General features: G+C 44.7%; 1 protein-coding gene across 1 annotated transcript; it reads left to right on the top strand.

Annotated features, from left to right (window-relative positions):
- Positions 1 to 3,138: 3,138 nt before the first annotated feature.
- Positions 3,139 to 36,223, top strand: ERCC3 (ERCC excision repair 3, TFIIH core complex helicase subunit). The gene is made up of 15 exons (XM_046658265.1): positions 3,139 to 3,251; positions 3,602 to 3,807; positions 4,478 to 4,714; positions 6,433 to 6,482; positions 6,913 to 7,048; positions 7,229 to 7,393; positions 7,863 to 8,067; positions 9,826 to 10,140; positions 14,788 to 14,972; positions 18,571 to 18,773; positions 23,755 to 23,851; positions 24,983 to 25,100; positions 30,234 to 30,352; positions 32,276 to 32,428; positions 34,002 to 36,223. The coding sequence occupies exons 1-15, from the start codon at positions 3,224 to 3,226 to the stop codon at positions 34,131 to 34,133; spliced, it is 2,349 nt and encodes a 782-aa protein (XP_046514221.1). The 5' UTR covers positions 3,139 to 3,223; the 3' UTR covers positions 34,134 to 36,223.
- Positions 36,224 to 60,041: the final 23,818 nt, after the last annotated feature.

The following is a 60,041-nucleotide window of genomic DNA, read 5'->3' on the forward strand; positions in this document are numbered from 1 at the left end:
GATTTTTTTTGTAATGACTTGTATGAGGTCTTTATATAATTTGGATATGAACCCCTTATCAGACATATGGTTTGCAAATATTTTTTCCCATTCTATAGGTTGCCTTTTCATTTTGTTGATTATTTCCTTTGCTGTGCAGAAATTTTTTAGTTTGCTGTAGTCCCACTTATTTTTGCCTTTGTCGCTTGTGCTTTTGGTGTCATATCTTAAAAATCATTGCCAAGACCAATGTCAAGGAGCTATTTCTCTGTTTTTTTTTCCCCCAGGAGTTATATGATTTCAGGTCTTATATTTAAGTCTTTAATCGATTTCAAGTTAATTTTTGTGAGTGGTGTTAGGGGTCCAATTTCATTTTTCTGCATGTGGTTATCCAGTTTTTCCAACACTATTTATTAAAGGGCCCTCCTTTCCCCATTGAAGTTTCTTGTCAAATATTCACAAAATATTTTCTTAATTATGAAAATGTTAGATTAGCCATTCTTCCTCATCATCTCCTTCAGTAAAATTAACCAGATTTGGCAGAAAGAGCTTTAAAAAAAGGCCATATGTGTAATCCAGTATTTCTACTTCTCAGAATTTGCCTTAAGAAAACAATCCAGGGGCTGGCCCCATGGCCGAGTAGTTAAGTTTGAGCACACGGGTTTGAATCCTGAGCACGGACATGGCACCGCTTGTCAGGCCATGCTGAGACAGTGTCCTACATGCCACAACTAGAAGGACCCACAGCTAAAAATATGCAACTATATACCGGGGGGCTTTGGGGAGAAAAAGGAAAAATAAAATCTTTAAAAAAAAAAAAAAGAAAACCATCCAAGATGCAGTTAAATATTTATATCCAATGAGATTCATCACAAAGCTATTTATAATAGGATAAACTGGAAATATCCTAATGCCCCCAAATTAGGGTTTGGTTAAATAAATTATAATATTGTCATACAATGGAAAATTAAATATTCAATAAACACTCATTGTAATGAGGGGTGAATAAAGCTTATGTCATGAGGATATAAAATCATACCTCCAAGTAACATCTTCATGGTGTAAAAACAGCGACTCACAGAAAAAGAAGCCTGGAAGAAAATAAACCAAAATGTGGGTAGCTAGGGATGGTGTTATGTATGATTTAAATAGCCTTCACTATGCTCTTTGTTTTCCAAGATTTTTACACGGCCATGTATTGCCTTAATCAGAGGGAAAATATAAAAATGCAAAAGCCAGTTTTAAAGGTATGGTTCCTCCACTTCTTGAGTAAGTGAAATTCATTTACAGCAGGGGCCAACAAACCTTCAACTTACTGAAGGCCATTTAGCTGAGAACTGATCTCTGCATTGCCTGTGGCTGAGTCTCAGTCCTCAATTTGCTCAGCTGATCAGCAGCATCTAACACAGCTGATCACTTCCTCCACCCTGAAATGAAATGAAATAAAAGCAGGCCTTCCAGGACTCCTGATTTTCCTCTCTCGCTGACTGCTCCTCAGCTGGTGTTGCCAGTTCTTCATCTTCCAGCCTCTTCACTGTGAAATGTTGCAGACTTTTTCTTTACCTACATTCATTCCCTAGGTTCCATGGGAACCCTAGGTTCCACTCAGTTCCGTAGCTTCAGTACCACCAATATGCTGACAATTCCCAAATTTATATTTATAGGTCCCTGAACTTTAGACTGTCATCCAACTGCCTTCCTGACACTTCATTTAATTGTCTAATAGGCCACTTCTATACAGAATTGCCTCCTCCCCCAAACTCATGTTAAGGCTCTAAGCCTCAATGTGACTACTTGGAGACAGAGCCTGTGAGGAGGTGGTAAAGGTTAAACGAGGTCCTAAGGGTGGGGCCCTAATCTGACAAAGCTGGTGCCCTCATGTGAAGAGGAATAGACTCCAGAGAGCTTGCCCTTCCTTTAACTCCCCTGTGAGGACACAGCAAGAAGGCAAGAAGGTGGCCAACTGAGGCCAGGAAGAGAGGAGGACCTTGCTCTTGGGCTTCCAGCTTCCTGGCAGTGAGAGCTGTGAGAAAATAAATTTCTGTTGTTATAGTCACACAGCCTGTTTTGGCACTCCAGCTGACTAACACAGCCACTCGCATTCAGTAAGTCCCAAACACCGTTTGATCTGAACCTTCGCTAAGGTACAGCATTTCTGCAGTTACTCAGGCCAAAAATCTTGGAGTTATCCATTAGTCCTCTCTCTCACTTCCATATCTAGCCAGTCAGCAAATGCTGCTCTGTCTTCAAAATAAATTCAGAATGGAATCACCGTTCATCACCTTTGCCCTACTACCCTGGTGGAGCTAGCAATTTCTCAACTGGAGAGCAGGACTAGCTGCCCTTGACCTTGTAAAGTCTATCTTCAACACAGCAGCCACTGTAGAGCGATCCTTTAATACTAAATCAGATTGCCGTTTCTCTGCAGTAGATTCCCATTTCATAATAAAATCCAAAGTTTTTGCAATGGCCTGCAAGACTCCACATCAGTGGTTCTCAAACTTAAGCATCAGAATCTTCTGGGGCAGATACTCTGCATTTGCGCCTTTCTAATCAGTTTTAACCAGTTTCCATATGACGTCGACGTAGCCAGGGGACCCCACTTTAAGAACCACAACACTGCACGTACTGTCCTATGTCCTCTCCCCCACGACTCCCAGCCACACTGCTCCCTCTCAGCTTCCTCTTCGACGACCTCAAACCTGTGTCGGCCTCACATCTGTGCCCGCACTGCTCCTCCCTGGTTCTCACATAGGACACGGTCTCACTTTCTTCACATCTTTTGCTCAAATAACACCACTTCACAGGTATTCTGGGACCACTCCATTTAGAATGGCACTGCCTGTCACTGCGGACTGTTTGATTTCTCCTTAAGAGCACTTAACACCGCATTTGCTTACTGTTCACATCTCTGCTAGAATTTAAGAGCCAGGAGGCCAAGGACTTGACTTTGTTCACTGTCCTATCCCAGCGGCTAAAACACTGCCGGGACGATGATAACAGGTGCTCAGCCGGTCTCTCATTGACTGATTATAGCAAAGAAGCGGGAGAAGAGTGCCGCAGCAGGCTCACACCAAGCGGCCAGCTCAGTCGCCACGCTCGGTCGCCCGCCCCGCCCCCCGGCACGCAGAGGCGGGACTTCCTGTGTAGGTGCCGAAAGAGCTTCCGGTGTGAAGCGGAAGCCTCCCTGAGAGCCGCGGCGGCGACGGGCGGGCTGCGCCGGGGGTCTGACGCTGGAGCCGCCATGGGCAAGAGAGACCGGGCGGAGCGCGGTGAGCCGCGGCGGGGGCGCGTCCGGGCCTGCCTCGCTCGCCGTCCCCGCCGTCCTGTGGCAGCTGTTCCGCGCTGCTCGGCGGCGTGCGACCCCGCGGGCTCTCGCGGCCTGCACGCCCGTGTCCCGCGGGGCCGCGGGGCGGGGGCGATCCCTGACCCTTGGGCAGCCCCGCGCCCTCCCGGGTGGAAGGTGTGAGGGAGAGTCGCCCGCGGCTACGGCTGGCTCCTGGCGAGGAGTGCGCGGCGCTGGTGACAGCCGGCTGCGGCCAGGTTCCACCGGAATGCCGCCGGGCGGTGCGGAGGGGACCCTGGGCTCCTGCCGGGCTCACCTCTGTGTCCGCACCTGCAGATAAGAAGAAGTCCAAGAAGCGGCACTACGAGGACGAGGAGGAGGAGGAGGACGACGCCGCCGGGAACGACTCTCAGGAGGCGGTGCCCTCGGCGGCCGGGAAGCAGGTGGATGAATCCGGCACCAAAGTGGATGAATATGGGGCCAAGGACTACAGGCTGCAGATGCCGCTCAAGGACGACCACAGCTCCCGGCCCCTCTGGGTGGTGAGCAGGCCCTCAGCCAGGCCGGGCGCGAGGGTTTGGGCCCACGTAGAGATGCGGGGTGGCGCCGGTCAGAGCTGCCTGGGAGGGCGCCGCCGTGCCGGGGCGGGAGCCTCCGTGCCGGGGCGGGAATGAGCAGGGGTGTGGCGCACGTGCGCGGCTAGACCCGGGCTGCCTTCGTCTCCAACCCCTCCCTTTACTCCCCTTCCCTCGCCAGTTCTGCCGCAGTTTGGGGAATTTTATCTACCCAATAAATGGCATTTGTTACGTAACATCTTAATGCCCCATTTTTAGAGATTAACGGAGACATCTATATATTTGGTAGGCAGCTTTTTGCTCATTTGGAGTAATTAATGTTCCGCATTCATTTGAAATCTAGCCCAAAGGGAACTTGAGGAGAGCCAGTAAGGCGGCCTTTCCCTGTGAAGAGTAGTGGGAAGCAGCCCCTGACCTTGGAAACCTTTGCTTCTGTTCTCTCTGCTCCTCGTATCTGATTGAGTAACAGGCCCCACAGTTGACTGAAAGTGCTTACAAAAGTATCGCTGGTGATGGATCTCTTAGAGATCACTTTTGGGGCAGTGTATCCCTTCTTGATGATGATATGCGAAAGACTCCAGTAGTCTCTGCATCTCATTAGATTCCTTGTCTGTTGTGTCTGTTTGGTGTTTCTCAGGCTCCTGATGGCCACATCTTCTTAGAAGCCTTCTCTCCAGTTTACAAATATGCTCAAGACTTCCTGGTGGCTATTGCAGAGCCAGTGTGCCGGCCAACCCACGTGCATGAGTACAAACTAACTGCCTACTCCCTGTATGCAGCTGTCAGCGTGGGGCTGCAAACCAGTGACATCACTGAGTACCTCAGGAAGCTCAGCAAGACCGGAGTCCCTGATGGGATTATTCAGTTTATTAAGGCAAGTGGAGGCTGAGGCTGGCTCTTGGCGCTCCTTGTCAGTGGGGTAGTAGCTGAGACAGGTGTTACCCATTGTTAATCTGTGGCAGTCGTGAAAATACCATTCAGAGCTAGTGTGGGGAGCACAATAACAGATTACCCCAACTGCTACTCCTCTGGATCCGGCCTTGTGTTCTTGCTGAGGCCGTACTTCTGCTAGGCTGCTCTTAGCCAGTGGCTACTAACACGCGGGGGTACCAATTTAGGCCCATTCTGGCCAGGGTTATTTGGGAATACAGCACAAAGTGAATGGTGTTATGGACTGATTTGGGTCCCCTCCAAAATTCATGTTGAAGCCCTAACCCCTAATGTGATTGTATTTGGAGTAGGGAAGTAATTCAGGTTAAATGAGGTCATAAGAGTGGGGCCCTGATCCAATAGGATTAGTGTCCTTATAAGAAGAGACACCAGAAGGTACATGCGTTCTCTTGCTTTCTGCACACGCGCACAAGGTAGAGGTCATGTAAGCACACACCAAGAAGGTAGCCCTCTGCAAGCCAGGAGGAGAGCCTTCACAGGAAACTGAATCCCTGGCATCTTGATTGTGGACTGCTAGAAATAAGTTTCTGTTATTAAACCACCCAGTCTATGCTGTTCTGTGTGGTAGCCCCAGCAGACTAATACGGGTGGTAAACTCCATCTAAGGCTGAATATCTGCACCAAATAGTCACCAGTTTCTGTTAGGAAAAGTCTAAAAGAACTTCAGGTATTGAAGTTCATGGGTTCCACGTGAAGAGCAGTTGAACATGCTTGGGTTTGTTCTGAGGGACAGGTGGATGCCATTCAGAAGAGATGGACAGTGGCTTTCGGTGCTCTCTGCTGATCTAAAGGGAGCTGGATTCAGACTCCCAAGGCTGCAGTGGCAGAAGACGAGTGCCATAGGCATCCAGCACAGTAATGTAGCCAATCTCAGAGAAGCTGGCAGGAGCCCTGGAGACAGTTCTGTCTTCTTGTGGTGGGGAAGGGTGCCTCAGAGAAGGGCCTGCACCTTGCTGAAATGAGCCCGCATCAGCACCCTGTTGTGCTCAGTCGTGGCTGGCGGCTGCTGTAGGAATGTAGGTGTTGGTGCGGTGCCATGGTGGATCCCGAAGGGCAGCAGTGGAGGCAGGCAGCAGCCCGAGGTCTGAGTGGTGAGTGTTCATGCCACACAGCCTCTGCTGCATCCCTTCCTAAAGATTGTTGGGGCCCCGGGCAGATTTAAGTTGTATTCTCTACCATCAAGAAGCTTACATTCTGGTTGGGGAAATAGGAGCATTGGTGAGGAGGCCAGGAGGCTTTGCATTTAATTTATGCAGCAAACAGTTCCAGAACACGTGCTCTGTGCCAGCTCTGTGCTGGGAGCTGTGGTCATGCTGCTGTGGCAGGCTGAACCTCTGGGTTAGGATGGGGCCTGTGGGAATGGAAAAGAAAGGGAAGGGGAAAATAAAAGAAAGACTGTAAGCAGTGGGATGTACATCAGAATTAGCCAGGCAAGAGGAAGGTTTTGCTCTTGTAAAGAAGAGGGTAATAGAAAAGCTCAATTCAGGAAGCTTTAATCCCTTTAGGTTCGCACATTGGGTTTTCCTAAAGTACAATGAACGCTTCACTTGGTGGGTAGGTAGTAAGATGGGCCCAGGAGTGAACATGTGCTGAGTGAGCTACATATTGCTAATTTTGCCTCTTTGCTGTTGTCACTTGCAGTTGTGTACCGTCAGCTATGGAAAAGTCAAGCTGGTCCTCAAGCACAACAGGTAAGGGATTCTGTGGCAGGCCCGTCCAAGGCACTTTTACCCCCTGCACACCAAGTGGTGAGTAGCTAACATTTGTGGCCTGTCTGTTCTGCGCCAACACCTACTCCCCTGAATAAGAGGATAAAAGGAATAAGTGAAGTGATGTGGCCAAACTGGAAATTTGTTAACTGGACACTGTGTTTCCCTTAGCAGTGGAGCTGGGCCTCAGACCCCTGCATGTTTGACTTCCAAGTGGGGTTCCGCTCATAACTTTCATATGTTATATCATGGTCAGCAGCTTGTAGCTTAGACTTGGCAAACAGTTGTGGGAGAGCAAGAGAATGGAAAGAGTCATGAGGCCACTATTTTTGCATCATCTAATTGAAGAGCAATGGAACCTTCTGGAAATGGTGTACTGGTTAGCAGGCACCTCCTTCCTCCTCTCTTGTAGGTACTTTGTTGAAAGCTCCCACCCCGATGTCATCCAGCATCTTCTGCAGGATCCAGTGATCCGGGAATGCCGGCTGAGGAACTCCGAGGGGGAGGCTACTGAGCTCATCACAGAGACGTTCACAAGCAAATCTGCCGTATGTGGGCTCCTGGGTCACCCTTGGTGGGGTGGGAGCATTTGGCATTTCAGCGCTCTCACGTGCTTTAGTCCAGCATTTGCAACCTAGTTGCCCTGAGGTTTTGCAGCTTCGGCTCTCGCTTGGTAACAGTAGGGTTAAATGTCGCATACAAGCCCAGATCTTGCCCTTCTCTTACAGATTGCTAAGACTGCTGCAGGCAGTGGTGGGCCCTCCACTTCCCGGGTGACAGATCCACAGGGTAAATCTGACATCCCCACAGACCTGTTTGACTTTTATGAGCAAATGGACAAAGATGAGGAAGAAGAAGAAGAGACACAGACAGTATCTTTTGAAGTCAAGCAGGTTAGTGAACGTACCTCCTTCTGGTTCCTTCTCTGAGCTGGCAAAGAAGCTGGTCCAGTCTTCCATGGACTCTGTAGTCTGTGTGCGAGAAGGGAATCCCCATCTCTCCCCAAATTGCTGTCTCCTTTACGGCTTCTCTGAGCCATAGCATCTTTCTGCCTGGTGGAGTTAGATTTGAGTATCCTGTTTCCTCAGCCTGCTGGGTGAGTCTTCCCAAGTTCCTGGGGAGGTGTGAGAAATGCTACCTGAGGGGCATTTTTGGTGGCTGATGGGATTTAATTTTGTGTGTGTCCTTAGTTTGAGTTGCTTTTCCAGCTTTAACCCAGTTGTTATCGGGCAAGATCTGAAATTGCAAAAGTCTAGATAAACTTGTTTTTTTGACCATTTAGGTCCCTTAGAATATGTGCTATTTATGAGCATGCTTCGGCCTTAATAAGATTGTAAAATCACCTTCATGCTCACTCCCCAGGAAATGATTGAGGAACTCCAGAAACGTTGCATCCACCTGGAGTACCCTCTGTTGGCAGAATACGACTTCCGGAATGATTCTGTTAACCCTGATATCAACATTGACCTGAAACCCACAGCTGTCCTTAGACCTTATCAGGAGAAGAGCTTGCGGAAGATGTTTGGGAATGGGCGTGCACGCTCAGGGGTCATTGTTCTTCCTTGTGGTATGTGACACCTGAATGAAGAAGATGGCCAGGCTCTTTTGTCTGGATCTACTAGCTGCCTTCCGCTCTCCCTCTGCGCCTTTCTCTACCTCACACCTGGCCAGGGATCAGCCAGGGTCAGATGACTCCCTGATTCATGACTTGACAGATATGTGAGTGCTTGCTGTGTGCACAGCTCTGGCCTCAGCACTGGGATATAATGGTGGATAGAATGACATTCCTGCCTTCATGGTGCTCATTCTGGTGGGATGTAGAGAGATAGTAAATAGATCAGCTAAGCAATGTATAAAACCATGGGCAGTGAAGAAAAATAAAGCAGGGGGCGGTGGCCGAGTGGTTAAGTTCACTCACTCTACTTCGGTGGCCCAGGATTTCGCCGATTTGGATCCTGGGCTTGGACCTAGTACCACTCATCAAGCCATGCTCGGGTGGTGTCCCACATGGCAGAACCAAAGGGACCCACAACTAGAATACACAGCCATGTACTGGGGGTGCTTTGGGGAGAAGAAGGGAAAAAAAAAAAGAAAATTGGCAACAGATGTTAGCTCAGGTGCCAATCGTAAAAAAAAAAGTTTAAGAAAAGAAAAAGAAAGCGAGGTAAAGGATTAGACAATGATGTGGGGGGAGGGTGCTATTTTACATACTGGGGTGCAGTCTGTTTCATGAGTTATGTGTATTTGGAGGCCACCTAGCACAGAAACTTTGCTTGTTCCTGACAGCCTACAGTGTGCACATCCAAGAAGGGACACTAGCAGCCCCCTTGGCACCTGTCTGATAGCATTTGTCCTAAGTCGTGTCAGGTCCTGGCCTAGGTCCTTGGCCAGTGGTCACAACACACTCACCTGAGGGCCCTACCCCAAACTTAAGGGGCAGAATCTCTGGGGGAGAGGCCTCTGCCTTCAGGGTTTGTTTTTTTTTAAAGCTCCATGGGTGGTTTTGGTGCACATTCCCGGTAAAGGAAGACTTGCTGTTTAAAGAGGAGTAGCTTGATCTTTTTTTTTTTTTTTTTGAGGAAGATTAGCCCTGAGCTAACATCCATGCCTGTCTTCCTCTACTTTATATGTGAGATGCCTGCCACAGCATGGCGTGCTAAGCGGTGCCATGTCCGCACCCGTGATCCGACTGGCAAACCCCGGGCCGCCGAAGTGGAACGTGCGAACTTAACTACTGCGCCACCAGGCCGGCCTCAGGAGCAGCTTGATTTTTATCTTGATCTGCAAATGGTGGATGGTAGTAAACTTGGGAGCTCCTGGAATTTCGCCTTTTCTGTACGCTGGTAGTGTACGTTCCGGAGTTCTCAGCGCAGTTTGTTGTGTAATCAGCCGTCTGTTGCTGAGTCCTTCCTTCATGCCGTCTGTGTGCTTGGCACACCGTACCCGGCAGTGCCCAGCAGTGCTGCTTTCCCATGGCCTTGGGCAAGTTACACCTTGGCTTTAGTTTTCTCCTGTTTAAAACAGCGATAATGCGAATGTCTCTCATCTCTGGTTTGTTTTGAGTTTTCAGCATTTAAACAAGATGCATGTAACATGTTACAGTAGGGCTTGGCACTTGTCTCTTAATTCTCACATTTGTGTGTGAATTGGGCATCTCCATTTTGTAAAGAAGAAAACAGGCTCTGGAGCATTAAGTGCCTCACACTGTCAGCTGAGGATTATTACAGATAATTTGCCTAGATTTGCGTGCTGATGAGTCATTCTGTCTGTCCCTGTCCTTCATTTCAACCTGGCCTAGGGTAGGACGCTCTTTGATTTCTTGTAGGTGCCGGGAAGTCTCTTGTTGGTGTGACAGCTGCATGCACTGTCAGAAAACGCTGCCTGGTGCTGGGGAACTCGGCTGTGTCTGTGGAGCAGTGGAAAGCCCAGTTCAAGATGTGGTCTACCATCGATGACAGCCAGATCTGCCGCTTCACCTCTGACGCCAAGGACAAGCCTATAGGCTGCTCCATTGCCATTAGCACCTACTCCATGCTGGGCCACACCACCAAAAGGTCCTGGGAGGCTGAGCGAGTCATGGAGTGGCTCAAAACTCAGGAGTGGGGCCTCATGATCTTGGACGAAGTACACACCATACCAGGTATGCAGGCTGAGAGCTGAGCTGCCCACTCACTGTGGACAGAAAATGATTTCCAGTTGTTGGGTTGAGGGAGAGACTGCTGTGTAGCACACCCATCTTGGTAGAAAGACTTCCTGGGTCAAGCTTTTAAGTAAGTGCTAAGCATATGGAGGGGTGGAGTTGGTGAGGGCAGGTGGTGGATGGGTGCAGGCATTCACAGCTTCCTTAATCACTGGCCTGGAGTAGGCATTTAGAAAATGGTATTTTTTTCCTCCCTGCATCTTGTTGCAGCTCAACTTACCCTACACTCGTTTTTTTATAGTTCTGTGAAAACTAGAGCTAGGAACACTCAAAAGTCCTTGCAGTGGTAGTGTTTGTTTTAGGCTAAAGTATCGATCCCTAATATGTTATCAAAGCCGTACTTCTCCGTATGTTGCAGGCAATCCTTTGTTTAAACGGCTATATAGGTATAATTTATATACTATAAAATCCACCCATTTTAAGTATACAATTCAAGATTTTTAGTAAATTTATGGAGTTTTACAACCATCAGCATGATCCAGTTTTAAAACATCTCCCTTATACTCATTTACAGTCAGTATTTTCATCGCTAGCCACAGACAACCACTGAATTGCTTTCTGTCTCTATAGACTTGCCTTTTGTGGAAATATATTAACAGAATCATATAATACGTATTTTCTTGTACCTGGCGTCTTTCACTTTGCATATTTGTTCATCCATGTTGTAACATGTATTGATAGTGTGTTCCTTTTATTGCTAAGTAGTATTCCAGGCAAACCTTTCTTGATAAAACAAATTAAGGGAGCTCCCTGATAAATTAAGAAGTGTAAATTAGAGATTACTCTGAATGAAATGAAATCAGAGGCATTTTCACATAGCGTAGTCAAAATGGCCCTAGCATCTGTTTTTTTCCGTGTAATGAGAGCTCCTCCACACCTCTGGATGCCTGAAGATACCTAGAAATGTTCACAGCAAGCCAGGTAGGGATCAGGGGTCTTGGGTGCCAGTCCTGAGGCGGGAGGGTATTTGGCAGAGTCCCGACAACAGCAAGGTGGCCTCATGGCCAGAGGGGGCTGTGGAGGAGAGCAGTCAGTGCTGAGGTCGGAGAGGGGCAGGCAGGTAGAGTGGTGGGGCACCTCCTGTAGGACTCTGAGGGCACTCAGTGGGAAGCCATTGGAGGGATGAGCAGATGTGACATGATCTGATTTAACACTATAAAAAGATCACCCTGGCTGCTGTGCTGGGAATAGACTGAAGGAAGCAAGGGTAGAAGCAGCCAGATGATTTTGTTGGCGGATCCCAATAAGAGGCTTGAACTGGTAGGAATGAAGGTAACCTAGTTCTGGTGTGTTGTGAGGTTAGGCTGGCAGGCTGGATGTGGGGATCAGAGAGAGAGAAATCAAGGCCAACTATCAGGTTTTTGGCTTGAACGATTGGAAGGATGGGGTGGACGTTAATTGAGATGGGAAACTATAGAAGGAGCAGGTTTGTAGAGTGATGATCAGGAATTAGGCTTTTGACATGTTAATTTGATTGCTTGTTAGACATTCAGGCAATGGCAAAAATGTTAGAAAATGGGCAAAAGATGTGAATGGACATTTCACCAAAGAGAATATACAGATGCCAAGAAGCATTTGAAATGGTGTTTAGCATCATTAGCCCTCAGGAAATGCAAATTAAAACCACGATGAGATTCCACTACACACCTGTTAAAGTGGCTAAAATAAAAAATATTGACAATACCAAGTACTGACCAGAGTGCAGAGCAGCTGGAACTGTCATGTGTTGCCAGAGGAATTGCGAGATGTAAGTGTCTCTGAAAAAGTGGGGCAGTTTATTCGAAAATTACCATATGATCCAGCAGTCCCACCCTTGGGCATCTATCCTAGAGAAAGGCAGACTTAGGTTCACATGGAAACCTGTACATGAATATTTGTAGTAGCTCTAGTCATAATCTCCAAGACCTGGACACATCTGCACTGCCTGTCAGTGGGTGCTAGATGGACTGGTCCACCATCCATTGGAGCACTACTCAGTGAGCGGGAACACACTGTTGCTGCAGCAACTGGGATGAGTCTCAGAGGCAATGTGCTGAGTGAAAGCAGCCCTCTCAAAAGATTACATAGTGAATGTTGCCTTTGCCAGGCCTTCTTGGAAAGACAAAACCACAGTGATGGAGAACAGATCAGTAGGTGCCAGGGGTGAGGGTGACTATAAAGGGAGAGCACAGAGGAGTTTTTTGGGGTGATGGATTGGTCTATGTCCTGATTATGGTGGTGGTTACACAAATTTATAAATGTGTTAAAATTTATAGAACCAATCCCCCCTTTCCCCCGAAGAGAGTCAGTTTCACTGGGTCTGCTTGGATTGGAAATTGCTGATACAGAGAATCATTTCCTACAAATGAGTTTGGAATTGCTTTACAGCAGTTTAGTCGGAGGCTGTGTTTGAAGCTTGGGAAGGCTTGAGGCTTTCTGCCTGAGTCTGTGTCTGGTGTATGTTTCTGTTCCCAGGTCCCAGAGCATGGCAGCCAGGCTTAGGATTGGTTATCTGGTGATGGGGATGTAGAAGTGTACCCCACACAGTTCACACCCACCGTGTGTGTCCATTTGTCTGTCTCCTCTGTTCACAGGATCACTTTGTCTGTGGCTGGGTACAAGAGTGAAATCAAATAGCTCTAAGGGATTTTGAGTTCAGTCCTTGTAAGCCTCATGGCCTGGCCATGCTCACCGGGCCAGAGAACAAATGTTAAATAAGGGAATTCTAGCAAATCAGAGTAAGTTTTTTGACTGTTAAACATTTACCATGTTGCATTAGAGATAGAATGGTAAATCTTTGAGCTTTATCCCGTATGCTGAAGATTGCTGTGTTCTTTTATACATCTTCCAAAAGGAGCCTTACTAGGTCATTATATTATAAGATATTCTTATTACAGTACTTGTGTATATTAAGTGCTTACTGCATACAAGGCACGGCGCCAGTTTTATTATTTTAAAAAGTATTTCTTGAGAACCCATTAAGTACTAGGCACTGTGCTTGGCACTGGAGACAAAGTGAGAGGGACAGAGAGTCAAAGAATCACAGAGATAAATGTCAAGTGACAACTGTGACATCACATCCAGTGATGCAAGCCAGACGCAAGAAGTCTGTACCTTGATTCCATTTATATGAAGTTCAAAAAGGAGACAGACCTTCTCTCTGATGACCGAAGTCAGAGTCGTGGCTCCCTTGAGGGTCAGTGCTGGTATTGACTGGAGGGGTCAGAGGAGAGACTTCTGGGAGCTGAGAAAACTTGTATCCTGACCTGAGTGGTTTCACAGGTATGTACCTGTGTAAAAGTTTATGGAGCCGTGCGCTTCATTGCATGTGAGTTCTTCCCCTGTGACAGCCATTATGGATGGCAGTGAGAGAATGTCATAGCGGGATGTGACTGGTTTGCAGGGCAGAAGCCACAAGGAAGACTTGTTTCTGGCTGCAGTGTCCAGGTGGGGTCCTGACTCATGCTTCCCTTGTGTTGATAGAATCCCTGGGCCGTCCGCAGTGCTGGCTCCCTGGGGCCCACATTGGGTTGATAGCTCCATTGCTTTGGCTGCCATGTCCTTCCGACATGGGGATCCTGGTCTGGGTCCTTGGCCACCCTTTTTTGGAGCTGGCGCAGTCTGGAGACAACCCTGATACCAGTTTTTTGTTTGTTTGTTTTCCAAGTGTATGTGCAAACCATGTTAGGCTTCAGTATGTGAAACTCCGTAAGGTCCGGACATTTACTTGGGGTTCGACAGCCCTCTGTTATTTTACTGTTTTTATGTTTTCGTTTGTGTTTTGGTTCAGTCTGATCTCTTTCCTCAGATTATGTCTCTCTCTGAAGTATCATTAACCTTACCTTTAATTGGGTTATAAGATAAGCATGATTCAGACATTTTAACCTTCCTTCAGAGTATTAGAATTCTTAAAAAGTAAGCCATGGAAACTCAAATTGAGTCTTTTAAAATGAATAGCTCATACCCTTTTATAAGTTTGTTTAGTTCAGTAAATCAGAAGGAATTATAACATTCAAAAGAAGGGAAGACACAGTGGCTGGTTGATGAGAATGAATCCAGTTGGGAGAGTTTGGGAGGCAGTTTGCTGAGGTGGGCAGGGGTGTCTGGGGGTTCCTCTCCCCGTTTTCTCCTTGGTTTCTGGGAAGATGGTGGGAAGCTGAGCAGATCTGGCTCCTTTGTTCCTCTGATCCCCCAGATACCCAACCATCTTGCTGGTAACCTGGGTACGAGTCTCAGGGGGAGCAAATTGCTTGTGTAATTTAGAGCTCAGTGGCATTTTAAGTGTTGTAGATCATATTTCAAATTACCATTTGTGCTCCAGCTGATAGCTAAGCTGTTATGAGGAGAATGCTGGGGTTCGCTAACTTGGAGCTTCCTTAAAGCCATCTCCCCCTCTTGTCCTCCTTTTCGTCCTTCTTTTGAACAGGTCTAAAAGTGATGATGAAGTGTTCTCGCCTAGTCATTCTTCTCTGGAGCCAGGTTCCTGTGATTTGGAGACCCCATGGGGTAGCCCATGTAGTGTCATGGGCCGGTGTTAGATCACAGGCTGTGTGTGGTACTTGAGCATTTAAAAAAGTGACAATGTGAATGCACTGATTGTTTCCCCAGCCAAGATGTTCCGACGGGTGCTCACCATCGTGCAGGCCCACTGCAAGCTGGGTTTGACCGCAACCCTCGTGCGGGAAGATGACAAAATTGTTGACTTAAATTTTCTGATTGGGCCTAAGCTCTATGAAGCCAACTGGATGGAGCTGCAGAACAACGGCTACATCGCCAAAGTCCAGTGCGCCGAGGTAGCTGTCCCCTTCCTGGCATAGTCTCCAAGGGAGAGACTCTTTCCTGGTTAAGGGGAAACGGGTCAGGTGAATTCCTCATGGGCAGATGGACAGGTCAAGACCTGAGCACACGTGCTGCCCCCTCACGCAGTGCCCTCAGTGCCCCGCTGAGGTGGGCAGTGTTCTACCACTTCCTGGACAGTGAAACAGAATCTTTTGTTCAGGGCACGCAGTTGGCAAGTGGTAAAGTCATGATCCTAATTCAGGCTGGCTGGGCTCCAAAGCCCATGCTCTTCCTCCTTTCTGGGAGTGAGCACCTCAGGGTGCTCCTGCCCACCCTCACCCCTGAGGGATTCTTGAGTATATCTGTGTGGGCAATCACCCAGGCCACCCCCAGTGCCGAAGCCTGTTGGTTTTGATGCCCCAAGAAGGCACCTGTGGGCTTGATGATTTTATTTCTAAGAATGCATTTTCCCTCTGCTGTTCTGTAACAGATACCTGCACAGGTATGTATTAAAGATACATGTTCAAGGTAAGTCTTCTCAGAAGAAACAACAAAAATCCTTTTTGGCGCCATAAAATGACCGTCACTCAGTGGCTAGATTAGGGTGGCCTTTGTCCTGAAAGGGCAGAAAGGGTTCACTTGGGTAAAGGTGAGTGTGGGCCCAGAACCTGTGCAGGTAGACTTGCTCTGTTAAAAAGCTTCCGTACCCCTTAGTTGCATCTTCATCATCACCCCCATCTTAAGAAAGGGCACTGCAGAGCCTGTGCGGCCTCGGGCCCTCGGGCTCCACCCCCAGCCCCTGCCAGGCTAACCACCATCTTGGACTTAGGTTTGTCATTCTCTTCTTTTCTCGGTTATTTTACTTCCTATTTATAGTTCCCTAAACATATGTCGTTTAGCTTTGCCTTTTTTTCTTTATGTATATGTAAATAGAATCAGGTTATATATGTTCTCGTATGACTTCTGTCTTTTGGTCAGTATTTCTATTCCTTGCCTAATGTATTTTTATTTTTTTTTTTTTGATGAGGGAGATTAGCCCTGAGCTAACGTTTGTTGCCAGTCTTCCTCTTTTTGCTTGATGAAGATTGTCACTGAGCTCACAATTGTGCTTCTTCCTCTATTTTTTTTTTTGTTTGTTTGGAAGAGTAGCCCTAAGCCAACTGCTGCCAGTCCTCCTCATTTTGCTGAGGAAGACTGGCCGTGAGCTAACATCCGTGCCCATCTTCCTCTACTTTATATGTGGGACGCCTACCACAGCACGGCTTTGCCAAGTGGTGCCATGTCCACACCCGCGATCAGAACTGGCAAACCCCAGGCTGCCAAAGTGGAATGTGTGCACTTAACTGCTGTGCCATTGGGCTGGCCTCTTCTATTTTTTGTATGTGGGACACTGCCACAGTGTGGCTTGATGAGTGGTGTGTAGGTCCACGCCTGGGATCCAAACCCATGAACCCCAGGCTGCCTAAGTGGACTATGCAGCATGTGAACTTAACCACTATGCCACTGGGCTGCCCCCATGTTTTTCTGATTATGTGCATAGCTGTAGTTCATTCCTTTGAATTGCTCTGTAGAATTCCATTGTACGAAAATACCGCAGTTTGATGTATAATGGAGTATTATACAGCAGGAGAAATAAAATCTTTTCTAATGTTGACAGACATTTGGGCTAAGTTATTTTTTTAATAGCTTTATCAAGGTATAGTTTACATTCTATAACATTCGCCTGTTTTAACTAAATACTGTGATTTATGACTTCTCTGATATTACTAAACGTAAAGGGTTGTGCAGCTTTCCCCACAATCTAGTTTTCAAACGTTTGTTTCCACCACCCTGAAAAGTTCCCTAATGCCCATTTGTAATGAATCCCTTCTCCTCCCAGCCCTAGGCAGCCACTGGTTTATTTTCTGTCTCTATAAATTTGGGGCTTTGTTTTTTCACTATTATGAAAATATTGCTGCCAATCCTTTTGCATCTGTTTCCTGGGGCCCTGTGTCAGTTTGTCTAAAGCAGTGTTGTTCACATTGTGGACTGTGACCCCCATAGTAGGTGGTGACGTCACTTCAGTGGGTCGTGACCATGATAGGATAGAATCTGCCAGAATGCGTAGTATGTATTAAGGTTATATGTTGTTTGCTAAAACTGTGTTCATGAGTGTGAATATTTAGCTCCTGACGTGAAGCGATCCCAGTTTGAAGGCCAGTGCTCTGGCAGGTACACCTAGAAGGAGCGTTTGTGGGTCAGGGGCTCTGTGGATGTTCACTTGCTAGTCATGGCGCAGAAAACTGCCTTGTAAAGTGATTGTACCAGTTAACACTCGTCAAGAGTGAGTGAGGTTGCTTCACATTTCTTCTAACATCTAATATTGAATTTTTTTCTTTTGATTTTTGCTAACCTAATAAGTGTGAAATTGTATTCCTTTGGTCTTGTTTTTTGTTGTCCTGGTTACTAATGACATTGAGAATCTTTTTGCATGTTTTTGGCCATTTGTGTTTCATATTCTGTGAAATGCAAGATTTTAAAAATATTACTGGGAAAAAAGAGTTGGTTTGGCTATAAAGAACTAGGAACTCTAAAAGTCATAATAGGATATGGCCCAGAGGGAACTAGAAAACATAACAAAAACCTCTGAATTTGAGCTCAGCACAGAATTTGGCATATAGAGATGGCAGCTAACTCTACAGTGGTGGCAGTGTGCAGAAATGGTCTGTGATGATCACACAGAAGTGGCACTGGTCACAACCAAACTCTCAGAGCCCGTCAGTGCAGGCTTGTGGCCTGTTCCAGCGCAGAGTTCCCAGAGGGTCCTTCTTGTCTCTACACAGCCTTGAGACCTTTAGAAGTCAGGGCACCTAAGTACATTTGCCCGAGCTTCTTTTAGCTTGTCAGTAGCCCAAGCACAGGCCTAGCACAGAGGAGGCCCTCAGGAGTGTTGCTGTCATTCTTCTTTGGATGCTGTAATTATCTCAGATGTGACCAGTGGGACTACCTTCAAGCTGGCTTCTATGTCCATTTGATGGGTTGCCATCATCTTTTGAGTACTTCCTTGCTTTCTGACACAGCAAAATATTTCTGGCTCCTCTGGTACTTTCCCTCCCTTGGCCCTGGAATCAACTGTTTCTGCATGGAGCATTTTTAGTAGAGAATGTAATTTAAAAACCAACATCTGGGTGCTTAGTGTGTTTGTTACTCTAGGGTGTCATTACGAGGAGGCTCACTCAGCAGACAGAGCTCGGCACTGTGTGCAGCCTCGGTAGCAGTGCTGTGTGTCGACTCGTGTGTGGAGGTGTGATCTGAACGGGAGGAGGTGCTGCTTCACTGGTGGAGAATCTGGTTTCCCTCACTTGGAGCTGGTGTGAAAATAATTCTCTAGATATTGATATCGTTGAAAAATCTTAGTTAACTGATTAACATTTGAGTGTCCTAGTTCAGCATTAGCTCTTAGGTCTTGTGTTTTTTTGTTTGTGTTTTTACAGTTTTATTGAGACAATTCACATGCCGTTGGTTTTTTGATTTGTTTTAAAGCTAATACTGCTAAATGAATGGTCTTCGAAAGTTGCCAATTGTGTGATGTTTAAGCTTGCAAACTGAGTGCTGGTTCTCACTACATCACAGGTCTGGTGCCCGATGTCTCCTGAGTTTTACCGGGAGTATGTGGCAATCAAAACCAAAAAGCGAATCTTGCTGTACACCATGAACCCCAACAAATTCAGAGCTTGCCAGTTTCTGATCAAGTTTCATGAAAGGAGGAATGACAAGATTATTGTATTTGCTGACAACGTGTTCGCCCTGAAGGAATATGCCATTCGGCTGAACAAGTAAGAATCGAGAAATTGGAGTACCTCCAAAGCCATTTATCTTCTCCCTGTGAGGATGCAGAAGGTGCCTGCTTTTTTCTCGAAGGCCTTAGGAACTTCTTAGGATCTAAAGGTGTGGTTCTGTGGCCCCAGTTGCAGGAACCAGGTGAGAGAGAGGAGTGGGTGGTCTGAGTCAGAGGTTAGAGCACATAGAAAGGAAGCCTGGTCACCCTGAGCCCAGGCAGCAGGTTAGAGTTGTGCTGCTTTGGAGCTGGGCTCCAAAGGTAGGCACGAGTTGGCATCTGGATTTCATCCCTAGTGAACACTGGGTGGAGACGAGGTCAGACTGTATGGGCCAGAGGCCAGGAAGGCAAGGCAGGCTGGGCCAGCATCCCAGGTATGGTCCTGCATCTAGAAAGAGCTTCTCAGGAAACACCAGAGTCCTCACCAGCCTGTACCGCCCCCCAGATACCTGCGTTTAAACCTGACTCTTGTAAATCCCCTGCCAAGTAAGGAAGAAGAGACTTGGCTCCCTGCTACAGCGAAGCGAGGCGTCAGGTGCTCTGAATGTAGCAGAAGGCAAGCTCCTCTGCGGAGACGGGCCTTAATTCTTCCTGTGGGATAGGGATGCAGGGGAGGCATGGGTACAGGCCAGCTTCTCTTTAGCACGCTTTGATTTAATCCTCACCTCAGCCTCACGAGCTCCTTGTGTTATTCCCATTTATAGATGAGAAAACTGAGACTCAGTGTTTCTCAGGTTTCTAAAATTGTATGTTTTTTAATTTAGGAAATATTTTATTTTTTATCAAAGTAGCAGATTACTATGAGAAACAGCAATTCCTTGAACAGGAACCCACAAATTCCTGTTCCCCAAATGCAGCCACTTCCAACTTTTTCTCTGTTTACCTTCGTATTTCTAAGTAATAACTTATATAGCAACTTCTTGACTAATTGTAGAAATTGCCTGTTAACTTTCTACTCCAGTAGTTGAGGATTTAGCTCTCTTACATACACTGCTTCCCACCCCTCTCCCCCCATCCTCCCAGGCTGTTTGGGGTTAAGTTAGTATTCAGTGTTACATTATTTTGACTGTATATTCTTCAAGCCAAGGCCTGTAGGGTAGTATGATTACATTTTCTTCTCTGTAAACGTTTGTTTTTCCTGGAGTTAATAATTGCCTTGTCAGTGCTTTTGCTGGGTTTTCTATGCACTCATGATTACTCCTCTTCAGACTCTTCCTGCACCATAAAGTCTCAGTACGGTCAGACCCGTCAGGTAACCTCTCAATTCCTTTTCTCTTTCTTTCCCTGGTGGGATCCCCCCCAGCACGTATCTCCACCAGTGCTTCCGCCTCCTGCTCTGCTCTGGCCTGCTTGCTCTCTAGGACTTAGGATCCTGCCCAGCTGTCACCTTTGCTTTCCCTCGGACATCACCCTGTGAATCCCTGTGTTTCTTCCCTGTGTCGGGGGCCCTGTTTCCGTGTCTCAGGTCTCTTTCTCGGTCACTCATTTTGATGGAGCACGTCCTCCACTAGACTCCTGGGAGAAGGTCTGTGGGAGGAAAATTTTTGAAGACTTTGCTTGCAGATGTGTTTGTTCAACCTCACGCTTGATCAGGCTGGACCTTGGCGTGTTAAAGGCAGGGCTCAGTTTTCTCGGGGCTTCCAGTGCAGCTGCTTGGAAGTCTGATGCCTTTCTGATTCCTCTCTGGACGTGGTCTGTGGTCATGCTGGTCGTGTGTTTTCCTTCTCTCGGGAAGTTTTGAGGATCTTTTTTTGTTTTTGGAAATTTCAAAACAGTGTATCTTTTTTTCAGTGTCAAAATGGTGTCTTTTTTGTTTCATTGTAATGGGCACTCGGTGGACCCTTTCAATCTGGAAACTCGTGTTCTTCAATTCTGAGAATTTCTTTGTTTTTCCTTTGTTCCTCATCGTCTCTGTTTTCTCTGCTCTCTCTTTTGAATCTCTGCTTGTCGGATGTTAGATGTTCTGAACAGCTTTCTAATTTTCTCATCTTTTTTCTCCTATATTTTTATCCCTTTGTCTTCCAGTCCTTTTAGTGAAGCTTTTGTTAATTTCCAAGAGTTCTTAATTGCTAACTCTTCTTGTTTCGTGAGTACGGTGTCTTCTCTGAGGCGCTTGAAGCCTTTGAAGCTTTCTTCTGTTCCCCACACTGTCTCTTTTCTTCCGTTTTTTTTGTTTTGATTGTTCCACCTCTGTCTTTAGGGCCCCTCTTCTGATTTTTGGTAATCCTTGCTGTATTTTCTTGTGAGTTGGTCACTGAAAATATGATGGGCCTTTCTGTATTGCTTAGCGGGTTTGCCGGCCTGTGGACCTCACCACAGTGTGCTCAGACAGGGATCTGGCTATTTTGTCAAGAGGTTGCCAGATGCCAGTATCTCTAGGTCCTTTCTCTTGGGCTGGACAGTTTCTCCAGAGAGGTATCTTCTGGTCCCTGACTCCCAGCATGTGTGGCTGGGGACGGGGCAGAGCGTCTCCTCCATCTTCATTTGTAGTCTCGTTTTTGCCCTCAGCTCTGCCTGAGGTCCGTAAGTACCACCCTCCTGTTTAGAGTCTGGAAGATAAGCCTCCAGCTTTCTGGCAGGTGGGAGGAGGCATGCCTGGCTGCTAGGAGGCGTGCCAGAGCATGCTAGAGAGACATGTTCTGACCCTGCTCCTCATACAGATACTCTGCCAGCCCATCTGTCTGTGATCCTGCACCACCACCCACCTTCTGGGAAACTAGTGACTAGTTCCTGAACCCTTCTGTGTTCTGCATAGAAAATTGGCTTGTTCTGTATTGGCTTTCCCTCCTGCTGGCTTGGGCTTCTGCTTTTTCTCAGTTACTAGCTCAGTTACCATGGCCGCATCCATCTGCTTTTCGACTTCCGCAATGTTAGTCACTTTTCTATTCTGCTGTTACTTTTCTCCTTTTCTCTTTGCCCTTGTGGGTTTGTGTCTTTTTAATCTTTTACTGTCACATTGCTGTTGATTCAAGAGGGGCAACAAGATAATGCATATATTTATTGTGTCGTATTAAGAACCATCTTCCATTCCTCTTCCCCCTCCCGTTCCAGGACTCCCTCCAGAGTCTTCCTGGGGCCTCCCGCAAGTGGCCTTCCCCACACCCACATTCAAACCCCCTGAGGCGCGTCTCTTGGTTATAGCCTGAGCATCTGCCTGGGTGGGGCATTCCCTTGCCTGGGACTATTGAATCTGAGCCAGTTTGGCACAGTGAAGGGCAGCGGGTTGTGGCTCTCTTATTGATGCTAGAATGATAATTGCAACTTTTACTTATGACTGGTTTTATACTTCTGGCCTTTAACTGTGTGAAGTGTTTTTGTTTGTCTTGTTTTCTGGCTTTACAATGATCCTCTGGATCCTGGGTATTGCTGTCTTCTGTAGCTTTGGACTGGTGTGTGGCGGGGAGCCTCCAAGCTCCTGGTTCGTCCCGGCCTTCCTTTCTAGGAATAGGTGTCACTGAAGGACTATGCAGGAGAGATTCTTTGGGTTATTTGGTAGTGTGGGGTAGTGGGCAGAACATCACCTTTGGCGGCAGACACACTGGATTTGACTCCCAGCTCCTCCTTTTGTTAGCTGTGTGACCTAGGGAAAGTTGTTTACCTCTCTGAACCTCCTTTTGCTCTTCTGTCACATGGAGTTACCACCACCTCCCTCACAGGATTCTCATGCCTGGCATCTAGTAAGTGTTCACCAGGTGTCAGGTTCTCTCTCTGGAGGATGGTTGCCTTCTGTCTCATTTCCTGTATGGGGGAAGCTTCAGAAACTGAGGGCTCACCATTGTGTGAAGAGTTTGTCCTGATGATGGGGGAGGAGGAAAAGAACCACCTGACAACCTGGGTATTGAGAGAGAGGCTGTTCTGAAGAGTGAGTTTCATGACCACCTTCACAGAATGACACACTTCGAAAATAATGATTGGTGTGGTGCCCTGAACACTCGTAGAACAGGCTTGAGTGGTTGGGGGCTCCGGCTTCCCCACAGGCAGGGGTTTGCTCTCTCGGGTACAGTGTGACCAGGTGTGGCACAGTGCTGGAAAGTGCTGTGTGCAGTATCGAAAGCAGTGCTTCCCGGGCCTCCCTCGGGTGCTGCCCTGGGGCAGCCTGTGCGCTGGCCCACCCGCACTTGGTGCAGCCTCCACATGCTCCTGAGCCTCAGCTCCTCAGGTGGAGATTGGGAACGTGAGACCTACCTTTTACACTTGTGAGGAGTACGGACAGGGACAGATGGAGTTTTTTCAATGTGATACCCAGCTTGGGGTTTGACATGGGTAACCCCTGCATACTTGGTAGCTGTCTTCATTGTCATTGTTGTCATTGTCATCGTCACTGTTATTACTGACCTTTGGGAAGCTAGAAAAATCAGGAAATTCTAAGAAAGGTAGAGGAGTGGCATTGCCAGATGCCAAGAGGTGATAAGCAGTGAGGTCATCAGACAGGGTTGTGCCCTTCGGCAGAGAGCTGGAAATTAAAGAGAAGTGTTTGAACTTAGTGTTACAGGAGGTCAGCGAAGAGCAGTCTGGAATGGGCTCTTTTGCTCCTTTCTTGGAGGGTACCTGTTTCGTTAGGAAACAGTTGCTTCCAAACTTTTGTTTGCAAATAACAATGTTTTCTTCCCCACTCCCATTGGGTTTCACGAAATGCAAGGGATCCTCCTTGTGTAGACACTAAGCTTAGAGTGAGAAATTTTGAAGCAGACAAGAACCCAGTCCAAAAGCAAAGAAAACAATAAAGGAGGGAATCCTGAAGAGAGTGCTGACCTGAACTTCAGCTTGGCGGGGAAGAGGTGGGCTGTGTGTGAGTTGTAGAAGGAAGGTGGGGAGGGTCTGTAACCACTCACTTTTTGGGTCTCCTCCTGATATTCTTGCATCACACAGAGCTTCCTGGGGGAGAGAGAAACCTTGCTGGAGCTCCCTTTCTGACGTGCTTTCAGGATAATTGAGGAGTGATTCTGTGGTCTTTCTAACACAGCTCTGTTCTTCTCTAGACCCTATATCTATGGTCCTACATCCCAGGGAGAAAGGATGCAGATTCTCCAGAATTTCAAGCACAACCCCAAAATCAACACCATCTTCATCTCCAAGGTCTGTGTGGCATGCAGGGTGGTGGTGAGGCCCCAGTAACTCCAGGGCCTGGGGACACTGTATGTTTTCAGGGCAGTGAATTGGTGTTTGATGAAGGAACGTCATGTGTAGTTGTCATTCCCATGTGTCCAATATCTGGGGGCAGGGGAATGCTGCCTGTTGGGTAGTGGGAGAAGCAGATTTAGGGTTTTAATGTATTTAATGTTTTAATGTATTAAACATTTAATGTAGTGTTTTAATGTATTTAATGTACATTTAATGTATTTAATGTAACCTATAAAGTCCTTTTGCTTTGTAGTTTTTCCCACCTCTTTTTGGGATACGGGAATTTTAAGTTGTATTTTCTTTATACAAGTTCATTACCTACTTTGGCAAAGTAGGCGTTTGGATGCAGTTCTCTTTGTGGAGTTGCAGATTCCTGCAGGTCATGGGCAGCCTTTGTCCTGGTTCCTGGTGTGCCTTGGTGGTTGGTCCTGATTGTAAGCACAATGCAGACTCACATGGGCCCATCTCGGTGATGGTTTTAATTTGCACTTGGTTGCTGTGACCCAACGGTTTAGAACAGACCCAAAGCCCAAAGGAAATGAGATTTACCTATAAAGTGGTCGTGGCTAGGTCAGTAAGTACCTAACTGTGATGTCTGTGGCTGGGAACCTTGACAATTGGAGCCTGCAAGCTGAGGCAGCTATCCTGAGTCAGAATCCAGCCCAGTGCAGGCGGTGGCTCCTACCAGGTCACGTGTCCCGTACATGCTGCTGGTCTCAATGGCCTCCAGTTAAGAGTGTGGATAATTTTGTGCAGACCTGTTTCTGTAGCAAAAAATCACTCACAGAGCGTCTCTCTTGATAGGGCCCTCTTGTCTTTGGGCCCCAGCAGCCTGCTCTGGGAATGTTACTGAGGGAGCTGGTCCTGCTATGGTCCTGATGGCTTCTTTAGGGCAGCTCTCAGGAGAATCCACACTAGGTGCTCAAGGCCTGCCCGATCCAAAGGACCCTGGTACAGAGCGAATAGGCTGGTGATTGTTTTTCTACATTATCTACAGAGCTTATTTAGATTTGAGGCCAGTTGATTTTTTTCTTTTTTGTCTTATATAAAAACCTTCCCAAACTCACAGCTGCTTCATTTCTGTAGGTGGGTGACACATCGTTTGATCTACCAGAGGCCAATGTTCTCATTCAGATTTCATCTCACGGTGGTTCCCGGCGGCAGGAAGCCCAGAGGCTGGGGCGAGTGCTCCGAGCCAAAAAAGGTAAAGGTGGCCTTCTCCCTTCTGCTCCGGGAGGTCTCTCCTGTTGAACTGCTTCGGTTAGGAAGAGGGTTGGGTTAAGCTGCCTGTGTGTTCGTGACGGTGAGCTTGTGCTCCCGGGCTAGGTAGACGCTGAAGGGAGGGGGTCCCAAAGCAAGGACCAAGGTCTCCTTGGCCCTTGTTATTTCTCATGCTTTGGAGGTGAACATGTGGGTGTTTTCCATGGCCCAGAATTCACGCACATGTCCTCTAAGTGGAGCACTTGTAAGAGGAGCCAGGAGAGCAGTACTTAATGGTATAGACATAGAAGGGACAAAGCTGAGCTGAGCCACCGGTGGAAGCATAGGTGCTGGCAGCTGTGTCCTGGACCTTGAGTCAGGAGTAAGGAGAGGGCTTGGCAGGAACAGCTTAGGCAGCCACAAGATGGATGCCACTCATAACCTATGAAGGGTGGTGCCCTGAGTGGCAGCTTGTGGCAGGGGTGTCACGAGCTCAGTGAATGAGGAAAAGAGAAGCATGCAGTCTCTGCTGGTTAACTGTGGTGGAAGGGTCCAGACTCAACTGCGGGCAGGGCCTGATGTTGCTGCTAAGAGGTGGCATCCTCCTGGGACCAGGCAGGTCCTAAGACAAGGGCCTAGGTCCTGTCCTCAAGGAATTTACTCATCTTAGGAGGTATCTGGACTGCTAGGATGTTTGAAAATGACAAGATTAGTGAGTCCATGTTGGAATTATACTGTATTCAAGTATGTTTAAGAAGCAACTAATTGATTGTGTTTAAAATGGAGACAGGGCGAGTTAGTAGAAATAGCAAGCATAGACTTGGGTCCCACAGACCAACTGTGTGAACTTGGGCAAGTAATTTGCCCCTCTGAGCCTTAGTTTCCCATCCAGAGTGGGAGTGACCATCCTATTCTCCAGGACTACTGTGAGGAAAGAGACTTAGATAAGAGAATATAGTAGGCTGCTGGATAAATTGTGGCTTTTATAAACTGTCAAGAATATAATCTGACTAGTATATTTGAGAATAATTCATTACTGATTCCTTACTCGTCACTGCTTTAAAAAAAAAAATCTAATTTAAAAACCCCTTTGCATTTGATTAGCACTTTGTTTTTTTAAAATACTATTTAACTCTTTTTACAAGGCCGGCATTAGCCTGATAGTCAAGCCAGAAAAGGACACTACAGAAAAGAAAATTACAGCCCAATATCCCTGATGAATGTAGATGCAAAAATTCTCAATAAAATACTAGCAAACCAAATTCAACAGCACATTAAAAGGATTATTCACCATGATCAAGTGGGATTTATCCCTGGGGTGCAAGGATGGTTTTAACATATGCAAATCAGTAAGTGTGATACATGACATTAATAAAATTAAAGAGAAAAATCATGTGAAAAATCCTATTCAACATAGTACCGGAAGTCTTACCCAAAGCAGTCAGGCAAGAAAAATAAATAAAGGCAACAGCATGGGGAAGAAAGAAGTCAAATTGTCTCTATTTGCAGACGACATGATTTTGTCATAGAAAACCCTAAAGACTCCACCAAAAAACTGCTAAATCTAATCAAGAAATTGAGTAAAGTAGCAGGATACAAAATTAACATACAAAAATAGTAGCACTTTTATACACTAACAACAAGTCATCTGAAAAAGAAGTAGAATGATCCCATTTATAGTAACATCAAAAACAATAAAATACTTAGGAATAAATTTAACCAAGAAGATTAAAATGGCTACACTGAGGGGCTGGCCCGGTGGCGCAGCGGTTAAGTTCACACGTTCCGCTTCTCAGCAGCCTGGGGTTCACTGGTTCGGATCCCAGGTGCGGACATGGCACCGCTTGGCATGCCATGGTGTAGTAGGCATCCCACATATAAAGTAGAGGAAGCTGGGCACGGATATTAGCGCAGGGCCAGGCTTCCTCGGCAAAAAAAGAGGAGGACTGGCAGTAGTTAGCTCAGGGCTAGTCTTCCTAAAAAAAAAAGATGGCTACACTGAAAACTACAAGATGTTGATGAAAGAAATCAGAGAAAACACAAATAAATGGAAAGGTATCCCATGTTCATGGATTGGAATAATTATTAATATTGTTAAAATCTCCATACTCCTAAAGCCATCTGTAGATTCAGTGTGATCCCTATCAAAACTCCAATGACTTTTTTTTTTTTGAGGAAGATTAGCCCTGCACTAACATCTGCTGCCAATCCTCCTCTTTTTGCTGAGGAAGACTGGCCCTGAGCTAACATTTGTGCCCATCTTCCTCTACTTTATATGTGGGACACCTGCCACAGCATGGCTTGACAAGCAGTGCCACGTCCACACCCAGGATCCAAACCGGCGAACCCTGGGCTGCTGAAGTGGAATGTGCGCAATTAACTGCTATGCCACCAGCCCGGCCCCCCAATGATATTTTTTACAGAAGTAGAAAAAACAATCCTAAAATTTAGGTGGAACCTCAAAAGACCCCAGAGAGCCAAAGCAATCCTGAGAAAGAAGAACAAAATGAGACGCATCACACTTCAAGATTTCAAGCTATATTACAAGGCTGTAGTAATCAAAACAGTATGGTACTGGCATAAAAACATATAGACCAATGGAACAGAAAGCCCAGAAATAAATCCATGCATGTAAAGTCAGCTAGAATTTGACAAGGGAGCCAAGAATACTCAATGGAGAAAAGACAGTCTTTTCTGTAAATGATGCTGGGAAAATTGGATATTCACATGTACAAGAATGAAACTGGTCCTCTATGTGCTACACCACTCACAAAAATTAACTTGAAGTGGATTAAAGACTTAAATGTAAGCCCAGAAACCATAAAGCTTCTAGAGGAAAACAGGAAAAAAGCTCCTTGACGTCAGTCGTGGTGATGATTTTTTTGGATTTGACACCTAAAGCAGAATCAACAAAATAAAAAATAAATAAGTGAGACTGTATCAAACTAAAAAGCTTCTGCACAGCAAAAGAAATGATCGACAAAATGAAAAGACAACCTGTGGAATTGGAGAAAATATTTTCAAATCATATATCTCATAAGGGGTGAATATCCAAAATATGAGACTCATACAGCTCAATGGCAAAAAGACAATCCAGCTAAAAAATGAACAAGGGACCTGAGCAGACATTTTTCCTAAGAAGATATGCAGTTGCCAACAGGCGCATAAAAAGGTGCTCAACATCACTGATCATCAGGGAAGTGCAAATCAAAACTATAATGAGATATCCCCTTGCACCTGTTAAAATGACTGTCATCAAAAAGACTAGAGATGACAAGTGTTGGAGAGAAGGGAACCCTCACACACTGCTGGGGAGAATGTAAGTCAGTGCAGCCACTATGGAAGACGGTAGGGAAGTTCCTCAAAAAATGAAAAACAGAGCTGTCATAGGATCCAGCAAAGGATCGAATGTCTGGTTATCAAAGGTAGGAGGTGGGGGCATTGGATGAACGTGGTCAAAAAGTACACAAACTTTCAGTTTTAAGGTAAGTAAGTACTGGAAATGCAATGTACAACATGATGACTATAGTTAACACTGCTGTATGGTATATAGGGAAGTTGCTAAGAGTAAATCCTAGAAGTTCTTATTGCAAGAAAAAGTGTTTTTCTTTCCTTTTTTTTGCATCAATGTGAAATGATGGATGTTAGCTAAATGATGGTCATCATTTCACAATACATATAAGTCAAATCATTATGCTGTGCACCTTAAACTTACATAGTGCTGTGTGTTAGTTTTATCTTGATAAAACTGAAAGGAAAAAAACAGTTTGATATAAGATATTTGACCCTTTGCATCTCTGAGCTCTTATAAGACTAGGAAACAGTTGAATTCAGAGGTAGTACACAGACAGTTAGCCTACTGACATTTGAACTGTGAAGCAAAAATTGTCATATTATCCTGAAGGATCAGGTTTCATAGGCTAAAATAGTTTCTGTCCTAGTTTCTGTGATAATTCTGTTCTAGGTTTTCTCTCTGAGCTGTTTGTTTTTTTTTAGCAGCTTTGTTGAGATGTAATTCACGTGCCATACAATTGATCCACTTAAAGCGTACAATTCATTGGTTTTTAGTATATTCACAAAGTTGTGTAACCATCACCACAGTCTATGTTTAGAATATTCTTACCACCCCAAAAAAGAAATCCTTACCCCTTAGCAGTAACTCCTCATTTCCTCTTGCCTTCCAGCCCCTAACCCCAGGCAACCACTGATCTATTTTCATCTCTCTAAATGTGTCTATTCTAGACATTTCATATATATGGAATCATAATTGGGGCCTTTTGTGACTGGCTTCTTTCACCTACTGCTTTCAAAAGGCTTATCCATGTTGCAGCATGTATTAATACTTGACTCTTTTTTTTTCTTTGCTGAATAATATTCCACTGTATAGACATACCACATTTTATTTATCCATTCATCTAATGATGAACATTTGGGTCGTTTCCACTTTTTGGCACTTAGAATAATGGTGCTGTGAAATTCATGTGCAGATTTTGTGTAGACATATGTTTTCAGTTCTCTTGGGTGTATATCTAGGAGTAGAATTGTTGGGTCGTGTATTACCTGCGTTGAACGTTTAGTAAACTGCCAGGCTGTTTGCAGAGTAGCTCCCCTATTTTCCATGCTCACCAGCAGCGTAGGAGGCTTCCAGTTTCTCCACGTCCTCGACAACAACTGTCATTATCCGTCTGTATTCTGGCCAGCCTAGCGTGTGCCAAGTAGTATCTTGTTATGGTTTTGACTTTCATTTCCGTGATGACTAATGATGTTGAGCTTTTTTCATGTACTCATTGGTCATTTTTATATCTTCTTTGGAGAAATGTCTGTTCAGGTCTTTTGTCCTTTTTATAATTGGGTTATTTGTGTTTTCATTATTGAGTTTTAATTTTATGACCTAGATACAAATCCCTTATCAGATAGATGTTTGTGAATATTTTCTCCCATTCTGTGTATTTTCTTTTCACTTTCTTGATGGTGTCCTTTGAAGCCCAAAAGTTTTCGATTTTGATAAAGTCTGTGCAAAGTCAGGGGGATCACCTCCCTGACTGCAAAGCTCTCACTGTGTTACTTGCTTTTGGGCCCTGGACTTAGTTCCTAGCATTCTAACAGCTAATGTCCTTTTTCCTGCCCTCTCCCCCAGGGATGGTCGCAGAGGAGTACAATGCCTTCTTCTACTCGTTGGTGTCCCAGGACACACAGGAAATGGCTTATTCAACCAAGCGGCAGAGGTTTTTGGTAGATCAGGGTTATAGCTTTAAGGTATGTATCTCTCTGGTCCCTAGTCAGTATAGGACCGAGGGCTTTTTTGTACTCAGGCCTCCAAGAGAAGTGGGGGCCGCTGTCAGCACCAGCGTGGGACAAAGCTCAGGCAGGCACAGAACATAAGGGGACTGGAGGCCCTGTGTCAGACTCCCTTTGTCTTTGCATGAATCGTGGGGGGCTTTGAGGAAAAATATTGTGCAGGATCCCCTCTTGCCCCCAACTTCCTACAGTGAATGGTTGAAGAATGGGGCCTCTGAAGCAAGAGGCTTGGAATCTCTGCGTGTTAACTTTTTACGGTTGTCTTATTAGATATTGGTGGGAAAATGTCTAGCAGGACTTGAGATGCCAAGGGGCTGTGTCCGTGACTGTGTTAGTCCAAGCCCCTTGGGGTTGCTTCCTTAGTGAGGGCCCCTCCAGGTGTCTGGGAGAGCTCTTCCTTTAGTCACTGGGTGAACCTATGCCTCAGTGGGCCTCACAGACGTCAGCGCCATCGTGTGCTGCAATAGGCGTTAGAAGGGCTTGGGGAGTGCTCACTCTTTGCCTGACGTTCACTTGCTGAGGCGTTTGCTTTCTTTCCTGTGGACTTCTTTCCAAATGGAAGTTTATGGCAGGATTTAGTGTCCCAGAGGTTTTTATTTGTGGTGGTGGGTAGAGAGTGCTGGAAGAAGGGACTAAAAGGACTTCACTAGAATGTACCGGTTCCCAGGATTTCGATCTGTGAGAGGCACAGGCTCACAGGCTCTCTTTTCAGACGCTCGAGCTTGAGTCTGTTTGCAGATGGTAAGTTCATGTTCTCAGCCTCAGAAATGACGACACGCTTGTCTGACCCCTCCTCTGTTAGCCAGAGGCAGGGCGCTTTGCAGACTTCTCATGCTGGCCTAGAGGACGGGACACTTGGGACAGTTTTTCGAAGGATTTGCATTGTGACCTTTTTATCCGTCTATAAAAAGTACATGCTGATAATAACAGCATTCCTACCTCCCAGTTCCTGGGGGATTCATCAGGGCAGGAGGAACCCTGAAGCAGGAGGTGCTCTGGGCGCCTCAGAAGGTGAGCGAGGGAGGGAGGGCGCTGGGCGTGTGTGTGCTGGTCGGAGCTGCCCTCGCCTTCCTTGCCTCCCACGCCACCCGCCGAGAGCAGCGGGTTAGAGTGCCCAGGATCATGACCGTGGAGTTCCGGGAGGGTGAGCAGGCCAGGGTAGAAGTGTCCCATATCTGTGCCCCGATCTGTGGCCCCCTGAAGGGCCCAGCCAATCCTCCCTTCTAGGCATGTTCTTTTAATTAAAATTACAAGATGAGTTAGAGGGGGGGAAACTTCCCCTTACGTAATCGGCAATGCCAGCTTTCTGCAGGGATGGGTGGACTTGTAGGAAGTTATCCCCAAAGAAATGACCAAATCTCCACTGTGCTGGGATCTGCTCTTTTAAAAAAATCTTGTCAATCCGTTCTCTACCTCCTGTCGTTTGTAAGTGCTCCCTCTTGCTGGAAGCCCTGGGTGCCAAGCCCGGGAGGTTGAAGGCCCTTCTCGAAGGGCAGCAGGCTGTGCTTTTCCGTTGTTGGTCCCTTCCTTTACTGACTTGGTGCAAGATGGGAAAACTGCCAGCATAGGTGTTTTAAGTTCACCACGGTCCCCAGTGATCTTCTGTAGGTGCTCATGTTGCTGCCAGGAGACGGGAGCTGATTTCTCTGAAATTCCCTGTACCTCTCCTGCCGTGCAGTCACTAGTACTAGTTAAGCTCCTTGTTAAAGGCGGCTCCTGAAGCTGGTCTCCGGGCTGTTCCAGAGGAGCTCCCCACTGTTAGCCACCTGCTCAGCTGGGCCTGTGGGGGCAAAGTGACCGAGTGAACCCAGGAGAAGGTGGGATAGGGCCAAGGGAGAGAAAACAAAAGGGGACACGCCGCCTGGGGTTTTGGCTTTGTAGGTGATCACGAAGCTTGCTGGCATGGAGGAAGAGGAGTTGGCATTTTCAACGAAGGAAGAGCAGCAGCAGCTGTTACAGAAAGTCCTGGCGGCCACTGATCTGGATGCTGAGGAAGAGGTGGTGGCAGGAGAATTTGGCTCCAAATCCAGCCAGGTGAGTGAGTGGGTGAGCCTCCCCATGGCAGTTCTCCCGAAGGACAGAATCCTTAGACACGCACACACCTGCACATAGTTGATTTTTTGGGGCACACCGGAAACTATAGAGAAGAGAATAATAGAAACATCCCCTGTTCACTTTTTGGCATGTATCCTTTCCTCCATGCATCTTGTTTTACAGGGCCGAGCCCACAGTGGCTGTAATTGGTCTCCTGCTCTGCTTGCATGGCAGTCTGGCATGAGTATTTGTTAGCATTTTGATGTTGGAGCCCAGGATGGCAAACATGACCCCAGGCTCTCGCTGGGGTGGCCGCAGGAAGGGATGTGACGGGCGTGGGGCTGCCACTCCTGGCCTTGAGCAAGTCACTTCATCTCTAGCTTCCTCCTCACTAATAGAGCTGAGCCTTCCAGGCTGTAAGACAGGTCTGAGGATCAATTAATATTGTATACTTATTTTGAAAAATTTAGAGTTCTCTGAAAATACTCAACTTTGCATTTATTCTGCAAATACTTATGGAATGCCTGCCATGTGCCAGGCAGATATAATATGGTATAGTTAATGAGAGTACTCTCATGGGAATTCTTACCAGGCCCTTCCCAGGAGGGGGGGACGGTTTAGTCAGGTGCTTTTGAAACTAAGTTGGTATCAGAGCCACAAGGTGAGCAGTGGCTGGGACAAGGAAAGAAAGAAGCAGTGTCACCTGGGGAGGTGCTGCTGTCCCTCAGCCTGGGACCTTCCCCCACACCTGAGAGTTAGGGGCTAGGTCTTCCTCTGGGCACTCTCCGTGAAAGCCCCAGGGAAACGTCCTGCCTCTGCCTGCATCCTGAGGTGACGTCTAGTCAGGCCCACCTCACAGTGGCTCACTCAAATCAGGCTGTCGAAGGCCTTGCTTCAGTGGCCGTCTGCATGTTTCACTTGTACTCTGGTGTGAGTGGTGTGCCAGGCTGTGGGTTCGACCCTTGACCTGTGCAATTTCTGTTCACACCACCTATGTCAAGGCAGATGATGTTGTCTCCATTTTACAGATGAGTTCACTGGGGTGCAGACGTTCAGTATTTGCCCAGGGTCATCCAATGAGGTATAAAGCCTAGATTCAAGCCCAGGGCTTTGTGGCTTTCCACTTGATTCAAAGCCTATGGTGGAGTCTCAGGAGACCCTGAGGGACTTCTGCCCTCACTTTTAAAAAATTTTGCTAGGAAATGGTCATTAAGAGAGGCAGGGTAGCATTACGGTGAAGTACAGGGAAGCTGAAGTCAGACTGCTGGGTTCAAGTTCCCATCTCTTTAAGAGCTGTGTGATCTTAGACAAGGTACATAATGTCTTGTGCCTCAGTTTCCTCTCCTGTAAGATGAGGATTATAATGATTGTGAGGATTTGATGAGTTCGTACATGTAAATACGTGTAAACTGCTTAGAACAGTGCCTGAGACGTGGTAAGTAGCCAGTAAATGTTATTTTAAAATTAATGAAATTTATTAAACTTACAAATTTTATAAAAGTTACAATTATGAATGTTATAAAAGGAGTGCCCTTCCCCTTGGAAACTAATGGTGGGCTGGGTCCCCTGGCAGGTCTCTCGGCGCTTCGGCACAATGAGCTCCATGTCTGGGGCCGACGACACCGTATACATGGAGTACCACTCCTCACGGAGCAGGGCTGCCACGAAGCACGTGCACCCGCTTTTCAAGCGCTTCAGGAAGTGACGTCCACAGGTCGTGCTGGTGAAGGCTGGTGCTCAGCGTTGACGTTGGAAAGGGGTTTTCAACGTGACCTTTTCTTTCCACATCCGTGTCCTTCCCTCCAGCGTTGGCCAAGCTGATCTAGAGTCAATAGCTGCCGAGTGTGTTGAAGAAAATGCATCAGGAGCTTGCTTCTGTCTTCATGGATCATCCAGGGTCTTAAAACAAGGGAGGCGGGGATGTATTTTTTGGTCTTTTCAGATCGCTTTTCAGACTTGTTGGGGAATGGTCATTCCTGTATATAAAAATTTGTAATATTTAAGGTGTATTTATCTTAATGTTCTCCTGCATAAACAGGAGTGGAACATTGAACCAGTCTTCGTTGTAGGCCTGGGTTCTGTCTAGATGACAAACCCTCATCAAGGCCCCACTTCGTAGCAGGCACACAGGAGTAAGATGGAGCCCATCCCCAGGGAGCTACTGGGGAGACAGGAAGAAAAGACTTGCCCCTTGGTGTGGAAGTGCTGATGGGGAAGGGCCCTGGGGAGCTTGGGGAGGGTGGTCCAGCCAGAGGGAAGAGCGTGAGGCGTTGGCAGTCCTGTCTGTTCACTGCTTAGCTCAGGTGGCTTCCACCGCGTGTAGGTCCTCTGGGTCTCCTGAAGGCCATCAGGTGCACACAGCTCTGATGGTTGATCTGTGAGAAAATGATGTCTTATTTCTCCCCCAAAACAGCATTTTTGATATTGCTGGGGGGCTGGATTCCTCTTCTCATAGCAGTTTAGTACCCTTGGGTCTTTAGTGGCTGGTTCCTCTGTTCTGAAAAAAGCCTTTGGGCTTTTTTTCTCTTGTTTTTGGTATGAAAGAAAATATGTTAAGGAAAAGACAGACAAGGCAGGATTGCTCTATAAAAGACACACAAGGCATAGGTCATAAAGAAAATTGTTATTTTGAGGACTTATTGTCATTCTAATAGGCAACAGTGCTCACACCTGGGGAGTGTCGAAGGCCCATGCTAAATAAGGCCTCTACGTTTGGAGTCCCTGCCCACCTCTGCCACTCAGCAGCAGCACGCCATGTCCCGTGTTGTCACTGCTCACACGCCTGCACCAGTGCTGCCCAAAGCAGCCGCAGACCAGCCCTGGGGAGAGGACAGTGTCCATTTTGTCATGAGTGCTTGGAAGCAAGAGCCACCTTCCCAAATTCCACTTCTCTGGGCTCACTTTTTGGGGACAGACACGCTCTCATAGTCTGGCCAACGGTTGGTGCCGACAGGCAGCTAGCCACTCTGGCTGTGCAAACCCCAGACATGGCCTGAGCAGCCAGAGCGGAGGCCTGCGCTCAGGCATGCACACAGTAAGACCTGCAGAGCTGCCCATCACTCACCCCGGTGGGCTGGCACCCAAATGTCTCAAACTTGATTTTAACCATTCTTATTTCCAGATTCTCATCTCCTAGCACACCTTTATGCTTGAGAGACTCAAATAATACCAAACGCGTCTTCTATTTTCACACTTGTCTTTGGTGCTTGTTGTTTTCTTGTTCTCTAACCTATCTACTGGCAGTGTTGAATTTCACCTGAGCCCCGTGATGCTGGAAAACAGGCAGTGAAATCCCCCATCTTCTGTGTTGTGGAAACCAGCTTACTGCAAAGAACCAGCCTTCCGCCTGTGGCTTAGATAAGACTTACGGGTGCCCCCTCGTTTACTCATGACAGGGCCAGACACATACCCTCCAAATTCCCATTCTTTACCTCAAGCGATTAGCTGAATTGCTTGTTCCTAGTGATCAGTTGGAACAAATTGCTTGTTAACCAAACCTCACTTAAGATTTTTCTCCTTCCCCCAGGCCCCTGAACTTTGGCGCACCCTGAGCCTACAGCCCCTCCTGAGAACAGGCTGGACTCAGGGAAAATGTTGTCTCATCTACTCTCTGGCCATGCCATTCCCACTCATGCCATTTTCTGCCGCTCTCTTTCTACTTGTTTCCTCCCTATGAGAGAAAAATGTTTTTGCCTCAACCTTGAGACACTCACAGACCTTACAGTCAGCACGTTCTCCCTATTGCGATAGCTGCCCCCACCCCCCCTTTGCAATAAACCTTTCAAATAAAGTCTCCGTACAAGTCTGGATTTGATTTTTTTTTTTAATTGAGTTAATGATAAGTTACAATCTTGTGAAATTTCAGTTGTACATTATTGTTTGTCAGTCATGTTGTAGGTGCACCCCTTCGCTCTTTGTGCCCACCCGCCACCTCATCTTTCCCCTGGTAGCCACTAATCTGTTCTCTTTGTCTACATTTTTAAATTCCTCATATGAGTGCAGTCATACAGAGATTGTCCTTCTCTATCTGGCTTATTTCACTTAACATAGTTCCCTCAAGGTCCATCCATGTTGTTGCAAATGGGACGATTTTCTTTTTTACCGCTGAGTAGTGTTCCATTGTATATATATACCACATCTTCTTTATCCATTCGTCTGTTGATGGGGACTTAGGTTGCTTCCACATCTTGGCTATTGTGAATAATGCTGCAATGAACATAGATGTGCATAGGACTTTTGGAATTGCTGACTTCAAGCTCTTTGGATAGATACCCAGTAGTGGGATAGCTGGGTCGTATGGAGTTCTATTTTTAATTTTTTGAGGAATCTCCATACTGTTTTCCACAGTGGCTGCACCAGTTTGCATTCCCACCAGCAGTGTATGAAGGTTCCTTTTTCTCCACAACCTCTCCAACATTTGTTACTATTAGTTTTAGATATTTTTGTCATTCTAATGGGTGTAAGGTGATATCTTAGTGTAGTTTTGATTTACATTTCCATGATGATCAGCGGTGATGAACATCTTTTCATGTGCCTATTGACCATCCATATATCTTCTTTGGAGAAATGTCTGTTTATGTCTCCTGCCCATTTTTTGATTGGGTTGTTTGATTTTTTGTTGTTGAGTTGTGTGAGTTCTTTATATATTATGGATATTAAGCCTTTGTCAGATGTATGACTTGCAAATATTTTTTCCCAGTTAGTGGGTTGTTTTTTTGTTTCAATCCTGTTTTCCTTTGCCTTGAAGAAGCTCTTCAGTCTGATGAAGTCCCATTTGTTTATTCTTCCTATTGTTTCCCTTCTCTGAGAAGACATGGTGTCTGGAAAGATCCTTTTAATACTGATGTCAAAGAGGGTATTGCCTACATTTTCTTCTAGAAGCCTTATTGTTTCAGGTCTCAGCTTTAGGTCTTTGATCCACTTTGAGTTTATTTTGGTGAATGGTGAAAATGAATGGTCAATTTTTCATTCTTTTGCATGTGACTTTCCAGTTTTTCCAGCACCATTTGTTGAAAAGACTTTTTCTCCTCCATTATATGCCCTCAGCTGCTTTGTTGAAGATTAGCTGTCCATAGATGTGTGGTTTTATTTCTGGGCTTTCAGTTCTGTTCCATTGATCTGTGCACCTGTTTTTGTACCAGTACCATGCTGTTTTGATTACTGTAGCTTTGTAGTATGTTTTGAAGTCAGGGATTGTGATGCCTCCAGCTGTGTTCTTTTTTCTCAGGATTGCTTTAGCCATTCAGGGTCTTTTGTTGCCCCATATGAATTTTAGGATTCTTTGTTCTATTTCTGTAAAGAATGTCATTGGGATTCTGATTGGCATAGCGTTGAATCTGTAGATTGCTTTAGGTAGAATGGACATTTTAACTATGTTTATTCTTCCAATCCATGTGCATGGAATGTCTCTCCATCTCTTTATGTCATCATCCATTTCTTTCAGAAAAGCTTTGTAATTTTCATTGTATAAGTCTTTCACTTCCTTAGTTAAATTCACCCCAAGGTATTTTATTCTTTTTGTAGCGATTGTGAATGGTATTGTGTTCTTGAGTTCTTTTTCTGTTAGTTTGTTATTAGAGTATAGGAATGCTACTGATTTATGTAAATTGATCTTATACCCTTCAACTTTGCTGTAGTTGTTGATTACTTCTAAAAGTTTTCCAATGGATTCTTTGGGGTTTTCTATATATAAGATCATGTCATCTGCAAATGGCGAGAGTTTCACTTCTTCCCTCCCTATTTGGATTCCTTTTATTACTTTTTCTTGCCTGATTGCTCTGGCCAGGACCTCCAGTGTTATGTTAAATAAGAGTGATGATAGAGGGCATCCTTGTCTCTTTCCTGTTTTCAGGGGGATGGCGCTCGGTTTTTGCCCATTGAGTATGATGTTGGCTGTGGGTTTGTCATATATGGCCTTTATTATGTTGAGATAGTTCCCTTCTATCCCCATTTTGTTCAGAGTTTTTATCATAAATGGCTGTTGGATCTTGCCAAATGCTTTCTCTGCATCTGTTGAGATGATCATGTGGTTTTTATTCCTCAGTTTGTGGATGTGGTATATCACGTTGATTTGCAGATGTTGAACCATCCCTGTGGCCCTGGTATGAATACCACTTGATCATAATGTATGATCCTTTTGATGAATTGCTGAATTCGGGTTGCCAAAATTTTGTTGAGAATTTTTGCATCTATGTTCATCAGCGATATTGGCCTGTAGTTCTTTTTCATGCTGTCCTTGTCAGGTTTTGGTATCAGAGTGATGTTGGCCTTGTAGAATGTGTTAGGAAGTGTTCTGTCCTCCCTAATTTTTTGGAATAGCTTGAAAAGGATAGATATTAAATCCTCTCTGAAAGTTTTTGTAGAATTCCCCAGGAAAGCCATCTGGTCCTGGGGTTTTATTCTTTGGGATGCTTTTGATTGCTGTTTCAATCTCTTTCCTTGTGATTGGTCTCTTCAAATTGTCTGCTTCTTCTTGAGTGAGCTTTGGGAGATTGTAGGAGTCCAAGAATTTATCCATTTCCTCTAGGTTATCCATTTTGTTGGCATAGAGTTTTTCGTAGTATTCTCTTGTAATCTGTTGTATTTCTGCGGAGTCTGTTGTTATTTCTCCTCTTTCATTTCTGATTTTGTTTATTTGAGCTTCCTCCCTTTTTTTATTTGTAAGTCTGGCTAGGGGTTTGTCAATTTTATTTATTTTCTCAAAGAACTAGCTCTTTGTTTCGTTGATCCTTTCCACTGCCTTTTTTGTTTCAATAGCATTTATTTCTGCTCTGATTTTTATTATTTCTCTCCTTCTGGTGACTTTGGGCTTTGTTTGTTCTTCTTTCTCTAATTTGGTTAGGTGTAGTTTAAGATTGCTTATTTGGGATTTTTCTTATTTGTTAAGATGTGTCTGTATTGCAATGAATTTACCTCTTAATACAGCTTTTGCTGTATCCCATATGAGTTGATAGGCATGTTATCGTTTTCATTTGTCTCCAGGTATTAATTTCTTCTTTAATTTCTTCAATGATCCATTGCTTGTTCAGTAGTGTATTGTTTAGTCTCCACATCTTTGTGCCTTACTCAGCTTTTTTCTTGTAATTAATTTCTAGCTTTATAGCATTATGATTGGAGAAGATGCTTGTTATTATTTTAAATTTGTAGAGTCTTGCCTTGTTTCCCAACATAGGATCTATCCTTGAGAATGTTCCATGCGCCCTTGAGAAGAATGTGTATTCTTCTGTTTTTGGATGAAGTGTTCTATATATGTCTGTTAAGTCCAACTGTTTTAGCTTTTCATTTAGCTCCACTGTTTCCTTGTTGATTTTCTGTATGGATGATCTGTCCATTGATGTGAGTGGGGTGTTGAAGTCCCCTACCATTATTGTGTTATTTTTAATGTCTTCTTTTAGGTTTGTTAATAGTTGCCTTATGAACTTTGGTGCTCCTGTGTTGGGTACATAGATATTTATAAGCATTATTTCTTCTTGATGAAGTGTCCCTTTGATCATTATATATTGTCCCTCTGTGTCTCTCTTTACCTGCCTTATTTTGAAATCTGTTTTGTCTGATATAAGTATTGTGACACCTGCTTTCTTTTGTTCATTATTAGCTTGGAGTATTGTCTTCCACCCCTTCACTCTGAGCCTGTGCTTGTCCTTGGGGCTGAGGTGTGTTTCCCGGAGGCAACAAATTGTTGGCTCTTGTTCTTTAATCCATTTTGCCACTCTGCGTCTTTTTATTGGAGAGTTCAATCCATTTACATTGAGGGTGATTATTGATGCGTAAGGGCTTAATGCTGTCATTCTGTTGCTCGTTATCCGGTTTTCCTGCATTACCTTTGTTTCTCATCCTGCATGTTTTAGCCTACCCATTGACTTCTGCAATTTCTTATGCTGGGTTTCTTAGATTTTTCCTTATTTATATTTTGTGTCTCTGTTCTGTTTTTTAGTTTAGTGGCCACCCTGAAGTTTGTATTCAGAATCTCGTGTATAATATAGTCCATTTTCTGGTGGTCTCTTACTTACTTGGCCTAGACTGATTTAGTCCCTTTCCTCTTCCCCTCCTAAATTATTATTTTCATCTCTTATTCCAACTTGTGTTGTGAGTTTGTGGTTAGAGTGGTAAGATCATCTTTGCTTTGGTGGTTTCCTTCCCTTTATTCTGCTGGATAGAGTATTCTTGGCTGAAGATTTTTATCCTGTAAAGTTTTGAATATGTCATTCCATTCTCTCCTAGCTTGTAAGGTTTCTGTAGAGAAATCCACTGAAAGTCTGATAGGAGTTCCTTTGTAGGTTATTTTCTTCTGTCTTGCTGCCCTGAGTATTCTTTCTTTGTCATTCATTTTTGCCATTTTTACTACTATGTGCCTTGTAGTAGGTCTTTTTACATTGACAAATCTGGGAGATCTGAAATCTTCCTCCACACACATTTCTCCCTCAACCCCTAGATTTGGGGAATTTTCTTCTATTATTTCTTTGAGCACTCCTTTCGTTCCATTTTCCTTTTCCATGCCCTCAGGAATTCCGATGATTCTTAAGTTGGATTTCCTCATTGAATCTGCTATTTCTCTGAGATTTTCCATATTCTTTTTAATTCTTAATTCTCTTTCTCCCTCTGTCTGGAGCCATTCAGCTTGTCTCTCTTCGATTATGCTAATTTGCTCCTCTATGGTGTCTACACGTGCATTCAGGGAATCCGTATTCTGTTTTATCTGATCCATTGTATTTTTCATCTCTAGTATTTCTGATTGATTCTTCTTTATAGTTTCAATCTCTTTTGTGAAGTAACTCCAGAACTCGTTGAGTTGTTTCTCTATATTTCTCTTTACCTCATTGAGTTTTTTGATGATAGCTACTCTGAACTCATTTTCACTTTGTTTACCTATTTCCAAGTCCTCAGGGCTTAATTCTCTGTTTTTATTGTTTTCCTTCTGGTCTGGAGCTGTTATAAATTGCTGGATGGTAGAGGAGCGATTTTTGCACATGACGCTATTATTCGGTTGCAGTTACAGCCTGTTGCCACTAGATGGGAGTCGAGAGCCACACAGTCTGAGCCCTCTGCTTTCAGCCGCAATGGTGGCACGCAGCGCAGGTTGGGGGAGATGGGGCACTTTCTCTTGCGCAGACCTGGATTTGGATCAGCTCTCGCTCTCTGGTTTCCTGGGGCCCTGGCTTGATGGGGTCCATGCACACGAAAACTTTCCCCTGTTAGCGGGTTTCCACTGCACGGGTGGTGGGAGCCCTGGATGATCCCACGGACGTGCGGCCCCTCTCCCACTCCTTCCCTCACCCATGGCAGCGATCCCAGTCTCTAGAGGAGGGAGCGAAGTTCTCTCTTACCCCATTCCAGCTCCTCGAGGGTGGCTCCAGCCTCTCCGCCCTCCGTCGTTTGGCTGCTGTGGGTCTCTGACGATCTCTGTATTATTAGAATTGTTGGTTGAAATTCAGTTGTTCGTTTTTTGGTTATAGTTTGGAGAGGAGAGAGTCCCGGGTGAGCTCACTCAGCCATGTCGCTGATGTCACCTCTTCTGGATTGATTTTATTTGATGCCATGTAACAAATTCCTATTTATTTTCTAAAAGTAGCTTGAAATATCATCTCCAGGAATCCTAACTCCTGCTCCTACCCCTAAAAGTAGTTCCTCCACTGTGCCATGTCCTTGTTGCTGCACTTATGCTGCCATTTTGTTTGTTTTTGACATTTGTATCCTATTAATCTGAGTTCTAGCTATTGAATTGCACTCTTTAATTTTTATGGACTTAGAAGGAGCACAATAACCTGCCTGCTTACACCTTATCAGAAGTTGTGAGTGAACTGCTCACTGGTAGACATCTGTTCTGTTACCCCTTCCTCCTGCATTTTCCCTGAACCAGCCCTTACACCCCATGGCAGGTGGAATTTGCAGGACAAAATACCAAATAGGAGAGCTGCACAATGAGCTACCGAGGTTTGCTCAGGGTCCTTTGGGTCTTCCATTGCACACTGGTCAGCATATGCCTGTGAGGAAGCTACCCGAGGCTGAGAAAGGAACCACACGAAAGGATGAGGGGGTCTTACCCAGGGCTGGGACTTTTCCAATTCCCACCAGCCAGAGTGACACACCTCAGTGTAAATTAACGTTACATCAGCCATGTTTCTAGCAAAGTAAAAGCAAGACCCCAAAGGATCAAAGTGTTTCCAAGTAACTTACCACATCCCAGAATAAAGCTAATTGTTGCAATACAAAAATATCCAAAAATCGGTAAAGTAAAACAATGTCTGACATCCAATCAGTAATTACCAGGCAAGCAAAGAGTTGGGAAAATACAACCCATAATGAAAAAGAAAGTTAAAAGGACCCAGAAATGACCCTGATGATAGAATTAGTACACAGGGCATTAAAAGTTGTAACTCTGTGGGGCTGTCCCAGTGGCATAGTGGTTTAGTTCACATGCTCTGCTTTGGTGGCCCAGGGTTTGCCGATTTCGATCACAGGCATGGACCTATCCACCGCTTATTAAGCCATTCTGTGGCAGGCATCCCACAAATAAAATAGAGGAAGATTGATACAGATATAGCTTGGGACCAATCTTCCTCAGCAAAAAGAGGATTGGCGGTGGATGGATAGCTCAGGGCTAATCTTCCTCAAAAAGAAAAAGTTGTAACTATTCCATATATTCACAAAGCTAGAGGAAAGACTTAACGTGTTAGGTTGACCCAGAAGGTATAACAAAGACCCACATTGAATTTCTAGAGATGAAAACTACAATATCTCAAATGAAAAATACATTTTGTGGGTGTTTTGGACAGCTTCTGAAATGGCTCCCAATTATCCTGCCTCCTGGTATTCAAGCCCGTGTGTATTCCGCTCTCTTGAGTGTGAGCCAGAAGTACAGACTTGGCTCTAATGGACAAAATCCATCAACAGTGATGGGATATCCAAAGGCTTTGACTTCCGTCTTGTTTCCATACTCTCTCTAACACTTCTCATTTGCTTGTTCTGACAAAGCAAGCTGCCCAGTGGAGAGGCCCCCATAACAAGCATCTGAAGGGGGCCTTGGTCCAATGGCCCATGATGGACTAAATCCTGCCAACAACCACATGAGGGAGATTGGAAACAGATCCTTTCCTGGTTGAGCCCTAAGATGACTGCACCCCTGACCTGCCCCTTAATTGCAGCCTGTGAGAGACCCTGAACCAGAGGACCCAGCTTCCTGGATTCCTGATGCACAGAAACTGTAAGACAATAAATGTCATCATTTTAAACCACTGGATTTTTTTTTTTTTTGAGGAAGATTATCCCTGAGCTAGCTACTGCCAGTTCTCTTTTTTGCTGAGGAAGGCTGGCCCTGAGCTAACATCCATGCCCATCTTCCTCTACTTTATATGTGGGATGCCTACCACAGCATGGCGTGCCAAGCGGTGCCATGTCCACACTTGGGATCCAAACTGGCAAACCCTGGGCCGCCAAGAAGTGAAATGTGTGACCTTAACCGCTGCACCACCAGGCTGGTCCCAAAACCACTGGATTTTTAATTTTCAAAAAATTTTAGATTTTCTTATTATTTACATCTCTTTTTTAAAGAAAGAGAATTGATTTCTAAGTTCTGGAGATGGATAGTGGTCATGGTAGCACATGGTTACACAGCAATAGGTAATGAATGCAGATTTTGGTACCAGAGTGAGATGCTGTTTAACAAATACCACTAAATGTGGGAGTGGCTTTGGAACTAGGAAGTGGGCGGAGGCAGGAAGGATTTGGGGGAACGTGTTAGGGAATGCCTAAACTGCCGTGAACAGATGGTAAAAATCCCGACCTTGAGGATGCTACCAGTGAGTGCACATGAGTGAAAAGGAGGTGAGGAACCTGTTAATGGAAACTGGTGGCAGGGGGATCTCTGTTCCACAGTGGCAGGAAACTGAGTGGTGCTGTCATCTGCAGTTATGTGGAAAGCAGAATGTGTCCAATGGACTTTGTGATCTAGATTTGCAAAGATTTGCAAGCAAAATGTTCAAGGTGCCTCCTGATTTTTTCATGCTGCTTAAATAGTGAACTGTGAAAGGAGAAAGAAAAAGGGCAGAACTATTTCTAAAAAGGAGCCAGTTCTCAATGGTTTTAAAAATTCTCAGACTGTCTAACAGTAACTGATAACTAAAACAGTGGGATTATTGGAGATTAGATATCATAAAAGGAAAGATTAGTGAACTTGAAAATATATCAACACAAATGTCCAAAGTGAAGCACAGAAAAAAGACTGAGACAAAATGAGCAGAGCATCAGTGAGCCATGGGGCAGCTTCAGGCGGCCTAATCTGTGTGTGTACTGAGTCCTTGAAGCAGAAGAGGGAGAAGCAAAGATTGAAAAAAAAGGTTGAGGAAATAATGGCTGAAATCTTTCCAAACTTGATTAAAACTATAAATTTCCAGTTCCAAGAAACTCAATGAACCCCAAGCACAAGAAATACAAAAGAAACTACACCAATGTACATCATAATCAAATTGCTTAAAATCAGTGATAAAAAGAAAATCGTAAAAAGGAGCCTCAAGGACACTGTGCAGGGGAACACAGATCGAGAACATCAGATTTCTTATCAAAAACCATGCAAGCTGGAAGACAGTGGAGCAGCATCTTGAGGTACTGAAAGAAAAAAACAATGACCTAGAATTCCATTCTAGCGAGAAGATCTTTCAAAACCAAAAGTGAAATTTTTTCAGATATGGGAATGCTGAAAGAATTCATCACAGCAGACCTGCACTACAAGTCATGTTAAAGGAAGTCCTTCAAGGAAAGGAAGTAATGCTAGTTAGAAATCTCTATCTGCACAAAGGAAGGAAGACCACTGCAAACTGCAGTGGTAAATATAGAAGATTTTCTTAGTATTTACATCTTTCTTAAAAAGGAAATTTAATTGCTAAGTTCTGGAGAGGGATAGTGGTCATGGCTGCACAGCAATGTGAATGTACCTAATGCCACTGAATTGTGCACTTAAAAGTGGTTAAAATGGTAAACTTTATGTTGTGTATATTTTACCACAATAAAAGAAGATAACTGTTTAAAGCATAGATAATGTATTGTGGAGTTTATAACACGTAAAAGTAAAATGTATAACAGCAATAGCACAAAAGCCAAGAGGGTAGAAATGGAAGTATACTATTGTAAGGCTCTTGTGTTATACATGACGTGGTGTAATATTACTTGAATGTGGCCCGTGATAAGTTAAAACAACCACAAAAGCAACCACTGAAATAACACAACAAAGAATTATGGCTAATAGGCCAACGTAGGAGTTCATGGAATGAACTCATGGACTCATGAACAACATGGAATTGTGAAAACCCTCAAGAAAGCAGAAAGAGAGGAAGGAGGACACAGAGCAGATGGGCTGGAGAATAACCAGAAATGGTCTAAACACTCTCAACTAAAAGGCAGAGATTGTCAGATTTTGAAAAGAAGAGCCAAAGTATGCTGCCTATAAGATTAAATATTAGGATGCAAATAGGTTAAAAGTAATATTAAAATGGAAAAGTGTGTACTACGCTAACACTAAGCAGAGGCTGGAGTGGCTATATTAATATTGGCCACAGTAGATTTCAGAGCAAAGACTATTACCAGGGTCATTTTATAATGCTAAAAAGTGGTCAATTCATAAATAGGAAATAATAATTCTAAACATTTATATCCCTAATAGTTTAAAAAATGCATGAAGCAAAAACTGATAGACCAGCGAGAAGAAATAGACCAATTCACAACTATATTGAGAGATCTTAATATGTTTCTCTCAATCACTGATAGAGTAAATAAACCAAAAACCAGTAAAGATACAGAAGACTTGAACAGCGCTATCAACCAACTTGTCCTAATGGACATTTGGAGAAAACCACCTAGTAAGAGCATAATCCACTTTTCAGGTTCACACAGATCATTTGCTCAGAGAGATGCAATTCTGGCCCATACAACAAGTTCTAATAAATTTAAAAGGATTCAAGTCATACAAGCTACGTTCTGTGACTACAGTGGAATTAAATTAAAAAAGCAATAAAAGGAAAATCTCTGGAAAACCCCCAAATATTTGAAAACTAAGTAACACAATTCTAAATAATAAAGAAAAAAATCAAAGGGAAATTAGTATTTTAAATTGACTGAAATTGAAAACTGTGTTTTTTATTTATTTTATTTTCTGTACATTATGATGTTTTGACATCTTAAAAACCTTTCTGGCTGGAGAGAGACTTTTCCTTGCTTGGCTAACCACTTTTTTTTTTTTAATTGAGTTAATAAGAGTTTACATCACTGTGAAATTTCAGTTGTGCATATTTCTTGTCTGTCACCACACAACTGCTCCCCTTCACCCCCTGTGCCCACCCCCACTCCCCACCCCCTGGTAACCACTGAACTGTTTTCTTTGTCCATGTATTTGTTTATATTCCACATATGAGTGAAATCATGGTGTTTGTCTTTCTCAGTCTGGCTTATTTTGCTTAGCATAATACCTTCCAGATGTTGTTGCAAATGGGATGAATTTGTCTTTTTTTATGGCTGAGTAGTATTCCATTGTGTATATATATATCACATCTTCTGTATCCAATCATCAGTCGATAGGCACTTGGATTGTTTCCGTGTCTTTAGCCAATTCTTGAGATAACAAAGGGCTCAGTGAGGAGCATGTCTTTGATCTGAAAACTAACCAGTCCAGAACCCTGCCTCCTCTATCTGGTTGTCCCATACACCCCAGGTAGCAATATTCTTCTGCCTTAATCATCCCAGGGCCAGGTACCAGGCAACTAGGGACCACTGTTATAGTTTAGAGCCTGTGGAAATTATTCAAACCAGCCAATCCTAAACTGTTCCTCCTGCCCTGTCTTGCCTGTGGCACAGAAACTCCAATAGAGGTTCTAGTCTCAGCTTTCCCCTTCTCCTGCTTTCTGACTGCCTACCACCCTGAGGCTTCCCCATGTGACCTTGCATGGCATGGTGTGCTGTGCCTCCTGTTTCTAGGACCTGTAAACATACTAAACTTTGTTCCCCTGAGCCTCTCTTGTGTCTCCTTTTGTGGTCACACCTGACTGACCATCACATAAAGAACACAGAACAAAAACCAACATATCAAAATGTGGGGTATGCAGCCAATGCCGTACCTAGAGGGAAATGTGTAGCATTAAACTATATTAGAAATGAAGATCTCAAACCAATGACCTCAACTTTCAATTTAAGAAACAAGAAAAAGAAGAGCAAATAAAACACAAAGCAAGCAAAAGAAAAGAGATAAAAATCAATGAGAGAGGAAACAAAACATGATACAGAAACTGACAAAACTGAAAACTGATTCTTTGGAAAAAATCAATAAAATTGATAAACTTTTAGCCAGACTGATCAGGAAAAAAAGAGGAAAGACACAAATTACTATATCAGGAACAATAGCAGTGACATTACTATAAATTCTACAGATATGAAAAGGTTACTAAGTGAATATTATGAACAACTGTATGCACTCTTCCCCCCAGAAAATCAATCTATGAAGAGAATGTTACTTTGATGATAAAAGCAAAGACAGTCTAAGAAAAGAAAATTACAGACCGATATTTCTCACAAATGTAGATGCAGAAGTTCTTAACAAAATTTAGTGAATCAAACCTAAAAATCTATAATAAGGATGTTACATCATGACTAAGGGGATTTTATCCCAAGATTGCAAAGTTGGTTTAACATTTGAAAATCAATCAGTATCATTCACCATATTGAAAAACCATATGATCATCTCAATAGATAGAAAGAAAGCATTTGACAAAATCCAACATTCTTTCATGATAAAAATTCTCAGGAGACCAGGAATAGATGAAAACTTTCTCAAACTGATGTAGGGAATCTACAAAAAACTTACTAACATCATACTTAATGTCGAAAGATTGAATGCTTTCTTGCTAAGATCAGGGATGGCAAATATGTCCATGTCTCTTTTATTTGACATTGTACTGGGGGCTCTAGCCAGTGCAATAAGGTAATAAAAAAAATAGTAAAAGTCATACAGATTGGAAAGGAAGGAATAAAACCATCTTTATTTGCAGAAGACATGATTATCTATGTAAAAAATCTCATTGAATCTGCAGAAAAAGCTCCTAGGACTAGTGAGTGAGTTTAGCATGGTTGCAGGATATAATATCAACATACATAAATCAGTTACATTTTTATAAACTAGCAGCAAACGATTGGAAATTGAAACAAAAATACTATTTACAATAGCATAAAAAATGAAATGCTTAAGGATTATCTGCCAAGAGATATTAATTCTGACTATATTAATATTAAATATTAATATTTTAAGTAAAATATTAAATCTATTTTAAATCAAACTCTTATCCAGGCTTTTCATGGAAATTTACAAACTAATTGTAAAATAAATATCAAAGAGTAAAGAAACAAAAAGATTAAAGATGATTTACAAGAAGAGTGCTGTAGGCACAGGAACAGAAAAATACACCAATGGAATGGAATAGAGAGCCTAGAAAACTGTTGCCAATCTTCCTCCTTTCTTGCTTGAGGAAGATTAGCCCTGAACTAACATCTGTACTAATCTTCCTCTATTTTGTATGTTGGTCTCTGCCACAGCATGGCTGCTCAGTGGTGCTACGTCTGCAGCTAGGATCCAGACCCGTGAACCCTGGGCCACTGAAGCGGAGCACCCCAAACGTAACCACTATGTCACAGGGCAGGCCCAAATTCCCTCGTTTTTATTTGTCTGAGAAAGTGTGTTTCTCTTTCACTTTTCAAGAATAATATTCTGGGTACAGAATTCTAGGTTAGTGGTTCCCACCCACCTCAACGCCTTAAATATTTCACACCACTCTCTTCTTGCTTGCATGGTTTCTGAAGAGAAGTCCGATGTAGTTCTTATCCTTGATAGGTAAAGTGTGTTTTTCCTCAGGTTTCTTTCAAGATTTCCTCTCTGTCTTCAATTTTCTGCAGTTTGGGTATGATATGTCTAGGCATAGATGTCTTTGGTATTTATCCTGCTTGGCATCATCTTAGCTTCTGAATCAGTAGTTTGGTGTCTGTCACTAATTTTGGAAAATTCTCAGTCATTGCTTGGAAAACTTCTTTGTTCATTTCTTCTTTTTCCTGTATTCCATTATGCATATGTTACACCTTTAAAAATTGTCTTATAGTTCTTGGATATTCTGTTCTGTCTTCTTCATTCTTATTTCTCTTTGTGTTTCAATTTTAGAAGCTTCTATTGACGTTTATTCAAGCTCACTGATTCTTTCTTGGGCGTGTCCAGTCTATTGATAAGATGATCAAAGGCGTTCTTCACTTCTTTACAGTGCTTTTTATTTCTAGCATTTCCTTCCAGTTCTTTCTTAGAATCTCCATCTCTCTGATTTCACTTCCCGTCTGTTCTTTCATGTTGTCTACTTTTTCCGGGACAGCCCTTAACATATTAGACATAGTTATCTTAAATTTGTAGTCTGATAACACCCACATCTCTGCTGTATCTGAGTCTGGTTCTCATGCTTGCTCTCTCATCAAAGCGTTTTTTGTCTTTTAGGATGCCTTGTAGTTTTTTGTTGGCAGCCTGACATGATGCACTGGGTAAAAGGCACTGGGGTAAACAGGCTGCTAGTGCGAGGCTTCCTGTTTATCTGGCTAGGAGTTAGGCTGTGTTTACTATTCATTGTAGCTGTAAGTGTCAGAGGCTAAATGTCCTCTCATTTTCTTGGGGTTTTTTTGTTTCCCCTTATCACACAGGAGCCCTACTGATGTGCTGGTAAGATATCGGGGAAGAGGAAACATTCTCTAAATCTTCTGATTAGGTCTCAGTCTCTTGGTGAGCCTATGCCCTGTGCTGTGACCTTCTCAAGTGCTTCTCAGATTGCCCCCCCTTAGGTAGGACAGGAAGGCTAGAGCGGGCTGTAGCTGGGTATTTACCTTTCCCCAGGTCAGTTAGGCTCTAGTGAAACCTCAGTCAGTCAGGCTTTGGTGAAACAGTTTTTCCTGAAAGCGGTCCTTGTGAAGAAGAACAGCGTGCTCTGATGTGTTTCCTCTCCCCTCCCGGAAGCATGGGCCAATTGTTCTCCGATCTGCATTGTGAGAACCTGGTAGAGCTCCTGGGGGTAACTCAGCAGCGTGTGAGGGCTTCCTCAAGGCTGGACCCCTGGTATTTCTAACTCTCAAGCCCTACACGTTGAGCCTCCAGCAGTTCATCACTCGCGGTTTGCGTTTCCCTCCCCCGGGACTCGCTCCACAGAGGTTCTGCTCTCGGGCTTCATCTCTGCTAAGTTGTGATTTTCTGTCTCCATCTGTCATTCTCACAATTTATGGGGCAGCGCTTTGCCCTGTGACCTCAGTTCTCTGCTGGATCTAAGAAAATTGTTGTTTTTTAGTTTGTTAAGCCTTTTTCTTGTTGCTAGTATGAGAATGATGACTTCCAAGGTCCTTACATGCCAAACTGGAAACTGGAAGTCTAGGTTGTCATTTCACTTTCTTGATAATGTCCTTTGAAGCACAAAAGTGTTTAATTTTGATGAACTACAACTTACTTACTTTTTCTTTTGTTGTTTGTGCTTTAAGTGTCTTATCTAAGAAACCATTGCCAGGGGCCAACCCCATGGCCAAGTGGTTAAGTTCGTGTGCTCCATCTTCTGTGGCCCAGAGTTTCGCCAAGTCGGATCCTGGGCGCAGACATGGCACCGCTCATCAGGCCACGTTGAGGCAGCATCACACATGCCACAACTAGAAGGACCCACAACTAAAAGTATACAACTATGTACTTGGGGGTTGGGGAAGAAAAAGTAAGGAAAAAAAATAAAGAAGAAGATTGGCAACAGTTGTTAGCTCAGGTGCCAATCTTAAAAAAAAAAAAAGAAACCATTGCCTAATCCAAGGTCATGAGCATTCAGCCCTATGTTTTCTTCTAAGAGTTTTATAGTTTTGGCTCTTACATTTAAATCTTTGGTCTATTTTGACCTAATTTTTGTATGTGGCATGAAGTAGGAATGCAACTTCATTCTTTTGCATGTGGATATCCAGTTGTCCCAGCACATTTGTTAAAAAGACTATTCGCTCCCCATTTAACTGTATGGTCACTTTGGTTGAAAATGAATAGACTATAGACGTATGGGTTTCTTTCTGGACTCTCAGTTCTATTCCACTGATGTAGATGTCTGTCATTATGCCAGTACCACCTCATCTTGATTATGCAGTAATCTTGATTATATAGTATGTTTTGAAATGAGGAAGTACGAGTCCTCCAACTTGGTTCTTCTTTTTCAAGATTGATTTGGCTGTTCTTGCCTTTCCATACAAATTTTAGGATTAAGTTGTCAATTTCTGCAAAAAAGACAGCTGAGATTTTGATAGGGACATTAATTTGGGAAGTATTGCTATCTTAATCATATTGTCCTCTAATTCATGTGCATGTATGTCTTTCCATTATTTAAGTCTTTTAAAATGTCTTTCAGCAATGTTTCATAGTTTTCAGTGTCCAAGTCTTGTACTTCTTTTGGTAAACTTATTAATAAGCATTTTATTCTTTTTGATGCTATTGTAAGTGGAATTTTCTTAATTTCATTTTTGGATTGTTCATTGCTAGTGTATAGAAATACAACCAATTCTGTGTATTGACCTCATATCCTGCAACTTTTCTGGACTTGTTTATTAGCTCAGACAGTTGGTCTGTGTTGTGTGTGTATCCCTTACAATTTTCTATATATGTGATTGTGTCATTTGAAGCAGGGATAGTTTACTTCTTTCTTTCCAATATGAATTCCTTTTCTTTCTTTTTCTTGTCTAATTGCCCTGGCTGGAACCTCCAGCACAATGTTGAGTAGATATGGCAAGAGCAGATATCCTTGTCTTGTTTTTGATATTAAGGAGAAAGCTTTCATCTTTTTTCCTTAAATATGAAATTATGCAGGGTTTTTTATGGATGCCTTTTACCAGGCACCCAGTTATTATCATCTCCATTTTTCACATGAGGAAACTGGGGCTCAGAGAGGTTGGCTAAGTTGCTGGATCACATAGTAACTGGAAAACTCAGGATTTGAACCTGTTTGGTGGTCTCCAAAGGCTCCTGGTGCCTTCCACCTTTGCCTGGGGGTGGCCAGCAAGGGGAAAGCCCAGGAAGAGAAGGGACATAGTGAGGGCTCAGTGGGTAAAGGAGAGGATTTTCTCCATACTGCGAGTGACTTTGGAAATCATCCGTTCCAATAATTCTGCCCACCTCCCACTGGGCCCTCCTACCCTGAGACAGCAGCACGTTCACTGTGTGGCCTGTCTGCTGCTCTTTTGCTGTACACAGGCAACATTCGCTGTCATTTGAGGCGGGTCCTGTCCACTGTCTCTGCTTCTTCTCCAGAGGGCTGGGAAGTCCCAGGGTAAAAGCATTTGCTAGAAAAGTAATATGTTGGGTACAAACAGATGATCTTTTGCATTTTGCTTTTTCCTTCTCCTTCCAGTTTCTTATCTGAATTCTTTTTTTTTCTTAAAAGATTTCCACAGGGGCTGGCCCCGTGGCGCTGGTTAAGTTCGCATGTTCTACTTCAGCAGCCCAGGGTTCACTGGTTCAGATCCTGGGTGTGGACCTACACACTGCTTGGCAAGCCATGCTGTGGCAGGCATCCCACATATAAAGCAGAGGAAGATGGGCACGGGTGTTACGTCAGGGCCAGTCTTCCTCAGCAAAAAGAGGAGGATTGGCAGTGGATGTTAGCTCAAGGCTAATCTTCCTCAAAAAAAAATTAAATTAAATTAAAAAAAAAGACTTCCACAGCAGATCTTCACTAATAATTATTACTGCTCCTTCATAAATTTCTCACCTTAAAGTTTTTCTCAGAGATCTATGAGGATCTCATTTTATAATTTAGATATGTTCTTCAGGCCATCCTATGTTCTCACCTAATAAATGAAACGGACAAATATGTAATGGAGGTAAAAGAGGTTTGGGTGAATTCCCCAAGGTCAAAAGGGAAGGTGCAGGCCTGGTCAAAACTGAGATCTGGACCATCAGCACATGCTACAGTCAGTGCTGTAGTACTTTCCAACCAGACCGCGTTGCTTCACAAAGTGCTGGGGCACTTTTGAGAGACTGTTCACTCCCCATGCCTCGCCCTCTGCTGCTGTGGTGTGGAAGCTCAGCTGGGCACGCAGCGCTTGGCTAACTCTATGGGCTTGGCGCCCGAGGCCTGGTTTGAATCTCGATTGCACCACTTACTGCCTGTGTGTTACTGAAGCTCTGTGAGTGTCAGTTTCTTCATCCATAAAACAAATATTTTTATGAGAATTAATTGAGAAACTGTGTAAAGAGCTCTGTATAGTGCCTGACATATAGTAAATCCTCAATAAATAGTAATTATTATTATTTTGACACTTTTCCTCCCACAGTTCAAAGAGCAGTTTGACTTGTAGTACTTCTGTCTCACACTGAATACCTTGCTGGCGGCTTACTTTCACCAGCGTGTATTCAGTGCCTACATTCTCCTGACTTTAGGGCCCACTCTACCTGCTGAGAAGACTTTCACGGATAGTGGAAACCTATACAGCTCTTCCTATTGGCCTAACAAGGGCCTCAGGCCTCCATGGAGTCAGGGCGATTTTGTGGGGAAATAGCAATTCTCACTCTAGCTGGAGAGCTGCGGATCTTCAAAAAGAATTGTAGGTGAAACAACAGCAATGCAACGGTGGAAACCGAAGGCCTGCACCTCAGAAAATGACAGTTGAGAGTCAGCCAGAGCATCCGCTTGTCTTCCTGTTTCCAGCAGGCACCCCTGTCCTGGGAGCTCCCACATGATGAAATGCTGAGGCTTCCGGGTCGCTGCTCTGCTCCCCTGGCAGCCCCGCCCCTGGGCACGTGGGAGAGGGAAGGTCGTGCCTGCCACACCAGAGCTGGGTGGGCACCCCCGGGCCCTTGCCCAGAACATCGGTCAGCCTTTGTACGCTCTCTGACCTGGAAGGCGGGGAGAGCTCAGGTCAGGAGCTAGCCCAGATCCTGGCTGAGCTGCCTGCAGGGCGTGGGGGCCAGGCCCTCCAGTTCCAGGACCACTGTGCTGTGACACTGGGCCGTGTGGTGCTCCGAGCCCAGACTTGTACCACACACAGATGGGAGTTTGAAGACAGATGAAACCGGGTCCCAGTTCCTAGCTGTATGACTTGGACAAGTAATTTCTCCTCTCTGAGCCTCAACTTTCTCATCTGAAGAGGAGGGGACAATAAAATGCTGATGGAGACCTTATGGCAGACGGTGGTGCGTGATCAGAAAATGTTACCTCATTCTTAGTCACTTAGCTTCTCTGGGCCCCATTTCCACATCTACAAAACGGGGGTCATTGTCCTCTACCTACAGTCCCCACTGGGTGTAACACAGAAAAAGTCAGAGGCCAATCTACAGATGTCCCAGGCTGGATGTTGTGGTAGGAGACAATGCAAAGAGGTATGGAAAGAGAGGGAAAGCTCTGTGGTGTGAGGGGGCCAGAAGGAACTCCACGGAGGAAGTGGAACTTGAGCCGATCCTTGTAATGAGGAGCGATCGAATAGGCAGAGAAGCCAGACGTTACCTGTGGGATGAGGAACGAGGCAGGAGGGGGTGGAAGCCAGAGCAGTCCCGGCAGAGAGCACACCCTGTTTTGGGACTTCCCAGGTGTACTTCATGTTGCTGGAAACCATGTTGCCCACTGAGGGCTCTCTGCTTACAACCCATTGACTGAGATGAGACTAACACATGATCACATCAGTCCTAAAAAGGGCAGGAAAGTGTTGAGGACATAGGGATGCACTGTGGATCCAGCATTCTCATTCCTATGTATTTATTCACACAAAACCCTGTTCGTGAATGTTTAGGGTGACTTTATTCATAGTCGCCAAAAGCTGGAAACAATCTAAACATCCTTAATTGATCAGAATGATTAACAGACTAGAGTACATCCCCACAATGGAATCCTGCCCAGTAATAAAAAGGGACAGACTACTGGAAATGCCGTGACATGCTGAGTGAAAGAAGCCTGGCTCAGGCGGCCGTCTGCCCTGTGACTCCACTTGCGTGATATTTTGGAAAAGGCAAAACGATAGAGGCCCAGCTGGGGCTGACTATAAAGGAGCATAGGGAATTTTTTGAGGTGATGAAACTATTTGACATCTCCTCTGTGATGGCAGTTACACAACAGCACGTGTTTATCAAGACTCATCAAACTGTACACCAAAGAGAGTCAATTTGAAATTACACCTCAGCGGACAAAGGGCATGAAAGCGGCATCCAGGAATACAAGTCCACACCTCAGCCAGCTTCTCTTTGTGTCTCCCAGGGCTCCTGGCCTAGTGATTTCCACACAGCAGGAACTCAACAGTCATAGATCACAACAGATTAACTGTAGCCTCATCCAGTGCTGGGCTTGATGAAATACATCAACACGGTATTTCCAAACCCAGCAGTGATTGCTATCAGGGCGTACGGGAAGAGGCAGGGCAAGCGGGTAGGAAGCGGGCTGGACTAGAAGTTGGGAAAACTAGAATTATCCTGGCCACATGCCTGCTGTGTGACTTTGGGTGTTACTCTCATGATCACCAATAATCAGTCACTGATCTGAGAGGGTCAAATGAAAATAATGTATGTTGTAAACTGTAAAGTATTGTGCATGAATCAAGTATTAGTATTGTTATTGTTGCTATATTTTCAAATAGGGAAGGTAAGTATCAGGATTTAAGTAACATGTCCAAGAAAAGAATCCGACAGTGAAACCCATCCTCTACCCTTCTCAAGTTAAAAGAGAAGTTGATGCTCTTAAAACAAAATGGAAAGCAAGCCTTGAAGCAGCCGTGCTAGGCAATTTAGAAGCCATCATAACATGAACCTTGCAAGTACTGAACCCGTAGAAGCCTCTGTTACCTATTGGTTCCAGGGGATTCATCTGTTCAACAGCAGCATGTTAATGTATGAAGTGCCTGTGGCCCGTGTGCCATGGCTTACGCGAGGCATCAGGACCCGTAGGGAGCAGACAGGATCTGGGAAGCAGAGCTCCTCAGGAAGGAGGCAATGGCACCGTCGTCCTAGAGGACGATAGAGGGAAGCACCTAGGGCTTGGCAGTCTGTACCAGTCTCTTCAGTGGACAGCGGGGTCACGAGTTTGTTTAGCTGCTGGGAAGTAATTTGGCTAACGTTAAAGTCGTATTTACCACTGCGGGGAAATTTCCATTTGGCAAGTAGGTGGTTTGCGGTTTATCCCTCTTAGAAGTGGTGACTGACTGCAGCAGAAATCTGTTTAGACATTCAGAGTGTCACTGTGTGCCCGCTCTGTGTTAGGCTTGGGGGAATGCGACCCTGAGGCAGACACCATCCCAGCCCTCAAGACGTTTACCCTTCTGGACTCAGGCTAGGGAACTGTTGGGGAGACAGGTGAGCCCAGTCAAGGGTTAAAGACTACAGATGTGGCAGACCAGAGTACTGGGCGTGCTCACCAGGCAGCCTGCTGATAATTTCATTCCCAGGGTCTACAGGGAGAAAACAGGCTGGCGAGGTCTATTTAAATCTTTGATGCTTTGAGAGTTTTCTCTCTTACAGTAAATTAAGCATTTAAGTTATTAAGAGTTGAATCATAAGGAAAGTTCTGATTCCTATCAGTCAGGTATTGTTGTTAGGGAGGCTCTGACGGAAGTGAATCTGAATCTTCGAGATTGAGGACCTCCCCCTGAGCCGAGATTAACTCACCAGGTCAGTGCCACTTTGTAGAGGAAGGAAAGGAAGGTGCTGACTCACCTGAGAATGTGAGAGGGGGCTGGGGGGGTGGACACTTCTAGGAACCCTTGGACCCAGTGTCTCAAATGAGGGTGCCAGGGCCCTCCATCCCCTCCTCCTTTGAAATGAGATGTCAGGCCCTCCCTCCCTCCCTCCCTCCCTTCCTCCTTTGAAGTGAGGGTGCCAGGGCCTCCCTCCCTCCCTCCTTTGAAATGAGGGTGCCAGGCCCTCCCTCCCTCCCTCCCTTCCTCCTTTGAAGTGAGGGTGCCAGGCCCTCCCTCCCTCCCTCCTTTGAAATTAGAGTGCCAGGCCCTCCCTCCCTCCCTCCTTTGCAGTGAGGGTTCAGGGCCCTCCCTCCCTTGCTTGTGGAGCCCCCATCGAGTGCTCTGTGTGAGATGGGACAGTTGGCTCTAAGGGACCTGCAGACTGCACTCCCCGAACAAGAGAGCCTCTGCACCAATTGCTCCAGCAAAGTCCCTTGGCGACTCTGGCCACCCTGAGGTGGGAGCCCTGGGCAGCCAGCCCCATCCAAACCACTTGGAACAAGGTGGGCAGCTTTGAAACGGGGAGTGTGGGGGCTCTCCAAGAAAAGGAGAGTGAGCGAACAGACTCCCCTCCCACTGAGGCGTTCTGGAGCCCACCAGGGACCTCTGCCCCATGTGGCCTTTCTCTTGGAATTCACTACAAAGCCTCATTCTTTGTTATCTGTCACATCCTTAGTACCTAAAAATGATGGATGCTAGGAAGCGTGTCCCCTACTAATGCAAGCAGCACTGGCCTGTTCTGAAGTCTTTTCACTTATATGCAGAGCGGGTAGAGTAAGTGTAGACTTAGAAGCCGATTTGGATTCAAATGCTGACTTTGCCCCTAGGAACTCGCTCTTTGGAGCAGGTCTCTTAAGCCTGTTTCCTTCCATAAAATGAGGATAATGTGCCCCTGGCATCGAGCGTTGTAAGACTTCAACGGATTAAGGGGCAGACGTGCCTGGAGAGTGCCTGATGCTGAATACACGTTTACTGAAATGCAAACCAATTATTTTATAACGCCATTCAGGGGCATGGGGAAGTTAAAACTATTTTGGCAGCTAAACAACCACATATAAGGCTTTGCTGGGGGCCGGGCCCCCTGGAGAAGCCCACACCTCTGTGGGGAGAGGTGGGTCTCCTCTCTGTCTCAGCTGAGGGGCTGTCCTGGAGTTCTGGGACATGTGAAGACTCTCCTGGTTTCACTCCCACACACGGCTCATTACTGTGTATCGAGTTCTTCCTCTAACTTTTAGAGGGCACCTTTTTTCCTCCCCTTTTTGGGGGTAAGGGCAGCTTACTGTTTCCCTAGGTACTGCCAACAAACTGGTTTTCTTGAGGGAAAACATCTGTACAAAATCTTCTGGTTTCAGGTCAGCCAGGGACAGATGGTGCTGGCCCGTCCACCTGAGATCACAGCCTCATTTTTCTTTCTTTTGTTCACTCGAGGAGAAAAGAACAAACACATGGATGGCATTTTCTCATTTGGAAAAAAATTTGTTCAGTTATTTTTTACTTATGTTTAAGATTCTTATAACATTCCATTCTTTATTTCCTCTCCATTGAACTTCCCCACAACTATGAGAATCATTTATTCTGAATAACCTTTTGGTTTTTTTATTATTCTAAAAGCAATATTCATTAGAAAAAACCTAAGCAGAGACCAAAGTGTTACTTTTATAACTTGTTTTTGGTTAGAGTAAAAGAAATTCTCCCACTCAGAATGATTTATTCTATTTCTGGGTTCATGCATGTTTTTCACAAAAAAAATAATTAGCTACACAACAGTAGGAAGAAAACAGTTTACTGTTCTATTGCAGAATTTCAGGTTGATAATTTAGACCAATGTACTGAGCCTCTAAAATACCCTTCGGCTGAATTTCACGAGGGCTTGAGGCAAATCTCAAGAACTGATAACTTTATTGTATGCACAACTATGAAACTAGCTTCATAAGTCTCCAGAGATGATATCCTAAGACACAGGGGAGCAAGGGCACTCTGTGAGAACCTGTTCCTAGGTCTGATGAGACCTTCCTTCCTCCTCGTCTTGCACCCCTGTCTTCTTTTCCTCTCCTCTCCTTCCTCTCGTTACTACAGTCTTTGTCTCAATTAGCCCTAAGTCATTGTGTATATAAATCTATCTGGAGCAGTTCCCTTGTCTAGAATGGACTGAATTGCCTTTTACAATATATGTTTCTTTAATGACTTCTTTGTTCCTGCAGACCAGTAACCCTCAGAAATCCTTTAAAAAGTCTCTAGGAACAAAGTTACTGTGCTATTCCTCATTCTCTGCCTTCTAGGTGACTTACTACCCCACTTCTGCCTATTGAACTTGGGCCCTTTCTCCAAACCCTGCCTAATAAGGCTGCTTCTCTCAGGGTGTCTTTCCTCTGCACTGCCCCTTCCTGCCCTCTGGCTAGATGTGGTCTCTTCCTCCCCCAAATCCCCGTCACACTCTGGACCAGTTTCATGACACTTGTGTGAATCTGGCTTGTGCTTGTGCACCTCTTGTATTCTTCTGAGGGGTTGTAGCTCCTTAAAGGCAGGCTTAATGCCTTACTCTGCATCCCTTGCAGCTATAGTGCCTTAGAAATAAGAGTTGCTGAGTACTTATTAGCCAAATTCTAGAAACTGAACAACTATGGTCTTCTTTGCTTCACTTACATACTTATAATTATTTAAATGAAGCATACATTTAACAGAGTTGTAAAGGTGTAAACTAATCAAAAACAAAATACTTTTGCTTAACAACAACACCTTGTGTTTGTAGACGTTTTTCTTTTTAACTTTCAATTCTCGAGCACAAACTGGATGAAGTCTTTAAATAATGCTCTCAGTTTTCAGAGTAAGTTGCTGAGCTCCTAACTCAGAATCTGGGCTCCCTTCCCAAAACCAGATGACATCCCCCCCCCCC

The sequence above is a fragment of the Equus quagga genome, chromosome 4 (assembly GCF_021613505.1).
Source record: "Equus quagga isolate Etosha38 chromosome 4, UCLA_HA_Equagga_1.0, whole genome shotgun sequence".
Classification (NCBI taxonomy): domain Eukaryota; kingdom Metazoa; phylum Chordata; class Mammalia; order Perissodactyla; family Equidae; genus Equus; species Equus quagga.

Bases quoted from the DNA above. Each gene is read 5' to 3' on its own strand.
- ERCC3 (XM_046658265.1), top strand. From the start codon at position 3,224: ATGGGCAAGAGAGACCGGGCGGAGCGCG. The intron at 4,715-6,432 runs GCAAGTGGAGGC...TGTCACTTGCAG, and splicing joins GGATTATTCAGTTTATTAAG to TTGTGTACCGTCAGCTATGG. The intron at 14,973-18,570 runs GTAGCTGTCCCC...ACTACATCACAG, and splicing joins CCAAAGTCCAGTGCGCCGAG to GTCTGGTGCCCGATGTCTCC.